General features: G+C 43.5%; 1 protein-coding gene across 1 annotated transcript; it reads left to right on the top strand.

The window, feature by feature from the left end:
• The first annotated feature begins 31,563 nt into the window (after positions 1-31,563).
• On the top strand, positions 31,564-61,774 carry tmem63a (transmembrane protein 63A). Its single transcript, XM_061242412.1, has 23 exons — positions 31,564-31,692; positions 34,862-35,031; positions 35,726-35,805; positions 36,579-36,660; positions 36,751-36,788; positions 37,799-37,941; positions 39,024-39,075; positions 39,487-39,595; positions 40,268-40,338; positions 41,660-41,740; positions 42,463-42,586; positions 43,257-43,390; positions 44,864-45,037; positions 45,491-45,644; positions 47,051-47,157; positions 47,327-47,413; positions 47,761-47,826; positions 48,063-48,225; positions 48,308-48,413; positions 58,817-58,984; positions 59,323-59,438; positions 59,831-59,887; positions 59,983-61,774. The coding sequence occupies exons 2-23, from the start codon at positions 34,870-34,872 to the stop codon at positions 60,094-60,096; spliced, it is 2,388 nt and encodes a 795-aa protein (XP_061098396.1). The 5' UTR covers positions 31,564-31,692; positions 34,862-34,869; the 3' UTR covers positions 60,097-61,774.
• Positions 61,775-72,089: the final 10,315 nt, after the last annotated feature.

The raw sequence follows: 72,089 nt of genomic DNA, 5'->3' as shown, positions 1-72,089 counted from the left end.
TGGATGGACACAAGAGTAGTTAATATGTGTTCAACAATCCACCCAGCACACATGGGGGAAACCACAGAATGGCATGTCAAGAACCAGGAGGATAAGTCCTGATCTCGCACAAGAGTACCCATTCCAACCTCAGTACAAGAGTACAAGTTCATGGGGGGTGTGGACTTGTCTGATGCTCTTTTGAAGTGCTACAGTGTCCGCCATAAAACAAAAAAGTAGTACATTACACTCTTCCACCACTTCATTGATATTACGGTTGTGAATGGGTACTTGCTGCATAAGGAGCTGGCACACCTTAAAAATACTAAGCCCATCACACAGAGGGCCTTCAGGGAGGGCCTCTGTGAGCAGCTTGTGGATTTGAATCCTGGGACAGCAGCAGAAGCCACTGCTCAAGAAGAGGCTGGCACGTCAAAGAGTGCAGTGGGGCCGACAATGCACCTTGTGGTACCAAATAAGCGACCCATCTGCCATCCATGCGTCTCAGAAAGCCACAGCAAGACATAGGTACTATGTCTATTGCTTGGCACCCAAGAGGCGCAGGAAGACGACCTGGAAGTGCCTGAAGTATGGTGTGCCTCTGTGTTTCATACCTGATAGGAACTGCTTTGCTGCCAGGCATGTAGAAAAATGTGGACCCTGATTTATAAAAGTGGCCACAGACAAGTGAGTCCTGTTTTGTAATAGTTATATTTTTAGTTTTTAAACTCTGTAAATCAGGGGTCTCAAACTTGCGGCCCGCAGGCCTCAATTGAGGCCCACACGTTTTTCTCAAAAGCACCTTTTTGCCGAGTTGTTGCGCTTGCCGCGCTTGCCCTGAGCTTTTATATTTTTTTAATCACTTTTGGGCTACCATAGCTCAGGCTCATGACAGCTTCCGGTGGCATTTGTTGTCAAGTTAGCCAACGCGAATTAGCAACGTTAGTCACTTGGTTGAAACGTGATTCCGGAGTGACACAAAGTGGAAGGAAAATCCTGTCACCCAGCCCGTGCTCCTAGGAGGGGAGAGCCACGCAGACAAGTCGCTGCGTGTCCAGGTCACTGTAGCCGTAGCTACATACCTGTCCTGTGTTGTTCCGTGCAGGGTTACTTCGTGACCTTGCACAGTGAACACCTCCATGAACCAATGGTCATTTGGCCAAGGTGGCCCTGACGGGCAGGAATGGGTTGTTTGTTTTTTTCTCTGGTGTGTGTGTGGTGAAGTGAGTGAGTATATGGCTTTTACATAAAAAAGAATTCACCCAGCCCCAGTCATGTCTTTCTCAAAACCTGCCATGAAGAGAAAGGTTGGCGATGAGCACAGACAATTTCAGGAAAAGTGGGAGACTGAATATTTTTTTGTTGAGCACAGGGGCACCCCGACGTGTCTTATATGCACAGAGAAAGTTGCGGTGCACAAGGAATACAGCATCAGACGTCATTACTCAACTAGACATGCTGAGGAGTATGCAAAATACCAGGGAGATGAGAGAGAGAACCGGGTCGCCAATCTTAAAACATGTCTACTGAGGCGACAAGATTTCTTCAAGAAAGCAAGCAAAGAGAATGATGCAGCAGTCGAAGCTAGCTATGTGGTGAGTGAGATGATTGCTAAGGCGGGAAAGCCATTCAAAGAAGACGAGTTCGTCAAAAAATGCATGTTACAGGCAAGTATAGTCTGTCCGGAAAAGAAGGGTCAGTTTAGCAACATCAGCCTTTCAGCCAACACAGTGGCAGAGCGCATTTCTGACCTGTCAGGTAACATATATGATCAACTACGTGAGAAAGTCAAACGTTTCTGTGCATACTCAGTCGCTCTTGATGAGAGCACAGACATCACTGACACTGCTCAGCTCGCAATGTATGTCCGTGGTGTTGACAACAATTTTGAAGTGATGGAGGAGTTGCTCACAGTGATTCCAATGCATAGCCAGACCACCGCTCAGGAGATATTCCGCCAGCTGTGTGATGCCATTGTGGATGCCGGTTTGCCATGGAAGAGGTTTGCTGGAATAACAACCGACAGAGCGCCATCAATGACAGGGAGAAGAAATGGACTGGTGGCACTTGTTCAAAGAAAACTGGAAGAGGAGGGTGTGGAGGAGGCCATTGCTCTGCACTGCATTATCCATCAGCAGGCCCTTTGCAGCAAATGCCTGAAGTTTGACAATGTGATGTCTGTCATTGTGAAATGCATCAACTATATCAGATCCAGGGGCTTGAAGCACCGGGAGTTCCGCGCCTCTTTGGAAGAAATAGAGTCAGCATATGAGGATGTGCTCTACTTCACCGAGGTACGTTGGCTCAGCAGGGAGGTTTTTTGAGGTGAGATCAGAAGTGAAAGCCTTCATGGAGAAGGATGGGATGGCTGTTCCTGTGCTAAGTGATCCAAAATGGCTCCTGGACTTGACATCACACAGGAGCTGAATGTACTGAACAAGAAGTTACAAGGCCAGGGGCAGCTTGTCAGTGCTGCCTATGACAACATGAGAGCATTCTCTACAAAACTTATGTTATGGAAAGCCCAGCTCTCTCAGACAAACCTCTGCCATTTCCCAGCATGCAAAGCACTCATGGATGCGGGCACACCATTCAGTGGTGAGAAGTATGCTGATGCCATTGTGAAGCTACAGGAGGAATTTGATCACAGGTTTGCAGACTTCAAGACACACAGTGTCACTTTTCAAATTGTTGCTGACCCCTTCTCCTTCGATGTGCAAGATGTCCCTCCTGTGCTTCAAATGGAGCTTATTGACCTGCAGTGCAATTCTGAACTCAAAGCCAAGTTCAGGGAGGTGAGTGGAAAAGCAGACAAGTTTGGACAATTTTTGAGAGAATTGCCCCCCACCTTCCCTGAGCTTTCCAGGATGTTCAAGCGGAACTGCTTCTTCCCTCAAGCCAAATGTGGCTCAGCTGTGTGAGAGGAAGCGCTGCCAGGTCTCTGGCAGCAAGGAGTAGGCAAGAGAAGCCTATGTTCTGAAGAACCTATTCATGTTGAAGAACTGTTAATAATAAAGATTGAGAAGATTGGATCAGTTGTACTTTTTTTTTGGAAAACTTGAAACAATTTTTTTGTGGAATACTTGATGCAGCCCAGCCTCACCCAGACGTCCATGTCGTAGGAGGTGGAATTTGCACTTTGTAAGCTGCATTTTGAGGACTGAATGTACTTTGTTTGATGGTGATCTTTCGTTCTTGAGACATTTCATTTTCAGTATAACACAACTACATTTGGCTACTAGTCTTTTTAAATTTATGTGCATGTCTATATACTAGCTTGCGACTGAATCACACACCCACCACCTGTGTGTCAGGTTGTGGCTAGGAGCTGCCATCTTTTAACATGAAGAGGCTGGTGCACTAGCAGCCACCACACGGTCCTTGGCAGGGGGGGTGGACTCATGAGTCCATAACCAGCCATAACCAGCCTTCATCTGGCTTCAGTGCCGTTGTGACTGTGACTTGCCGTCATCATCCACCAGTTCCACCGTTGAGGTCTTAGTTGGTTGGATCGCACTTGGTCTGGAACCTCCCCCTCGACCTTACCGCCATTGGTGACCCTACCAGGAGCAAAGCTCCAGACAGCATCGCTCTCAGGCTCATTGGGACACACAAGCTTCTCCACCACGGCAAAGTGGCTATCACTGGAGACAAACTGGGTAATACAATGAAGCTGGCTAACTGAGTAAGCCTGACTTAATGTGCCAAGTAAAACCTGTAACCTCTTCAAATCTGGAACATGGACTAAAGTAAAAATGCCATGCAGGTATGGAAATTGGATAGCAGCGTATTATCCAATCAGTAAGTGGCAGCCAACTTCGGACAGACAGGCCGACCGACAGAGTGGCTTATACTAGCTGAAAGTAAAAGTCCACTTCCCTCGAGACAGTTGAGACCCCAGAAACTTAAATATTTCATAGCATCTTTAAAAACAATCAACATGGCTTAGCATTTTAGTTTGGAAAATACTCATACTGCTCTCTGCCTAATATCTAGGGACCATATTCTGCCCTGAACACATTCAGAGCCTTCAGAAGGGAGTAGCGGTTGAGACAGACCCGTTCCAGGCCTGGATACAATCTCATGCATCCTGGGTCTTGCGGTGGCTCTCCACACCTGGTCATTACCTATGGAAACCATTTTGCATTGTAGAGGAACATGTACCAGTAGCGAGGATATGCACTTATGGAGGTCAGGGGGTATTATGTGAAGGCCCTGTCCGTCCGTCGTCTGTCCATCAACAATTTGGTTTCTGTCCATTTAAGAGAAAGCGACGATCAGGCCAATTCTTGTGAATAATATGATAGAATAATAAGTCCTAATAATATCTTTTCTGCCTCAGAGAGCATGGTCTGGCACTCTCCACAGGAGCACCTGTTTTTAGATAAATATAGCTTTAAAAGTTTAAAAGGATCCCATGTAAGGTAATGACAGCAACTCACAAGAATTGCCTGCAACCACAATAATCGTATTTGACTAAGTGACTAGCGGTAAATGCCATCATTTTTAACATACCATTCTGTTAACACTTGGGTCGACTGCCTATTTTCTGAAGGTGGTGGCAGCAGTGGGACTTCATCCTCAAAATCAGAGTCTGTTGATTCAAATTGGTACGGTTATACCTGCCTATAGAGCTATAGGGGAGACCGTGGAACCTAAAAGAAGTTTAAGAAAGGTTTCTTATTATTCTGAGACCTTATATGTCATTATGCTCAATTAGCTCCACAGGAAAACTTACCTACATGATAAAGTATCCAAGTCAAAGAAGGGACTCCATTCAAGTCCTCAAGACCAAGCCAACATACAGTGAGTAATAAATTCTCATTAATTTATTCAACAGTATGTATTGTCTACATTAAACTTAACTACATACATCACAGTCTGAACAAGTTCCTAGCAGTAGTTATACAGTTAAACCAACCAACTTTTTTGTTATTGTGCCTTTCAGACTCGGGACGCACGGCTGAAACGGACTGGGTGACAAACTATTGATTGAAGATATTCCAAAATACTTCACACAAGCCGTGCACAGCCAAGATGAACCAGATGCCAGTTCCAGAGAACCTGAATAAACAGTAGGAAAGACCAGTAAAGGTTGACACTATAGCTAGCTATGTGTCATGATTCAGTCAGTGAGGTCCACTGTAACAGTGCTTGGGGAAAAATTTAACGCATTGATAAAAAAATTGCCTTACAGCCAATCTATGTTAAACAGTTATTGTTGTACTGTCTTGTGATTTTTTTTTTCTCTGCCAGTGCTTGGCCCACTGCAGTACAATCTACAGCTACAACCTCAGCCGAGGAAGACCCGGCATGGTCGTCACACAATGTGACAGCTACATTTATAAACCCTAACAACAAAACTGTGTATTTTAATTTTTAACCACACTGTTCCTGGTTGACAGATCGCAGAGAGGAACTATTAGTAGCACTTGTTACTGTATCACTTTGTATTGTAGCACTGTGGGAAACGGCGGCATCCTACCTTCAGACTATGATCTCCAACTCTACCTCCTGCAGACACCTGAGAACTCCACTCTGGGCACCTGGGGGAAGATAAGCCCGCTGCAGGCTATTCCCTGTAATGACCCCACACAGGTGGAAATTCCCAACGCTGTCAGGACTGCTGAAACCCACTTAATCTTCTGTCACAGACTAAAAACTCACTGATTCAAACAGCATCTAACGGTTTCTACACAGCTCTGGTTCAGTCAATTTTTAAGTATCACTGCATTCCGGAGCTGAGTGGCTACCCGGAATTAACTTAGCGATCTTTGTTTACAAAGGATCCCTCCATCATCCAGAACTACCGCCCGGTATCTCTTCTTCCTTTCCTTTCTAAAACTATCGAACGAGCCGCTTCTACTCAACTTTCTTCTTTCTTTTCTAACAACAACCTGCTAGACCCCCATCAGTCTGGCTTCAGATCGGGCCACTCGACAGAGACTGCGCTCCTCTCCGTCAGTGAGTCACTCCATGCCGCACGAGCAGCCTCCCTCTCCTCTGTCCTCATTCTTCTAGATCTCTCTGCTGCCTTCGACACTGTGGATCACTCCATCCTCCTGTCTGCCCTGTCAGCAACGGGCATCTGTGGCACAGCCCTGGACTGGATTGAGTCCTACCTCTCTGGTCGCTCCTTCCAGGTTGCCTGGGCTGGTTCGGTATCGACACCTCGGCCCCTCGCCACAGGAGTTCCCCAGGGCTCAGTCCTAGGCCCGCTTCTTTTTTCTCTCTACACTCGCTCCCTTGGCCCTGTGATCACTGCACATGGGCTATCCTATCACTGCTACGCGGACGATACCCAACTCTTCGTCTCGTTCCCGCCGTCTGATACGCAGGTTTCAGCCCGTATCTCTGCTTGCCTGAGGGACATCCAGAGCTGGATGGACAACCACCATCTAAAGCTCAACCCAGGCAAGACTGAAATGATATTCATCCCTACTAATACCTCTCCCCATCTGGATCTCTCCATTTCCCTCGGGGATACCACACTCACGCCGTCACCCAGTGCAAGGAACCTCGGCGTGGTGATGGACAGCAGACTGTCCCTTTCCGAGAACATTGCGGCGGTGACCCGGTCTTGCAGGTTCTTCCTATACAACATACGGAGAATCCGCCCCTTTCTCACCCCCTACTCGACCCAGCTCCTGGTCCAAGCGATGGTTCTGTCCCGCCTGGACTACTGCAATTCCCTCTTGGCTGGCCTCCCAGCATCCGCCATCAGACCCCTCCAACTTATCCAGAATGCAGCAGCTCGTCTGGTCTTCAACCTTCCAAAATACTCGCACGTCACCCCCCTGCTTACTACCCTCCACTGGCTGCCTGTCATGGCTCGCATCAAATTCAAAACATTGGTGCTAGCCTTCCAAGCAGTTAAGGGGTCTTCCCCAGCTTATCTACAAAAAATCATCAGACCCTACACCCCTGCCAGACCTCTTCGTTCAGCCTCCACAAGCCGCTTGGCACCTCCCCCTCTCCGAACCTCCACCTCACGCTCACGACTGCTGTCTGTTCTGGCTCCACGGTGGTAGAACGAACTCCCCGTTGAGGTCAGAACTGTAGAATCTCTCCCCACCTTCAAACGCAAGCTGAAGACACACCTCTTCAAGCAGCACCTCTCCCCATCCCTCCCTACCTCCCTGTGAACCTTAATTGTTGTCTCTGACTTGCTTTGTGTATCGGTATTTTTTAGTTGGCTAGGTAAGCAGTGTTTTGATAGTTAACTTTGGTCACTTTTGCTCTGTTTGTTTGTTTCTTGTTAAAAAAAAATAAAATAAATAAAATAAAAATTGGCCTTATCTTTGTTGTACAGGTAGCAGTTCAAATTGTACTTCCCTCTAGGGTCTTTCAGCGAACTTATCCCTGGTTATGGATATGCACTTTGTTGTACGTCGCTCTGGATAAGAGCGTCTGCCAAATGCCAATAATGTAATGTAATGTAACAAACATACAAACAGCAGCCAAGATAAATTAATGACAATTCAGAGAATGTATAACTTTTAAAGATATAAATCCATTCTATGGTGGGACTTAGATTTATGGACAGTGAGACAGAAATTTTTGGTCCCATTAACTGAAATTGAATGCTTTCATTTTTATTTACTCTTTTTTTAATTTTTATAATTTTTTCACATTTTTCCTTTTTTCTCCCAATTTAGTAGCCAATTGTACCCTATTTAATCCAATTAGTGTTAGCAGGGGATACACTGTTTACGACCCCGTCCCTTCAGCGGCCCAGAGGGAGAACAATATGCCTTCTTCAAGCAGTCTCGTCTCACAGGCCCACTGTGGTGCATGCACGCGGTGATCCCTACTAATCCCTGCTGAGTCCCTCCCTTGGAACAGCGAGCCAATTATGCCGCTCCTTGAGAGCTGGCCAAACTCAGCTTTTGGCAGGAGCGGGCATCGAACCCCGGTCCTTGGTGTGCAATTGTAACAAACTGATGCATCAAGGTCCATTACTTTGGCTCTGCGCCACCGCGGCCTCTGCTTTCATTTTTATGAATGACAAAATTCCATTAAGCAACACATTTTATGCAATATTCCTATTCGCTTGCGCTAGCTACATCATGTTAACCCCATATGGGTATCATTAAAGGTTACCAACTCACTAGCACCTACTTGTAAGTTTTAGCACCTCGGTGGTAAAGTCAAGAAGTGGACAAAGTATGTTTTCTGTGAGAAATTCATAATTGAGTTCACGTGCACACACAGCAGTCTACATTCTAAAGCTCAATTTTTCCCTCCCTACATCTATGTAGAAAGTTAGCCATAAATGTCTTCCCTATGGGCAGCTATTTCTTTTCACAGCACAATACCTTTTCAAATTGTAACAGAAAATAGTTTGAATATGGTTGCTAACGTTTGCGATCTTGAATGCACCCCTGATCACACAATGACAAGATACTAGTTAGTAGTTATATCCTTAATCTACAATCAGAACAAGTTCACACAACAGTCTCTTGACATGCACAACAGACAAGTGAGGAAAATAACAGCAGGCAGTCATTTTTACTGATCTAAGGGGGAAGAACCAGGGAGGAACTGACCTATCACGCAACACTGTTAACTTTATGTTACCCATTCGTCACTGATGTACAGCTACTGCAGCCAATGTAATAAATAAATAAATGACGCAGGCCAATTCTCCGATCACAGATAATGAATCCAACTATCCAACAACATTCATATTCGGAAAAAAGTCAATACTCGTTACGAGTACTCATATGAAACGAATACTTGGCTCACCCCTACTTAATTCAATGACTAACGTTACTCTATTCAGCGATCTCTTGATTAGTTGAAGCAGGTCTGTTATCTCCATGTCTGTTACCTTCCAGGATCTACTCTATATGTCACATTCAATCTAAGTAACTTTTAAAAACAACCAGCGATTTATAGCTACCTCTGATTTTATACAACCCTGTTGTGTTTGTTTATCCTGTGTGAGCATATTGAAGCATATACAGTGTGTCATTCAAAGTAAATGGTAATTCTTTAATACACGATTGCCTAATAATAACAACGCTATTCATCTAATGATATTTACTGTCAATTTACACATTTATACACCGTCTTATGAAAACAATGGCATGTTCACAAACTTGAGGTGAGTTTTTAATTCTGTCAGTCAGATTGCTGTGGTAGTTAATTCTAAATCATATTTGGGGACCCATGGAAAACTTGTGACACACATTTTGCGCAGCTGGCCGGCCGGCAATAAGGTGACATTATCGATAACGTTAACTAGCTAGTTTGCTTTAATGAGGACGTTATATTTGTGCTTTTATCTTAACTCGGCTAAAAAATTGTATTGGTCAGCGTCCTCATATTATCTATCGATGGTTGATATACTAAGTTAGCTAGCTTGTGAAAATTCAGTCTCCCAAGATGAGCGCATATCATTGGATAGCTATGATAACAAACAACAATGTACGGAAAGTGGGGGCACGGTCTGTCAATCATAGCTAATTTACAGTTCTCATTAACACGCCCAGTTTGGGTGAACTTTTAAAGTGGTGAATTTAGGCTTAGAAAAATATGTTTTAAAATACATTCAAATGACTGAATAATAAACAAAATTATGCACATTTGTTTTGCATATTCAACCACTTAGTTACTCCTTTAACAGTAGGCTACAGCTAGGTCAGTAGAATGATAAAAACAAAAGCATTCGATTACGATCAATGGCTCCAAAATTTTCTGTCGCACCATCCATAAACAGCGCAAGTCCCACAATAGGATCAATTTAAACCTTTAAAGATGATATAATAGATGCCAGTGCTAACGAAGTGCTGCGGTGGATGATATACCCCAATCCTCACATTTGCTACCTGGTGGTGGTTGTGTGAAAAGCAAACCCTAAACCACTATGGATTATGGGCAATCTTGCTACAAATGACTTTCGCTGACTGCTACTGGCTGAAATTTTCATACACAATAGTCTCTAATGTTTGCAGAGAATGGTGTGTAAAAAGAAAAAACATCCAGTTAGCAGTTCTGTGGGCAGAAACGTGTTGTGAGTGAGAGCGATCGGAGGATAAGGGCCAGACTGGTCGAAGCTGACAGAAAGGTGACAGTAACGCAAATAACCACACATTACACATTATGCAGAAGAACTCTGAAATCTCTGAACACACAACAGCAGCAGAAGACTTAATACGTCTAAAAAATAAGTCTAATACCTAATGAAGTGCTCACTGAGTGCCCTGCAAAATTATGGAAACAGTAGAGTGAAATTAGTTATTTTTGCTTAGTACTTAAGGCATTTGGATATGAAAATATTAATATCTGACAAAACAGATAATCAGATTTTATTTCATGGTATTTACGTGTACTGTTCGGTTTACCATTATACAGAAACACCTATTTTTGTGTCGAGACCCCAATTTTCAGCTGTGAAAAAGTAAATCAAAGGAACAAACGTTGAATATTTGGTAGTATAATTATATCCCATTGACATCATCTTCTTTCAAAATGCCTTCCCAGTCCTTCACTGCAGCCAACCTTCAGCTGATCTTTGTTTTGGGAGGTTTCTGAAAAAGATCATAAAAAGATGTTGTGAATGATGTTGTTTTATGTTGTGAATGAAATAGGGCTTCTTCCATTTTTCTAGAATATGTATATATGGCTGTATACTTCCTCTCATTGTAAATGCAATAGCTGCTGAGTTGTTGGCCAAATTATAGCCAATAAAAATATGTATAAATTGAATGTTTTGGGAACATCTTAATGGAACAATTCCCAGTAGCAATTTAAGAAAAATAAACTCTCCTTACTCTCACTTCTGGATTTCTGGTTTGTTTCATTAGAGGGTATACATATTAAAAAACCAGTTAGATCTCTGGGAATTCTCATAACAAAGGGTGCTAATGAGAAACACATAATATGAATTGTTCATGATATACCGACTTTGTTAAATACACTCATCTAATTGGCCAAGAGGGTGTTCATTATTTTTCTGCATTAAAGGTAAGTAAGTATAATCACCACTATTAAGTAGTTCTAGTGAAACTGGGCTTATAACCACTTAATACACAAGCCTGTTCAACATTCTCTTTCAACTGAACAGTCTATTTGCACATAAACATATTGGCAAATAGTAGCAGGCTAACAGCAAGTATGTACAACAGATTTATTTATCTGTACTTGAGTGTTGCATTATGTCTGTTAGAAGCAAGTAGTTTTGATAAAAAATTAATAAATCACTATAATATAATTTGTTTCAGGGGGATTAATGGCTACAGTGAACTTGTTTATTAAGTAATGTTAGATTTGCAGGATATTAGTGATGCAATAGATGGTAACTGTTTGATTGGCAGTCTGATATTGTGTTAGGTAGTGATTTGACGGAGAGTACCAGAGAAAGTAGGTTGGTAACTGGGGATATAAATATCTTTTTTAGTCAAATATCAAACATCAAGGTCGGGGACAGGTTGGAGTCCCATACAAATTATGCTGAATGAGTTCCCTTTCTTCCCTCTATTGTCTGTGCTGCCACAAAGCTATCTTTATCATGCTGTAAACCGCCAACCCCAACCATAAAATATGATTTGGATCGAACAATCCCTCTTTCCAGAAAAAAACCCCAAAGAAAGTATACAGTGTGAGGTTTACTGCTTCTGGTTTACTGTGTGTGCTTTACTGTGGACTTCTGATGGATAGCCCACATATCCTCACTTTATTGGGTCATAAATTGCTATTCCTGCAAAACAGGCTGACTGCTGTGGCAAGGCAAGCTAAGGGAATATCAGAGAGCAGCACTGATACTGTTTAGGCAAGAGCAAGATTTTATCAAAGACTGGCACTGCTGCCACTGGGAAAACAGCAGGAAAATCTCACAACGCCACTGATACAGCACCAAAGACACCAGACTTATACAATGTTACGGAATAGCACTGATGCCACAGAGATCTTACGGATGCCACAGGGATATCAGAAAACCATTAAATCTTTCCAATAGAAATGGTACAGACAGGTAATGACAGGATTTGTTTCCAGAGTCACAGAAATGTATTGAACAGTACTAATACTACACAGACAATGCATATACATTCCATAATCTCTTCCCCAAGCATGATGGCACCGTTGAGGGTTGTGGGCCCTACCTGTGGGAGGCATGCTCACCTGGCTAGTCCAAGAAAGAGTAAAACTACATCCAAATGTCCACACTCCAGACTAGTGGACTCGGCCCTCTGGGACTTTGTAATGTGACATTGACTGAAGTAATCAGCATCATTATGTGAAGTCATTGCTATGGATGGGACCACATGTGAAATTAAACTGAATAAATCAATGTATAGAGTACATTACAATTAGGCTATATGAATTAGGTATTCTAGGCATACATTGGGAGAGGTTGTTTTTTTCTGTCATGCTTCTCTTGTGTTTGGCTTGAATCTCCATCCTGTGTTTCCCGGAAGGTAATGGGCGGTCAAACTCCACCCTTGAACGCAGAGACTGGTTTATGGGCGGCCACCCATCCAGGCCATCACATGACACTCCCACAAAAATACAGTAACATTAGCATACAAATCACGTAACCTAACGTGGGTAGCCTGAGCAATATGGCGGACAGCTCTGACTTAGAGAACAAGCTTTTCAAATTTGACGAAGAAATACAACCTTACAGTTTTTAACCAGAATATACAGAGGAAGATTTGGATGAGTGAGAGAGAGAGAGGGGCAGGCAGCCGAAGCTAACAGAGAGCACATAAGTGGGAACAGAAATTGGTATCAGTGTGGGAACTGTAAACCCATGCATACTGAGATGGAGAGCCTTTGCTGCAGCGAATTGGATTGAGGGGAACGGCTGGTGTTTGTTTCTGTTTATGTATGCATGTACCAGTGTATTCTGCTAACATTAGATCAAGTAGCTTACCTGCAATTTTAACAAAATGTCATTAAGTGCTTCTCGTAGTTTCTGGAATGTGAATGCAGTGTTGTTTTCCAATTAAATAAAAAGGAAATTTTGTGAAAAATATCTGGAACACATCCATTATTTTGAAACTATTTATAGTGTTTCCGACCAAGATGTCTTCTCTTGAACGATGATAGTGACAAATGGTGTGGACAAAACTAGCCTACTAGTTAATGCGTTCCATACCCTTTGAGAGATCGAATAGCAGATAGCCTCCTTGTGAGAGACATCCAAATGTCCATTGCATATCCATGAAATCATACTTCAGATAAAATCAATTTTTGCACAGAAAGTGGTTTATTAGTCTATATCTTTCTACTACAAAATTGCTGCTCTGAAAAATATCTCTGAATACTGAACACAATGTGTCAACAGTTAAAACACTTCACTTAACCAACAATGTAAAATATGTTTATTTGATTTAATTTGATAGTTATAATGAAAGATAAGAATTATTAATTAAATTGTCAAATTCAGTGATAGGCAGAGCAACCTGTTATATTGACTAGGAACCATGTGAAAATGGAGATTTATTTAGTTACAAAAACAATTCACGTCTAATCTGAGGACATGATTAATCTACCTTAAAACAATGATTGAGACCTGGGGCCTTATTTAAAACCTTTGCATGCACACAAAAAGGGCTTGAAATGCACGTACGCTACTTTCGAAGCATATATTGGGAATTATTGGAAATAATTTAACGAGGAAATGTGCATACATTTACAGAAACTTTGACCCATGAGTATGCACATCATGGAGTAAAATAAAGATGATATGTTCTAGTGACAATTTCACTCAATTACTTGGAATTAAGCAATTCCAAGCAATTCCACTAATTGTGAAAGGGTTATAAAATGGCTGGGTGATGACCATGCGTAATGATGCACAATGGCTACATTAGCACTGTTGGAGGCTTCAGATGGAGAGGGTGTTCAGGGACCACAAGGATTTTCCAGCCCAAGATGATGACTGGCTTATGAGCCGATTTCAATTCCCAAGAGCAATTCTCTTAGAATTGTGTGCTGAATTCGGCTCAACATTAGAGTACATAATCTGGCTAATACCAGTCCCTTTACAGATTTTGACCACTCTAGGGTTTCTGGTAACTGGCAGGTTTGGGGAATTGGTGGACTGGTCAGGGATTTCACAAACCTCACTGAGTCTAGTGATGTCATCCCTGTGGGATGGCATAATAGGAATGGCCCAGCGATACCTTGCTACAGTTTCCCTACATTGTGGGTGACCAGGCCAACATCAAATTTGCAGCGTGTTCCCAAATGAAATCGGTGTGGTCAACTGCACTCATATTGCAATAAGGGCACCACACAAGGTAGGGATATGACAAATCATCAGTTTTTGTAAACAGATACCATGTAACCGATACTGCTTGTGACTGCTAGGGTTTTTTGTTTTTTATTTTACTGTACTGTACTGACAAATTGAATTGCATTGCCAAACTTTATTTTGGGCTATCTTAATAGTTAAATGTCAACATTGTAAGTCAGGTTTACATTTACATGGACATCGTGCAGTGTAACCTCATAGTTACAGCAGTCTGTAGGCTTGTTAAATCCCTGTAGTTTATGTCCAGGCATGCAGGTTGATCGCATGTCATTTTTTTAAATGCATTGGTTAAAATTCTTCATGTTTTCAGCCCTCTTTCCTATGGGTTCTGCCTGACAGACTTGTCGTGAAATCATGCAAATATGCTGCTGTTAAGAACTTCCGGATGGGGTTGCGCTCTGTTGGAAGTGCAATATTTGCCTGATATAATTGTGAGGGAACGGGGGCGGGAGACCAAGAGCGTTGAAGGGATCAAAGTTACCAACGATAAGTTGGATAACCACTAAAATAATCTAGGAACCCCTCGTGAATGTGTGGGGCCACTAGAAGAGAGGGGGAAAGGAAAAAAACAACAACAAAAAAAACAAAACCACAAAATCAGTCGAACAGGGTATGTGCAAACCAGCACGGAATGCCCGAAGAAACAGGCTAGTTTTGTATGAAAAAATAACTAAAAAAGGGATCTCCCTGCTGATTCGCCAACCGAAAATTGACCTGAACTATAACGGTCAGGGAAAAACTAGATTCCTCAATGGCTGAGTCTTGAAAAGGCTAAACCCAAGAGGCAAGCTCCGCCACTCACTCCTCTAAACTGAAGAGGGCTTAAGAAACCAAAATAGGGAAGGTCCAGGGGAACCACCCAACCCAAGAAAAACCGAATGACTCGTCCCTATACTTCTAATTAATTCTAAAGAGATAACTGAATGCTATTCTAGACTAAAAGCAATTCAGTCCTCCAACTACCTCGACCGGCCATGATTACACCCGCATTCCAAATACGGAAAGTAATTTCTCATGCTGAACGTGGCTGGCACGCCCTCTTGTGGTCTAGAGAGATAAAATCCGGAATTTCCAGAAGTAGGCTGACAGTAATATGATAACACTGGGTCTATTTTACCATAGGCGACTGGTCTGCTGATTTTACATTTATGCCAATACAAGTCTCTTTACAATTACACATATTTTTTATGAAACAGAAAACTTTGCATTTTATATGGTGTTGGACAATTGTGGTTGTGAGATTAACATGGTCAATTTTTTGCTGAAAGCAGGGAATTTTCACTTTCAATATCCAATGGATAAATAGCCTCATGATAATGTATTGCTTCATTTTTTTAAATGTAGATACCACATAGTGGAAAGCTATGTTCAGTTTGCCGGTAGTTTGAATTTGCATGTCAACAAATAAACACAGATGAAAAAATGCCATACAATAAGCCATAAGTCACCCTTTAACAATACCCTTTAACAAAAGCTCTGAGTCTGCACTTTGACAACATATGAATTGTTTGATAACAGAGAAAATAAAATATTCAATTAGAAAAGGCAGAAAAAAACAAGTTGACCCCAAACAAGTTGACTGGTATTGTATACATATATATAATATTTTATTTAGAGTGGCAAAATTATTTTAATATGCCAATTGGATATTAAAATTATTCATATCATATAAAAACGCAAAAGGATTCAACAGTAAAATGGTTGATTTTTCATTCCGGTAATCCTGATTAATTAATGTTTAAGTGCAGTTTAATATAAATTCCATAAAACATGTATGGGCCATGGCATAGCCTACTACGCCAAGAAACAGCAAACAATAACATTGAGTTCAAGTTCAAGGGGGGGGGGGGGTGTTTTGTATTTAAATATCTTGGTAAGTACTTAACGTACTTATATTACTTACGTAATATCTTGTTCACGATGACGTCCATCTTAACAGATTCTCTAGGACCTGTAGAATTTTTCATATTTTAAAATGCATGGCATCCAATCCTACATCAGTTCACCCTTCTTCCCTCCATTGGAATTCCATGGTGCAGCATGTGGTGAAACTTATGTCGGAATAGATCCCATGCATTTTTAAATATGGCAGGTCTTTATTTTTATAAAAAATTCTATAGGTCCTGGAGCACTTGTGATCATGAACACCAGTACGTAGCAAGATATTTAAAGATACAATAGCTTTTAATGTTATGGCTTATCCATGTATGTTTATGGCTTGTTGTACTTCCATTAATGGAACTTCAATCTCCACTTCAGAGAAGCTTTTTTTTTCGCGACTATCTCTAAAAAGCCAAAATTCCATATATGTTTTAGGGACGTCAATTTATGCTAATCACAAATTTTGTGCATACGCCTTTGATTTACGATTAATTGGTATTTATCAACATACACAGCCGGATACGAAAAAAGCTATGTCTATGTGTCTTTCATGAATATGGCGAAAGTTGTTAGTTCATTTCCGATCACACATACATTTGCACACGGATTCCTGAAAATATTGATAAGTGAGGCCCACCACTGTGTGCAAAGTCTTTTCAGTGACTCCTAAAATAGGCCCGATAAGATTCAAGAAAAATATTGTTAACAGTATGAATTGCATCAAACAGGTACTTTACAATCCTACCTATAACTACATAATTAAAAGAAATATTGACTTAATTAATAGGCTTAATGAATGCAGGTTACGATGTACTTAATACATTTAACAGAGGCTGTAGTCTTTATAACTCCCAAACTGAGGGTTTAAGGATTTCAGGGTTATTGCTGGAAGGCAGCCTTGCACGGGTGGTGGGATGGGGTGAAGCGATTAAGGAATAAGTACTTCTGTACACCTAGGATTTAGTCTGCTTATTTTCGTGTCCCTGATTCGTGTTCCCTTTTCCCTGGCACAGAATTTCCCATCCCTTCTATATAGTCCTGCATACTAACTACTCTGTCCCTCCATTACATGTGAAATACAATAGTCATTGAGAGCTTCACACTTTCTCCGTCTGTCTGTGTGTCACGTCTGATCCCACGTTGCCATGGTGAAATCTCCTAATGGTCCCTGCGCATGCCAGCGAGTGTGGGGATGTCCCCAGGGAGCAAAAGACCTCTGGCCCTGGTCTCTCGCCAGCTGCTCATCTTCACATCTGCAGTTAATCTGAGGGTGTGTAATTATGCATAAACACACATGCACCAGTGCATCGTTGTTCCTCTATTAACTACAGAATATAAACAGAGCTGCGGGTGCAATTAGAGCTGCTGATAAAGCTGTGAAACATGGAAATGAGCAGGACCACCACGTCCTTTCTTCCCCAGGCAAAGCAAATATTTACTGCGGTAATCAGTCTTTCTGTGCTGCTCATCACACCCAGTCATTTACACTCATTACTGTTTGAGAGGGCAGAAAAAGGTCTTTAATGCAAAACCTGGGAGTAAAGCTCAATTACAATTAGAAAGGAGGAGTAATATTCATAATTAGCATGGCAACAACAACAGCACTTGCTAATGCTTTGTAAAGACATTTCAACTGAACAAATCATTTTGTGTCACTGTTGGACCACAGAAAATATGAATGCATAACATTTATTTTGTGTTTCAGTACTTAATAAATGCAAATGATAGTTATTCAAACAATAGGGGTTATTCAAAAACTCAACGGCAACTGCTTTTCGCCATGGAAATCAGCAGTTCGGTAGTTTGACCAGATTCATAAAAGTAGTGGCAGTGATTGCCATGATGGTGTCAGATTACCATTGCGTTAATCTGATCAGTGTTCCGGATGACAACCAATGAATTGTTATGCTAATTAAGCGTTGCATTTTGAACAGGTAGGTGCCGACAAGCAATGAGAAACTGAAAGGGATAGGTTTAAATACAATACTGATTGATGGACGGCTGAGAGACATGGCAGAAATGATAGGAAGGAAGTACATATAAGGAATGGGAGGCGGAGACATGAAATGGAACACAAGTAAAACGAATGAGAGGGAATGAAACTGAAAACAGATTACAGTGGTCACAGAGGGAAACAAGAGGCGAAAACGCTAGAGACTTAGACAGAAAACAGGAAACACAGAAACACAGATGGCCAACAAGGCACAGATGTGACAGTGCCACAGTTGCTCAATCACACATTTCAAGCAAAGTAAGCTAATATTCTATATATTAGCCTATTCCATTCAATAATAATAACTTATTATATAAAGTGTTCTTAAAGTTAGAATGCCCCTTTTTCTAAACACGTGCATAACTAGCTACATGTGCTGACACTGTTGTGCTATGGCATTGATAAGGAAATGTAGCCTGCCTTGACACTTGTCAATAAGTCTGTTGCATATTCCTAGGTCCAAGGTATCAAATAAGCCTCAAACCACCGTACTGCTGCTTGTAGATACGTAGATAGGATATGCAGTAGATACAAAAATAATTGTTTTGAGACGGGTGCGTGGGGGTTGGACCCAAAATGCACGACTCAGAAACAATAGTAATATAAAGTCCCGTCAGGGCTTTATTCGGTACGAATCCCAGGAGCGTAGTCAAAACAAGCAAAGTCCATACATGTAGATCCAGCCAATAAAACAATAAATAAACCGAAAACACGGTGCCGAGGGAAGAGGCAAACTTGTAGTCGGTAGACGTGCAGGGAGGTCCGGTAGCAGGAGAGCTGTCAGCGGAGCAGAAGTACAGGCGGGCGGCAGGCAGGGTCGTAGTCGAGGGCGATGTGGAAGTCGAAACCATAAACAAAACAGCGAGGCAAAGGTACAAAAGCAGTAGGCGAGGACGTAGTCAAAACAAGCGATGGTCAATGAAACAGAAATCAATAAACAGTGGTCAGGCTTGGCTTGGCTCTTAATGTGAAATCAATGGGATATAATGCTCAAGAGTTGCTTTGACGGACAAGAGGCAGACAATTTCGCAAAGAACAAAAGTGCGACTGGGCTATAAATGTGGGTGTAGACAGGTGTAGACAATTAGTTAGAGAGCAGCAAGGGAATGGAAAACAGGTGCGATGGATGACAAGTATAACAAGGTAATTAGTAATCGTTAGTAATAAACCTATCCTGCCCTAGCATTAGTAAATTAGTAAATGACATGCGCGGGAAACATAAGGTAACATGAACACATGATTAGTATGTTAGTATTACCCAATCCTGATCTAGCATTAGTAGATTTTAGTAAATAGACAAACGAAACAATTAGGGTGTGAGTGACAGAAAGAGAGAGAGAGAAAGCCGGAATACAAGGTTTGCGGAAAGACATGTAAAAGTGTATGTTTAACCAACGACCAGTTTGCGTAACAATAAACATAAATCAAAACATAACACTAAAAGAACTAAGACGATAACCACTCAACATAACAAGGTAAAATAATCGTAACGAAAACATAACTAGACATGACAAGACAATTAATCGTAGCAAGAAATAAACTAAACAACATGACGAACCTAGACTAACATAATACATGATAAGACAATACGTGACTAAGACAAAATGATTAAAACAAGGCGAGACAGACCTGAAACGTGACAGGACCCCCCCCTTAACGACCGACTCCTGGCAGTCCCTTGAATTTGTGGTCACGATGGAAGTCCTTGATGAGTGAATTGTCCAGAATGAGACTGGGAGCGACCCAGGAACGCTCCTCAGGACCATAGTATTGCACCCCACGGCCCCTCTTACGAATGTTCAAGAGTTTTTTAACAGTGAATGCAGGGTGGTTGTCAATAATGCGGGGGGGAGGTGGTGGGGGATCCGGGGGACATATAGGGTGAGAGGATACAGGCTTAATACAAGAAACGTGGAATGTGGGGTGAATCTTAAGGGAAGTAGGGAGTGACAATTTAACAGAGGAAGGGCTGATGATGCTATGGATTTTAAAGGGACCAATAAAACGGGGTTGCAGTTTGTGAGAGGTGGCTTGGAGGGGAATGTCCTTAGTGGACAGCCAGATGGAGTCACCTGGTTTGTAGGCAGGAGCTGGTGTGCGGTGGCGATCAGCAAAACGTCGATTACGGTCTGCCGTGCTTAACAGCGCAGCCTTGGCATCCCTCCAAAGCTTGGCGATACACAGCGTAGGGATGAAGTGTGCCGCCTTGCTGAATCGGTCCACCACAGTGAGGATGGTGGTGTTACCCTCAGAAAGGGGAAGTCCGGTCACAAAGTCCACTCCAATGTGGCTCCAGGGTCGGCTGGGCACCGGCAATGGTTGAAGCAGTCCAGCAGGGGCCTGGTGTGATGCTTTGCTTCTGGCGCATGTGGTGCAAGCCTTGATGAAGTGTCTGGTGTCGGGGATCATGGAACTCCACCAGAATTTTCGCTTAAGCACCACCCATTGCAGCACCTGTGTCCGAGCAGCTGAGGGAACGTAAAGGCGTAATCCGGGGTTGGACCTGGGATCGGGTTCCTCCCGTAGAGCCCTCTGGATCACCGACTCGATTTGCCACGTGACAGACCCAATGGTGCAGGAGGCAGGAAGGATGTACTCGGGAACCTCACGCTCAGAACAGGTGTTGAATTGACGGGAAAGGGCGTCAGGCTTAACGTTTTTAGAACCCGGGCGGTAGGTCAGTGAGAAATTGAACCTCTCAAAGAACAGTGCCCATCTGGCCTGTCGAGAATTCAGCCTCTTGGCTGTCTGGAGGTATGCCAGGTTCTTGTAGTCGGTCCAAACGATGAACAGAAGAGAACAGTCTCTTGACCTTGGTGAAGGCCGTGTCAGCTTCGGGGCTCCACCGGAATGGCACCGCAGTGGACGTGAGCTTGGTTAGAGGGGAGACCACTTGACTATAGGATCGGATGAATTTCTACTTCGGTAGAAATTCGCGAATCCCAAGAAGCGCTGGAGTTGCTTACATGAGGTGGGTGTGGGCCAGTCGGTGACCGCCAGAATCTTCTTGGGATCCGCCCTGATCCGTCCCCTCTCAAGGATAAACCCAAGGAACTCAACTGTGTCGGAGTGGAAGACGCACTTCTCCGCCTTGACAAATAATTTGTTTTCTAGAAGTCTCTGTAGAACTTGCCTGACGTGGTTTTCGTGATCCTTGGCATTAGTGGAGTAGATTAAGATGTCATCCAGGTAGACGAAGACATAGCGGCCCAACAAGTCCCGAAGAACATCATTCACCAGGGCCTGGAACACAGCAGGAGCATTGGTGAGGCCGAATGGCATGACCAGGTATTCGAAGTGTCCGAGAGAGGTGTTGAAGGCGGTCTTCCATTCATCGCCCTCACGGATACGGACCAGGTGGTAAGCGTTGCGGAGATCCAACTTGGTGAAGATGGTGGCCTCGTGAAGTGGGTGGAACACGGAGTCCATCAAGGGCAGGGGATACTTGTTCCTCACCGTGATGTTGTTCAGCTCCCTGTCGATGCACGGGCTTAGAGAGCCATCTTTCTTCTGAACGAAGAAGAATCCCGCGCCAACAGGAGAGGAAGATGGGCGAATTAGTCCGTTAGCCAGGTAGCCACGGATGTACTTCTCCATAGCCTCCCTTTCCGGTCTGGAGACATTGTATAGGCGACTTGAGGGGAGTGACGAGCCAGGAAGGAGCTTGATGGCGCAGTCGTAGGGTCGATGAGGCAGCAGTGACTGAGCTTGTGTCTTGCACAACACCGTGCCCAGGTCATGGTAAGGAGTGGGAACCCTCTCCAGGGAGGGGTTGGGAATCTGTGGTGGAGCTGGTGCTCCCTCTGCTGGTGGTGGAGCGGAACGCAAGCAGGACAGAAGGCATTTAGAATTCCAGGCTTGGACTTGGTTAGAACTCCGGTTGATCATGGGGTTGTGTTTCTGTAGCCAGGGTAATCCCAAGATGAGTTGATCATTGGGGGACTGGATGATGCGGAACTGGATCATCTCCCGATGGTTTCCAGAAATGACCAGTTGTATGGGAATGGTGATGTGCGTCATGCGGCAGAAAGTCCTTCCATCCAGCGACAGCGCATTCTCAGGGTGGGGTACAGCGACATGGCAATAGAGTCAGCAGGGTCCATAGTGGCGAAATTGTTCTGAAACTGGTGCGTGGGGGTTGGACCCAAAATGCACGACTCAGAAGCAATAGTAATATAAAGTCCTGTCAGTGCTGTAAGTGCCAGCTATTGTTATTGTAGTATTTTCATATTAAGTTTCTTTGCATGCCGTGTATATGGTCACTTACAAGGATGTGAGTCACGTGGTGTTGGTGGTACGTCAGCAGCACTATAGTAAAGTCAGCTGTTCTTCACCGGGTGTTTAATTATGAATTAACTGAGAGGGTGAGGGGGGGGGGGTCTCACTTTTGCTGACCGCTTTTGAACGCTTTTGAACACTTTGGAATGCTTTTGATCGCTCAACACTAACAAATGAATGGTGTTGTAAATTAGTAAATTAGTAAATGACATGCACGAGAAACATAAGGTAACATGAACACATGATTAGTATGTTAGTATTACCCAATCCTGATCTAGCATTAGTAGATTTTAGTAAATAGACAAACGAAACAATTAGGGTGTGAGTGACAGAAAGGGAGAGAGAGAAAGCCGGAATGCAAGGTTTGCGGAAAGACATGTAAAAGTGTATGTTTAACCAACGACCAGTTTGCGTAACAATAAACATAAATCAAAACATAACACTAAACGAACTAAGACGATAACCACTCAACATAACAAGGTAAAATAATCGTAACGAAAACATAACTAGACATGACAAGACAATTAAACTAACATAATACATGATAAGACAATACGTGACTAAGACAAAATGATTAACATAAAATAAGGCAAGACAGACCTGAAACGTGACATGTTTCTCCTGAATATTTTTTTCCATTGCGTTCAACAGGAAACTTTGTCAGGAGAAACAATTATATTCTTATATACTGCATTTCTGGCAGCAGCACGGTAGTTTGAGGCTCATTTGATACCTTGTACCCTTGAAGACTTAAATAAATTTAGCCAATAAATGTGTTCCTAGCTAAATCTAGTCCAAATTCCAATTGTGATTCAAAAGAGTTTTAATATCGCTAGCTGGACAACCTGAAAATAAGATTCTCTAATGGCGTTGATAACATTGCTGTGTCCCAAACATTATGGTGCCCTGAATGGGGGAGACTATGTATAAACATGTCATTTCTACACTGAAACCAAAATGTATACAAATGCCCTTTTATTAAAATCTAACAATGCACTTTAACTACATGTGATTTTTTATTATGAATCTCAAATTGTGGAGTACAGAGACAAATAATCTTTCTCTTTGTCCCAGAGGTTTGACACGTTGTTCAGATATGCTCTTCTGCATACCACTGTTGTAATGGATGGTTATTTGCGTTACTGTCACTTTCCTGTCAGCTTCGACCCGTCTGGCCCTTCTCCTCTGACGTCTCTCATTAACAACACGTTTTTGCCTGCATAACTGCTGCTCTCTGAATATTTTTTTGTTTTTTGCAAACTTTAGAAACTGTTGTGCTTCAAAATTGCAATCAGCAGTTTCTGAGATACTCAAACCACCCTCTGGCACAAATCATTCCACAGTCAATGTCACTTAGATCACATTTCTTTCCCATTCTGACATTTGGTACAAACAACAGCTAAACCTCTTGACCACACCTGCATGCTTTTATGCATTTAGTTGCTGCCACTTGATTGGCTGGTTAAATATTTGCATTAAAGGAGCATTGTCACACAACAAAAATATGGTAAGGTTAGCATACAGATATCACAGAACCTACTTTGACCAGCCTGAACGTTATGAGGATAGCTTTGACTTCGCCAAGTTACGGCATGGCTCCACTGCTGCCATCAACATCAGCAGTTACCATCAGCCATCATTTTGACATTCTACCAGCTCCATTGCAGCTATCAGCATCATCAGTAAATCTGACAGCCTACTGTTGTGTTTTGCTGGCTCACTTTACATTGGATATCGATAGCTATGATGTTTTCACTCATTAAATTAAGCAAGAACACTACCCTTGCCTTCCCGATACAGACTTTTACATCAGCATCTGTCCCACTCAGTTTATTGACAATGCTGCCAAGGTAGGTGAAGCTTTCTACTTCTTCAAGTGCTTCATCTTCACCTTCTTAGTGTTGGTTGTGTTCACTGTGAGGACCTTGCTCTGCCCCTGATGGATGGTGAGGCATTACATTACATTACATTATTGGCAATTGGCAGACGCGCTTATCCAGAGCGACATACAATTGATTAGGCTAAGCAGGAGACAATCCTCCCCTGGAGCAGTGCAGGGTTAAATGCCTTGCTCAAGGGCCCAATGGCTGTGCAGATTTTATTGTAGATTTTATTGTGGATTAGAACCACCAACCTTGTGTATCCCAGTCATTTACCTTAACCACTATGCTACAGGCCGCCCTGTGGCCCAGGCGTGCTGAGTTTTCTGCCACCGTGTTGGTCTTCTCCGATAATTGGTGTTGTGTGTGGGAAAGAAGGGCCAGGTCATCAGCAAAATCAAGGTCCTCCAACTGTGTCCAGAGTGTCCACTGGATGTCATTCCTTTTCTGAGCTGTGGATATCTTCATGACCCAGTCTATGGCCAACAAGAAAGGAAAGGTGACAGTAGGCATCCTTGTCTGACTCCTGTCCACACTTGGAAGGTACTGGTGAGTTGCTGGCCATGTACCACCCTGCAGGTCATCCCTTCATAGGAGTTCCCAATGATGTTGGTGATCTTCTCCAGCAGCCCCTGGTGTCTCAATAGTTTCCAGAGGGTCTGCCTATCCACACTGTAAAACGCCATCTCATAGTCAATAAAGTTGATGTAGAGAGGTGAGTTCCATTCTAGTGACTGTTCCAAAATGATGCAGAGTGTTGTGATCTGGTCAGTGCAGGATCTGTTTTTGCGAAAGCCCATTTGTTGGTCACGGAGCTGGGGATCGACGGTGTCTTTTATCCTGTTCAGGAGAACTCTGTTGAATAACTTGCCTGGGATGGACAGCAATGTTATCCCCCTGTAGTTGGACCAGGAACTGCAAGTTGTTTGGTGGCCTTGTGGATCTCTTCCTTGGAAGGTGCACCACAATACCACAATATCCACTGGGTTCTGTGGGACTGATCCTCCTTTTCTTTGTTTGGAAGCTGGCAGTGAAAATCCGTGGGTCATGCACTTCCCATCCCATGAGCGCTCTCTGCGCCATCTTGGTCAGCATCAGGGCCACTCCCAGCGTGTGAGGTGCATTTTCTTCCTCATGTCCAGAGTACAGCAGCAATTCTCCCGTGGCTAACCTCTTCTGACCGGAACAAGTCCACCTGCACTCACTGATTCTGAGCATGTCAAGATTGCAGTGTCTCATCTCAGCTGCCATTTTTGCTGTCTTGCCAGTTTCATTCTGACATTCCATGTTCTGATGGTGGCGGTGGTCCAGGTTGAGATGACGGTAGTCAGCCTAGTAGCTTCCAGATTAATCTGGCTTTCACTACTCGGTGTCATACTTCCTCCAGCTGAAGGTCCATCCTCTCCCAAGGCCATCGTTTCTTTTGAGTCTTTTGTTTGCATTTCTGTAGCGAGAGTTCTTTTTACGGGGAGGGGTTGCTGGCCCCTCGCGCAACCCTCCTCCTTTTTCAGCCAGGCTTGGGACCATCCTTGGCAGAGATGGACCGGAATATAATTGCTAAAAAAAATGTATTATTCACCAGTCCTGGACTTTGACTCTTTTCCCGAGAACCGACCTGTCACAACAGAGCAAAACAATCCAAATAGGTGACAGTACAAAACGTGATCCGAGAATTGTGAGTAGAAAGTCGAATCAAAAGCTGTTAACAGAAAAGCAAAGCAGGAACAGAAGGATAATCCAAAAAGCAGAGGTTAGGACACAGGACAGACAGGAAGGAAAATGCTGGAGAGAATGGTTGACACACATTACAATCTGGCAAAGAACTGAGTGATTGGACAGAAATGACATAGAGGTATGCCTGAGGGAAACTGGTAACAAGACACTGGTGAACTGAATGGCAAATAAATTAAGACTACAGAAAATGAGACGGGAAAAGAGGCATGAGAACAACACTGAGAAAACAGAAACGCTAAACGGGAATGCAGAGCATGACAGCGGACTGCATAGTTTTTATTCAGTAACATTCCTTTTTTAACTTGCCAGTTTCATCTTGTCTGCTCTCACTGCTTTGATCTGATCTGGGGTCTTGAAGCACAAAGCACAGTGGTATATGGCAAACTGATTAGATGAGCAGATTTATTTTCTTTTAATATATTTTTTAACCAAATTACAAGAAATGTCTTTCTTCTTAATGTTCTTGTTAGTCATTTTTTCCACATAATCATTATTATTGACCAAATTAAAAACACCTTAGTTGAGGGGCACTTTCATCATGAATTTTATTAACAAAATGAACAGTTGCTGTGGCAGCATCACACCTCCGTTTGCTCACCTGAATGCAAATGAAAAAATCACTGTTGTTGCCAGAACTACTGTAATTTCCATGATTGTGCTTGGACTGCTAATGGGCAAAGCTAGCAATTCCTTCCAAATGAGCACCGCCATTCTCAGTTTGAATATAATTTGTCACCATAGTAACATCCCAGGTCACCTGTTGCAGACAAAAACACCTTCCAAGTTCCACATCTACAGTATGGGGGAGATATTCTCTGCATTGAAGTGGAAGGCTTTATTTTATATGCCTAGTGGAACCTGCTTGTAAGCATAGTATATCGGAATAACCTGAGTGTAGGGATGGGAATTAATGGGATGAAAATTCTAATTTAAATACTCTCTGCATATACCTGGAGTGGAGGTGCTAAAACAGGGTGGATATTATGAATATTAGGCAAATTAAATATTAAGTATTAATTGTGGCTTCCTCCTTTGCGTGACTGTTTTTAGAACTACTGAAAACAGGCAGTATTTTTTATGTGTCGATATCCTATAGCTCACACTCATGATGACAGGGAAGGGTGGGTGGGGATGAATGAATGCATCCATAACACTCTGGAAAGGAGACAGGATTTAATTTTGTTTCACACCTGTGACTACAAATCTTTTCTAATGTATTTTCAGATATAATATGAAATTATCTTTGGAAGGATGTAAGACTGAAGTCAGCTAGCAGCTAGTCTATAAAAAGCAAATATGTTAATTAATTGACTTGTGAATTCAGTTTTATGAATACATTTCAAGTTCATTCGTGTCTATTCCTTCCACACATCGACGACTTCCTCATTTTGCAGGGATTTACACAATAATATTATTTCCTTCCTTGGACAACCACCTATGTCTTTTTCCATATTTAAGACTTGCCCGGGTTGACCAAATGGAATCTGGTCATCGTTGTTCAGGTGTAGGTACCGCTGGTCTCTGAAGTATTCTACAGGCTGTTTGACCTCTCTAGCTTCAGGGAGACTGGTCTTCCATTGGGGAACTGGGGGTATGCTTTTACCACTTTTCCATGTCAGGATCTTAGCCTTTGTAAATGCAGGTTGGTAATGATGTATTATATATATATATATATATATATATATATATATATATATATATATATATATATATAATGTATCATCCACATTTACTTAATTTGCCTCTTGATCCGCTTGATCTGGAGATATCAATACATTGATTATAATAATGATTAAAATGCATCAAAATGCTAAATAAAAAAATCGAATAATGTACTGAACTGTATGAACTCTCTGCAGGAAGCTTATACTTGACTCATCTGACACATCCTCACTGTCAATGATGGTTCTCTCCACCTTCTCTCTTTCCCCTTGCCATAAAACATTGATGTGTTAATTCTCTAAATACAGAAAAGGGAAAATGTCATTGTATTATTGGATGCATACACACATACACACACAAATACACACTCGCACATATATAGACATTCGCACTCACATACATACACACAGACGCACATACAGATACAGTACAGCTCTATAGCTAAATCTGTCAGGACAGAACCATGAGCACACTCCGGGATAAGAAATATGGCAGGCTTTATTAATAAACAGGGGACAGATCCAAAACATAATCCAGGGACAGGCAATGGTCAAGATCCAGGCAGACAGGTACATGCGGGGCAGGCAGAGTGTAATAGTGAGACAGGCAGAGTTCAAAAACTGAGGAAAGAGACCAAGAACCAGGCAGAGATCAAAACCCAAAAAAATCCCAAAACAGAGCAAACCAGACAGAATTACAGGGGTGAGGGCACGGGGTAGAGGAGGCTAGAACTACAGAAAATACAGGGACAGACTCGGAATACAGAATATGGTGTGGGAGGCAGAGACACTAAATGGGGCGCAGGTGAAACAAATGAATGAAGTGAGAGGACTGACAGACTACGGTGAATAAAACATTATTTTTAGACACATTTTGGGAGACAAGAAATATGGCAAATCGAGAGGTTGAAAAAAGGAAGAAAAATTAATGTGATCAAATATAAGTATACTATGGGCAGCAACAAGCATATTAGCTATTAGTTAGCTTTCCGAATTTACAAATATCCACCTGAGGCACAACGCTTCTGCAACTATGCTTGCTACTATGTTCGTAAATTTGTCGAGCTAACTATAGCTAATATGCTTGTTGCTACCGATAGCGAACTGGTATTGTCATGTTCCTGAGTTCTGTATGTTAGTTTATCATTGTTTATTGTCGTTATTTTTATTAATTATTCTTTTTCATATTCATGTCTGGTGTTCTGTTTATATTCATTAGTCTTTACACTCGTCTTCCCCTGTCTTGTCCTGTGTCTGAGTCCCGAGCCTTTTTCTTCCGTCCCCCTTTTCTTCCGTCTGGGCTGGAGGAACGCATTGGCAAATGCCTGCAATAGACTATAGCTACGTTTTTCCTGTATTGTGTGGAGCCAGAAGTAGTTGTCACAAGCCTCAAATAAAGCTGTAAATGTAACGTAAAGCCATAGCAACGAAGCCTACTGCTGCATTCACGTCATATTAGAATGATTGAATTAGCACCTTTCCGACTGGGAAGAACAGTTCATGTCAACAAATCAGCCACATGTCATCCCACTTCTATAGCCTACCACGATGTTTGCAGGTGTAACTTAAACTTTAACTCACCGTTATAGTTTGTTGTTGTGTAGACGTATTAGACTACGCCATGCCCCATGCATGTTTTATGGAATTTATATTGAACTCCACTTAAGCATTAATTAGTCAGGATTACCGGAATGAAACATCACCCATTTTAATGATGAATCCTGTTTTTATATGATATGAATAATTTTAATATCCAATTGGCATATCATTTAGCCACTAAATAAAATAAATATTATATTAATATATATATGAATTAATTGAATAATAAAATAACAAAACACGCTTTACAACTGTGCTCTTTCAAAACAATGCGAACAGCTGAGACTACTCGTGAAGTTTGTTTGGCTCCTATGAAAAAAATGACATCCGAAAACTTTGATGAATCCAACATTATTTGTGGAAAGGCATTTTTACAGTGAATTTTGTTCGGTTCATTGATAAATGAGGCCCACTGTCACAGTAGCTATCCGAGTGTACGCTCCATCACCCCAGGGCCGAATGACAATTCTCTGATCGCTCTGAACAACTGAAAGGCCGGAGTGTACTCTGGTTCTTCACTTAGCTAGCTACAGTTGTTCTACTGCCTAGCTAACTGGCTCGCTATAATTACAGCGCGATAGCTAGCATGTCAAACATAGCAGTTCTTGAGTGGTAACTAAGCCCAATTTCTGTAATTTAGTTTTGTTAGCTTTTCTATAGTAGGCTATACTAATGTAGCTAATGTAATGTCACCGAGTGGTTCGTTAAATTGCCCTCGGAAACATAGATTCCACATCAAAAATGGCCTTGTCACAGCTAGTTGCTTGTTTTCTCACATTAAATCCTGTAGCTAGCCTCCATATGCAACTTTCCGCAGCCAGCTTCCACTTTCTTAATTCTCACTCTCTGCGTCCCATCATTGCTGTGCGTTTACTGGCGTATACCGTGATCCTTCATGTTAAGGTACCCAGTACGCATAATCCTCTGGTGCCAAAAGCCCCATAGTCCAATATGGCCACCTCCATGAATTGACTTCTAGCACCATTGAGCAGCTCCCATAGGGATCCATGGGACCGAAAAGGGGAGGCTGTCTCCAGGTATATATACAGTACTGTGCAAAAGTCTTAGGCACCTGTATAACATTTTGTACAGATAAGATTCTTTCAAAAATAAATCAATGAAATAAATGTACTATACATTTTACATTACATTTTAGTCATTTGGCAGAATAGTTAAAAACTGAATCAAATCAATATTTTTTTGTGACCACCCTTCAGCGTTAAAACAGCATCACTTCTCTGAGATAGCTAACGCTGTCCTGCAGTTTTATAAGACAATCAGCAGGGAGGTTGTTCCAAGCATGTTGGAGAATTTGCCACAGTTCTTCTGCAGACTTTGGTTGGCTCCTTGCTTCTGATCTGACAGCCTTGATCAAGTTAGTCAATTGTAATAGTTAGTTACAGTAATATGTTACTTTAAAAAAAATGTAAGACAAAAATGTCTCTCAAATTAAATCTTTTGGAAAATGAATATTTGGACATCTCAAATGTGTTCTTTTATACTAACACACACACACACACACACACACACACACACACACACACACACACACACACACACAGATATAATAAAGTCTAGGGTGCCTAAGACTTCTGCACAGTACTGTATATGTATTGGGTATCTCAAAAACTGCTGATCTCCTGGGATTTTCACAGACAGAGTTTGCAATGGTGCAAAAAACTTTTTAAAATTCAGTGAGCAGCAGTTCTGCAGACAGAAACGCCTTGTTAATGAAAGACGTCAGATGAGAATGGCCAGACTGGTCAAAGCTGACAGGAAGGTGACAGTAACGCAAATAACCACACATTACGACAGTGGCATGTGGACGAGCATCTCTGAAAACACAATGCATCATAACTCTAAGTGGATAGGCTACAGCAGTAGAAGTCTAAAAAATAAGTCTAAGAAATACCTTATAAAGTGCTCACTGAGTGTATCTCTATCATTGCACAGGAACTGCGGAAGTAAAGTGTCAAAATACGAGCGCACGCATGTCATTCGATCCACAAATGCAGATTATAGACTACACTTCACAAACCAATTTTACATTTGAGACTGGATTATTGCAAAAAATACACGAGAATATTGGCCACGTATTTTTGCTCTTCATATACAAAGTAGGAAATATTTGTGCAAAAGGATGTGCACAATGTGTTTGTGGATAGTAAAACACATTGTGATGCGTTTCTTATTTGTGGATCATATTACACGCATTCGTCAATAATATAGAGACGAATCTCTCCATATCCACGTCCACAATCGTGCATAGCTGCTACGGCGTTGCTTGTGCCTGTGTTCTGCCTTGTCATGTAACAGCGCATGTGCGGATATGTAACTTAACTTTCCGAACATTTATGATACTTCGCTAGTAGTTTTCCGGGGACAGTGACTTCCGAATTAAACTGACGAGTTGCCATCAAAGTGAGTACACGAACTTATATGTATACATTTATGTACTTACTATAACGTACAATGTACAATGGTTAGCTTGCCAGCTGCATAATTCTTGTTAATTCACTTCTTAATATACGAGGGTGGAGGTCAGCATTTCGTGTTTTTGTTTTAGCTGGGAAGCGGACTAACCAACATAATGTTACTGCAGTGTAGCCAACTTGTAACTAACGAGTTACTGTACTTCGGGATTTATGTACGAAATAACTGTTCGTATTTATCAATGAACTTAAACGAAAGAGATGTCTCAACACACGTCAGACATAATTATTTGCAATTGGACAAACTAACGTTCAGCAACACCAACTTTGGTGACAGCTGTTAGCTACCTGGCGTTTGTGCATTCGTCAGATAGCTAGCTCTAGCGATAGTAAAAACACCTAGGATATACTGACGTTATTAGTGAAGACAAAAAAGTTCGAGCATGTCATGTGATGCGATGCGTTTTGTTGCCATCGCTCGATGTGACTGCGGAATTCTTGAAATGAACAGGAGGTAATGTAGACTCACGGTGTTCCGAACAGAACACGGGGGAACGGCTGCTTCAATCAGAAGTTAACGTCCGTTCAATGGTAGTTTTTCTGCTGATGGATGTGGTGTTCCGAACACCGAGTTAATAAATGACGAATAAATAAGAAATAACTTCAGTTTTCATAACTTGGTACGAGACATCTATGCGATCTCTTTCAGCTTACACATACAGTGACATGGTAATGGTGCTCCAATGTGACAGTATGGTGTGGAAGCTGTTGCTAACTACGAACCGGGCAGGCTCAGCCAAAAGTGTTCCTTGTAAAACTGAAACAGAAAACTGAAAACAGATCTAACTTTAGATTACAAGTACAGCTACTTAGCCGACACACCTTTGTGTGGTTTGAGTCTACGTTGGCTCATCCAACGGTGAATAGCAGACATTTGTGGCTTTGGCAAGACTGCACTGCCTAAAGGTCTTTCAAAAGCTGAGGGCGGCTTCTGACTTGTGAAACGTTGTGTACCCATACAGCCTAGAGTTGTGGTAAAGTGTCTGGGAACTGAAATCTGTGATTCGTTTTTTTTCCTGCCGTTTTTTGCATTCAGAAATGCACCGGAAATATTGTTTTAATGATCCTTCCTAAGAACATGTAGAAAAAACGTACCGCCTTGGCTAAACGGCAGGTTTTCAGTGGACAAGGTTATCAGGGCATAGAACATAAAATGAATTCAACTTATTATTGGTAGGTATGTATCAATTCATTCACATACATGTAAATTCAATAATACTAAACCTCTTTTTAAGATATTTGAAAATGAAGTCAACCTATAGCCTATATATACCCTCTGTTTTGTAACACTTGGAAACAATAATGTTAAAAAACTTATAATAAAGTCGGCTCCAGAATTATTGGCACCCTTTAAAAATATTCTCAAAACCAAAACTGCAAACTAAGAAATAATACAGTTATTGATGTAAGTGTGGAAGGCAGTGAGGTTTATTAATGATTCAGTTGAATCAACCAAACATTTTTCAAATAAAACAAATATTTCCCCAAAAATACTACACAGAGGTTCCACAAATATTGGCATCTCTGGCAAAGATGACAGCCATGAGTCTTTTCCTATAATTTGTGATAAGGTTACAGAACACATTTGGAGGGTTGTTTGACTATTCCTCCATGCAGAACCTTTTAGAATCATTGATATCTTTGGGATACCCCCCTCTTCAGTTCAGACCACAGTTTTTTCATGGGATTTAAGTCTGGAGACAGATAGTCATTGCAGAACATGGTCGTTGTTTTTACTTTATCATTTTTGTGTGGATTTTGATGTATACATGGAGTCATTATTCTGCTGCACAATCTACCTCCAACCAAGACTTCCTAGCAGAGGCAACCAGATTTTCTGCCAAGATTTCCTGGTACATTGTGCTATTGATCTTACTGTTCTTACAGTTTTCAAATGTTTACACACTAACACCAGGACTTGAAACACAAGAACCAAAACCTTACACTCATGTACCATTTCTGCAGAAATATAAGCACATTCCCCACTCAGATCACACTCCCCCCACCGTGAAAGCAGCGGCCCAATTATTGCCGCTCCCTTACGCACCAGAGTGGCCGCTCAATTACTGCAGCCACCTAATGCGCCGGCCATACTTGAATCTGGCAGGACCAATGTGCAACTGCAATCGACCAAAGTCCGATGCCTTAACCATGCCCCAGCAATGACGTATCTTACTAATATGAATGCTAAGGACCACAGGATACAAGCCCACCCAGTCCTGTTCTGCTCAACAGGTAACAATCTATTCTAATGTGTGGAAATTTAATGGTGCGACAATAGAAGACATTTTTTAGGATCTGTGTAGAATTCTGATCATAAAGGGAATTAGGAAAGCCTGAAAGGTCATTTTAAAAGCCTGTGCCTTATCTCCTACTTGAGACTCATTAAAAAGGCACCTCTTTCACAATGGCAACTGTGGTGGTTTGCCACACACTTGCAACAGTATGAATATTTCACCATTAAAAGCAATGAATCATGGAGTCACAACCATTATTAATGGAAAATCCTGTTTACATGGCAGTTCATTTTTACATTGCAGAAATGGAAGGCTTCCTGACTGTTCCTTCCTGACCATTTCTGTTGTTCATAGTAATAATAATATAATAATAATTTTTAACAGGTTAATAATACTTTAACTTGTTAACAATGCAACTTTGTTTAAAGCACCGGTTCCGCTTGTTCAAGCATAAATATTAATTATGCATTTGGAAAAGACAGATTTATGAAAGCTAGTCTCCTACACAGTCCATTGCAAAAAAGGAAATTAAAATGTTTACTGAAGCTAATGCCATAATTTCTTGCTGAACAATTAACATGAATTTGTCTGGATCAATTGTAGTTTTAAATGTATGTTCTCCACTGAATTCTATTTTAAACCTCACATGTATTAGAACTGTTGGTTTGCAGTGTGTACTGAACCTAAAGTCTGGTACTGAAGGAAAGAGAATATTATGCATGTGACATGGGCTATTTTGTTACACAGTGGAGCAAGTGAGGGAACAGAGTGGCACACTGCCACTGTTACATTCTTTGGGAAGACCTCTGTGTAGGAATTGTTGTTGCATGTTGGATGCTCAGTACATTTTTATGTCTTTAGGTGTGCCTATGGGCTCGCCGTGGTGGGATGGGTCCCCCTTGCTTGCGGGCAATGGTTCTGTAGCCATTGACAACAGAAGCTGCTTCACCACGACTGAAAGCACGGTGCTACGTGGGGTCAATTTCGGTGGTGTACCAGTCGTACTGCTGCTGGATTTCATTGTTTTCATTGTGAGTGTGTGTGTGTGAGAGAGAGAGGTTCTAATATGACTGGTCGTGGCAGGTTTCTTGCAGTCTGTGGCATTTCACACCAGGCTTACATGTTTACCCTGTTAATAACCCACTGAGCAGGGAGTGCTGCCTCGTACTACATTTGTGAGACCTCTTTTGTACCACAGCCAGTTTCATACACAATGCTCAGACCTCCTGCACTACATACAATTTATCTGATACCAAAAAGAACACCGTTTACACTGTGGGGTAGCCATAGTCCACAGGCCGATTAAAAACATAGTTCATTGAAGATATTTAGTAGGCTGCGGCCTCATGGCCTACACTACCCCGTGCTTCTTTCACAACAGTATTTATTATAGCTGGTTTGCGAGTAAATAGTATTGCGATTGCTAATGTTTTGGTGGACAGAAAGGAGACACATGAACTGCAGCATATAGTGGACCCCTTTGACCATTTATGCACTGATACTGTGAGTGTCTAACCTTTATAAATGTGGTTATTGTAGACTATACTTTTTAACAGCTGAAAGAAAACTACATTGGTAACTAAACAAAGACGATTTTGTGTTTAATATACAATATACAAATGAAGATCATTTGAATGTGTTTTTAACGTTAATGTATTTCAAACTTTATAATGGGTACTTGCAGTGTGTTTAGATGTGATTGGTTACTCATTGTGCTTGATGAAGGTGCTGCTGGGACTCTTCACGGTCATCAGGAGAAAGCTGTGGGACTATGGCCGCCTGGCGCTGGTTGCTGATGGCAGCGGGTCAGTCAGGCTCAGGATCGCATCACATGATGAGTCACATATAAAACTTTATTTCTGTAGTGCATTTCAGGTCACATGGCTGCACAGTAACACAATTAAACATAACAAAACAATACACATGGTAAGTTTTAAAAGAAAGGCAGAGTACGACAAAAAACAACCCACATTAAGAACTAAAATTAAACTTAAAATAATTTATTTATAAACATTGGAAGGTCTCGGTGAAGGTGAGGTCATGTGGGAGGCAATTGTCACATATTCAGATTGCAAACGTGGGAAACGGCTTAGTATTTTCTCTGATCTAAGAAATAGATTTTAGATGTTTTGTGCAACAACCCTTAAGGAAATACAAAAAAAAAGTTAAGTTCATCACAGTGAGTTTGCAAAAAAGGAAATTAAAATGTATCATTTAGCGCTGCAAGCTTTATATACATAAATCTAGCCCTTAGAATGTTTTGTGCAACTCACTCTATTTTAAGGAAATCTCAAGTTAACTTTTAAGGAAAATGCAAAGATGCTTTGTGCAACCGGCCAATAAAGTGACCTCACATATTTTGGGACATCATTGTCACTGTATCCCATTTAGAATTTATTTTGTGACACATGAAATTTTATCTGCTCTGTGTTGCTTTACAAGAGGTCTGTCGAACACACACAAAAAGCAGCAGATTCTGTGTGTTATGTCATCATAATCATCAGCATTAATGTGAAGTAAGGATGATGTCACAGTGTACCCGTTACCATTGTTACGGTGACCTTATTGATGACCTCAGGTTTGGTGAGACATCGCACCGCCGCTACGGCCATGTGTCGTCCCAAGGCTCCAGCGGTGAAGACCATGATCTGGAGACGCATGTGAGCCTACATCACACTGTCCTTTGCCTAATGTCTCTGATGCCTGTCAGATACTGAACACTTTCTGATACTGTCATTTCTTTTCTTAAGGGATTCTGTTCCTGGCTGCCTTTCGTCATCCGTATGGGGTAAGCTTTGATCCTGCCGTCACCCCCTAATGGTATAGGGGAGTGGCCCTCAGTCCTCCAGAAACAATGGACCTCATGTCCCAAACGGAATGTATCAACTTCCTTCCGCTTCGCCTCAGCAATTACTTGTTTATAGCACTCTAGGGCCTTCACTCTCAGAACTATGGACAGACCGGATGGCCGTTCCATCAGGCAGGGCAGTCGTTGACATGCTAATTCATTACAAGCTACTGGTAAAGTTCTTCCCTCAGTAACTCAAACCAGACATTACATTGGCTGGTCAGGAAGGCAAGCCATACCTGTACGGATAATTTTCTGGTTCTGGTCAAAAACCGAATGTCTGGAAACCCTATAGCTAGCGACTAGTTTAAATTAGCTAGGGACTAGCTTCCTAGTTTCTGTTAGTGTTTCAGGAGACAGCTATGAAGAGTAGCTACAAAGGTAGTTGTGAATAATGAATAAAAATTAAGCAAACATTTCAGTGCTGTATCAAAATATTTTGCAAGATTTGTATTTTTTCTGCATCCATGTCCCTTTTTGGGCACCTTCTAATTGTGTAGAAATCTTGCATATTTATATATCTAGTAAATCATAATTCTTCATTTTTCCCAGGTATAGTTTATCTAGCTGAAGCAGTCATTGTTATTGCAGTGCCTTAGTCTAGTCCGACTAAAGTGTTATTTGTTACTACAGTGCCTTTAGTCCAGCTAAACTATTAGTTCTTATTACATTTAGTGCAATGCCTTAATCCAGCTAAAGCTTTAGTCCTTATTACATTTAGTGCAATGCCTTAATCCAGCTAAAGCTTTAGTCCTTACTACTGTGACTTACTCTGAAGCTTTAGCCCTTAGTACAGTGAAAAGGAAAGGGGGGAGATGTAAAGCTGTATGGTAAAAAAAATATGCAATGATTTAGAGCGGCCCAGTTTCTAAGCTTTAAGCTGCTGTCTTAGCCCTCCATTTGAAGTTCAAAGGTTCCTTACATCCGAGTGATGTGTGTCCTCTGCACAGTGAGGATACTATCAAGGCGAGGTGTGGCACCGATGCTGTGCATTACCTGTCCTTTCAACGCCACCTCATCGCTCTGCTGACCATCATCTGTGTGACGTCTGTTGCCATCATACTGCCAGTCAACCTGTCTGGCGATTTGTTGGGTTAGTCTCCTAATGCTGGCCTCACAGCCCTCTAAATACACTCAGCAGCAACACCAATACAGCAGCACCAACACCCTCAGAATACAGTGAATACAGCAGCACCAACACCCTCAGAATACAGTGAATACAGCAGCACCAACACCCTCAGAATACAGTGAATACGGCAGCACCAACACCCTCAGAATACAGTGAATACGGCAGCACCAACACCCTCAGAATACAGTGAATACAGCAGCACCAACACCCTCAGAATACAGTGAATACAGCAGCACCAACACCCTCAGAATACAGTGAATACAGCAGCACCAACACCCTCAGAATACAGTGAATACAGCAGCACCAACACCCTCAGAATACAGTGAATACGGCAGCACCAACACCCTCAGAATACAGTGAATACGGCAGCACCAACACCCTCAGAATACAGTGAATACAGCAGCACCAACACCCTCAGAATACAGTGAATACAGCAGCACCAACACCCTCAGAATACAGTGAATACAGCAGCACCAACACCCTCAGAATACAGTGAATACAGCAGCACCAACACCCTCAGAATACAGTGAATACGGCAGCACCCACACCCTCAGAATACAGTGAATACAGCAGCACCAACACCCTCAGAATACAGTGAATACAGCAGCACCAACACCCTCAGAATACAGTGAATACGGCAGCACCAACACCCTCAGAATACAGTGAATACGGCAGCACCAACACCCTCAGAATACAGTGAATACGGCAGCACCAACACCCTCAGAATACAGTGAATACAGCAGCACCAACACCCTCAGAATACAGTGAATACAGCAGCACCAACACCCTCAGAATACAGTGAATACAGCAGCACCAACACCCTCAGAATACAGTGAATACGGCAGCACCAACACCCTCAGAATACAGTGAATACAGCAGCTCCAGTGCAGCATTCTCCACACACCACTCATTATAACACCATTATACCATGCTCAGTTCAACACTGCTGCTACAACATTATCAATTTAACACCTGTATTGCGCTCCAAGCTTGTAATTCCTGTTTTTTGGTTGAAGTGTGATGTGAAGGCACAACCTATTTTCCAGATAATGATCCTTACAGCTTTGGAAGAACCACCATTGCCAATCTTCAGAAGGAGTAAGTGTCAGCTTTCAGACCATATGATTGGTTTTGTGGTGAAAGTAGTGATGTCATTTTCATAAGGGATTTATCCTTATGCTTATGGGAAGTTGAAGGTTAAAGAGAAGTTGAAATTTGAGAAGTGGTATCCCCACAACAGTTCAATGGATGTAGCTTGGTCTAGAAGTGTGGCTTTGTCTTACCAAAATACATCCAACTGCCATCTACAATTAGACTCAGTGAAGTCATGTTCAGGGAAGAATAGATCATTTCAGAAAGAAACTGCCCTGTGGCAAAAATAAAAACATAAATTATATTCTTAACTTGAAATGGCTTCTCAATACAATGATCATCATCTTTTGTTCTGATGTTGAAAATGTGTGCCAATCTTGTAGTAAGTATTGACGTGACACAGTTCTTACATTTCAGTAACAACCTGCTGTGGCTGCACACAGTGTTCGCAGTTCTCTACTTGATCCTCACGGTGGTTGTTCTGAGAAGACACACCTCCAAAATTAAGGCTGTCCAATCAAACACGGTGAGATTTTCTCCTTAAACTGGCAACATCAGCTGTCCAAACATTAACAGCATTGCTCGTCCCAGTTGTCTGGCTCACAATTCACTTCCATTCATTTTCAGGGCCTCACTGAAATGGGCCTCACTAATAGATTTGAAGCACAAACTAATGAAGATAATAGATTGATAAAAGAAAATGCTAATGTCAAAAGGTATCCGTGTGATATCTGATGTACTGTCAATGAAAAAGAAGATCCAGCAATGTTTTTGTTATTTTAACAAAAGTGTTGTATCCTTGTACATGATGACAAAATTAATCAACTATGGCTGTGCAGTAGTCTCAAGTCTATGTATAACTAACCTAACTTAACAGCTCACAAAAACAGATAACTTTGATTAAGGTTTGATTTGAAAAGTGCTGTAAAAATATTAATTTTGTGAGAGTGAATTAGGAGCCAGACAACCAGGAGGCGATGCTGTTAACAGTGAGCAGGGACCACTGATGTTACCAGTATTCATGCCAGGCAAATATAATAGGGTAGGCTCCACAAAACTACTTGTTTTGACAAAGTGAAATATCCCTTTAAATCCCATTTACTCCCCTACATAGCATCCTCCAGTTGAGTTTTTCCATGCGTTCCCTAGCCAAGCTGTGCATGTAGGCATATATCCTGTCTTGCTGTCATCCCTACAGGACAGAAGAACCCTCTTTGTGTGCTCCGTTCCTAAAAATGCCAATGAGGAGAGCATAAAGACACATTTTAAGTAAGTGCTTTTCTGAATGCGTACTTCAGAAGTCCTGCGAACACTACACGCCAGTTTGCTCCCCATGAGGTCTTTGAAATCCCTACACAGCAAGTGCCTCAGCTTTTGATCATCTTTTTAACAAATTACAGTCTGTCGATAACAGCTTTCAGAGCCAGTTTTGTTGTGGATAATTTAAAGAAAAGGATGGTTGATTATATAACCATCATATCTGGCTGTAGGGGGTTTAGCTTTTCTTTCATCTGTAATAAGTGCATCATGCCTGTGCTGCCCTAGAGCTTGATTGAATATCCATCAACCAAGCGCTGTGGAACAGAATTTAATGGATAGGGCCAATCATTTTGGTCTTTAAAATTCTTCATTGAATGCACTTGAACTCAATGAATAGATCAAAAATGTATAAAATGTCTTTGCTGTCTCAAAGATGTGACCTAGAGATTTGAAGAACCTGTAAGATCCTGAGTATTCAATTGGCTGTAACGTTCAATATAAAATCCACATATTATCTATCACTACAACAACAGTGATTTTGTTTTGTAAGGTTTGCAGAACCGAGAAAGAGTAGCTGTGTTGTGCCTGCTTGCAAGTGATTTGAATGCTTGAGTCTTTGCATGTCTGGAGTTGAGTTCCAATTTTACTCTAGGACCAAGATATTTATTGGACCTCGGCTATATATATATATATATATATATATATATATAGGTAGGTATATCTTTTTCAGAAGGCACACACCTAGCGAAAGCTGCTGCTGAAACTGTTATGACTGCAAGTTCTAGATAGCTTGGTTGTGCAGTCAAAAGAAAGCAAGAGACTTTCGCTAGGTGTGTGCCTTCTGAAAAAGATATACCTAGGTAGCATGGAATCCAAACTAGCAAACTATAGAAAATATGCTATTATATTGTTATCACAGATGTTGCAGTCATAACATTTTCTGATTGAAGTATGACAGTGTTATGTCATTTGACATACCCTGACATCATGTTATGCCATCTTGTGACAGCTGTTATGTTATGTGTGTGACAGTGCTGTGCCAGTCTTATGGCAAGGGGTTCTAGTAAAGTGTTAAGTGTAAGTTTATCTGTCAGTTAACAAGCAGTCAGCACCCCAGGGTTAACCCCAACAGTTGGGACTAATGATGGTTGTTTATCATAAGGAAACAAAAAGACTGCCTGTGGATGAAATGTTCAGCCGCTCTTCTGGAGAAAACTGTAACCACATATTTGCCATTTCCTTATGTTCTACTGTTAATCTAGAGCATTTCCAATCAACCCAAATGGGTCTTTGTTTAAGTACCTGGGCTTTTTCTCTCCCTCCCTGGCAGTGAGGCATACCCTACCTGTCGCGTGTCTGAAGTGCACCTGTGCTATGATGTCTCCAGGCTGATGTACCTGGCGAAACAAAGGTACGGTGCCAGCCTGTATGTGCGTCTATGCTTCTGCCAGATAACCTGCCAATCTCAAATTCAAGTCCCGGAGGGTCACGCCATCCACTGGGTTTTGGTGTAATTACTAGAATGAATGGTACAGTATGCCAGCTTTCGCCCTAGTGTCAGCAGATTAACTTTCAGTTGAAATTCCAAGTACATTTCATGTGACTGATGTGACACCACAGCATTGAATTCCCTGTGGTGTTTGCATTCTTAGCCCCCTGAAATAGCCAAAGACTGCTTGCTTGGACTAGCCTGATGGAATTTATTAAGCAGCCAGAATCTTTCTTTAAATTGTATGACCAGTTTGTGCATTTTGTCACTGGTGGTGAAAGCGTGTTTATTTCATAAAACTTTTTAACCCTTCACACCCCTAGTACACATACAGAACTGCGGACCCCACCGTGAATTAAGCTATTTGCTACCCATAAATAGTCTTCATCTGGTTGATGTCATTTGTAGCCCATAAAAAACTCTCCATTTGGTTGTGCATTTACAGTGAAATGTAAGAGAAATGACACTGAACAAGGTAGCCGTGTCGCTTGATGACATGAATTTGAGCCCTTGCTCAGTAATTTGAGGTACTGCAAAACCTGTCTCTGGACTACATATCCCATCAGCCCATGCAAATATTTTCTTAAACATCGACCAAGTGAATGTGTCACGCGTGTAAAGGTGGGCAATGTGTGTCCTGACAGGAAACGTGCTGAGAAGAACCTGCTGTACTACCAGGCGATTCTGGAGCATGACGGTAAAAGGGAAGAGATTAATCCCCGTCCCTGTGGACAGCTGTGCTGCTGTATGACCCGCGGCTGTGAGCAGGTGAGCTGCTCTACGCTCTGGTGGCGTGTGAGCGCGTTTACACCTGCGCTAAATAACGTGGATATGTTGTTTCTTAGCAAGGAAAAGTGTGATGGGTGTTAAAGGGTGTTGTAAGTGTTCTTACTGTGTGAGGTGGTGTATAATGTATTCTTGCTGTGTGAGGTGGTGTATAATGTGTGTTCTCGCTGTGTGAGGTGGTGTATAATGTGTGTTCTCGCTGTGTGAGGTGGTGTATAATGTGTGTTCTCAGTGTGTGAGGTGATGTATAATGTGTGTTCTCGCTGTGTGAGGTGGTGTATAATGTGTGTTCTCGCTATGTGAGGTGGTGTTTAATGTGTGTTCTCGCTGTGAGGTGGTGTATAATGTGTGTTCTCGCTGTGTGAGGTGGTGTATAATGTGTGTTCTCAGTGTGTGAGGTGATGTATAATGTGTGTTCTCAGTGTGTGAGGTGGTGTATAATGTGTGTTCTCGCTGTGTGAGGTGGTGTATAATGTGTGTTCTCAGTGTGTGAGGTGGTGTATAATGTGTGTTCTCACGGTGTGAGGTGGTGTATAGTGTGTTCTCAGTGTGTGAGGTGGTGTATAATGTGTGTTTTCGCTGTGTGAGGTGGTGTTTAATGTGTGTTCTCGTTGTGTGAGGTGGTGTATAATGTGTGTTTTCGTTGTGTGAGGTGGATGCCATTGACTTCTACTGCGAGAGGGAGGCTGCATTCCTGGAGGAGATGAAGAAACAGAGGGAGCAGGTGCCACAGAGCGCACTGGGCATGGCCTTCGTCACCCTGCACACTGAGGCCATGGCTGCTTAGTGCGTATCTCCAGGCCTATCTTCCAGATCCCTCACTCAAGCTTATCAGACCCTGCTCCCTCTATTTCTACAGTATCCGGAAAGGGAATTCACAGCTTAAGATTGCTTTCTTGCAGTCTGATTGGTTCTTGCATGGTTTAGCCAGCATTCATGTTATCAGTCAGTGGTTGATTATTGGTTCACTTGCCACCCTCAGTTGACTGTTCCTAAGCCCCGCCTACTCTAGTGAACTTGGTCAAAGCATTCCTTCAATGTGGTGCTACCCATACCATTAAGCCAACTACCGCAAGATATGCAGTAATAGATTGTTGCTGGAGATCAGATGCCATTTCTTCAAGCCAACAGCAAGCCTTATTTTATTGCAACTCCTTATTTGGGCATCCAGTCACAAAGATTGTATACTACGTACCAACACAGTTTGTGGGCAAGCTATGTTGAACGAGTGATACAAGATATGTGGTCTTAAATGGGATGCATGGATATGTTGGAAATAAAGCATGCTTTAGAAAAGCGCAAAATAAGTATATTGCCTCTAACTTTAATATGAAAAAATTGGCAATACACTTTACAGTGCAGTACTCTAAGATTGTGGATTCTTGAGAGGTTTGAATCTTAAACAATCTGCCCAGTGTTGAGCACATGATTTGACATACAGTAGGCATTATACATGGTCATGGCAGTTGTCACAGATCTAAGCTGATACGTTGATGGAGAGCGTTAGGGCTGATCAATTTAATTTATTTTGAGGCTTTCAGAAAATGCAAATATTTCACTAAATATTTTTGTGATTCATTTTCCCTTTTAGGCCATCAGAAATGGCTATGCAGTCCCAGGTTCATATTGTGTTTATTGTGCTATGTGGCCAAAAACTGCATTAAAAGAGGTAACAAAAATATGAAGCCACATATTGTGCGATGAAATTGCATCCACAAATGGTCACTTGTGGGCATGTTTGTGTTCTTCATATCAATAGCAGTGGCTTACTGTCAAAAGTAAGAAAAAACGTCAGTAACCGAAATGGATGATGACTCTCCACCTGTTTCCAATGCCTTTTTGATTATCAATCAAGCAATTACATGTATGAAAAACAAATTAAATGAATATTGCTATTGTGTGTGTAGCCTACTAGGCTATTCGTTTTCTTTGTGTCATAAAATTGTGTAACATTTAATCTAGGTATAAGTCGTTTAATTTATTTTGCTGGATTAACAATCAAACGAATTTGCTGAATAATCAAGACCAAATTGTAGCCTACAGTGAATGACAAAGGCTGAAGCCACACTTCCAGCATGTGGAGGTCCACCAAGGAATGCCAGACTACCAGTTTGCTTTTCTGAATTGAATACAAGCCATAGTTTATGAATAGCAGGCTTTGTTTGTGAAAGGTGTGTTGTCTGTGCTGTATTTGTGGTTTGTTAATGACATATAATGGACCTGTGCATTGTCAGTGACTTCTGCTGTCTGTCTTGGCAGTATCCTGAAGGACTTCAACGCCCTGCATTGTGGGGGTGCGTCTGAAAGCATGCCTGATGAAGAGGCGTTTCGATGTGGGTGTGGCCAGGAGCCCCAGCCCTCCTCTGGGAGTCAGGCCCTAAGAGTGACCCGCTGGAGAGTCAGCTACGCCCTCCACCCCAACAGCATATACTGGTCAGTCTCTACCACAGCAACATCTACTGGGCACCTGTGGCCAACACGCCCAATAGAACATTTTCAGGCATGGATGTAGAGTCAAATAGGGCGGCCTGTAGCGTAGTGGTTAAGGTAAATGACTGGGACCCACAAGGTCGGTGGCTCTAATCCCGGTGTAGCCACAATAAGATCTGTACAGCCGTTGGGCCCTTGAGCAAGGCCCTTAACCCTGTATTGCTCCAGGGGAGGATTGTCTCCTGCTTAGTCTAATCAACTGTACGTCGCTTTGGATAAGAATGTCTGCCAAATGCAAATAATATAATATAAATATTGTAGCAGAAGAAATGTTAGGTAATTGAATGTGGGAAATCCAAAATACATGTCTTAATACTGTACATGTCCCTGTCTCAAGCCCATGTGTATATTATTGTGTAAATTGTGTTGTCATATCCTGTTCTCATATCCTCTTAGGGAGAACCTGAACCTGCAGGGTGTGCATTGGTGGCTACGCTGTTTGCTGCTCAACTTCTTCCTTTTCTTCCTCCTCTTTTTCCTTACCACGCCCTCAATAATCATCACCACAATTGATAAGTTCAATGTCACCAAGCCAATCCACTACCTCAATGTGAGTTTTACATCGCTGTACTAAACACCAGCTTCCCTCTGTCTTGGTGATGCCCTTAAACTAAACCATACGAGTAAGCATGCGTGTCATGACTCTGTCTTTATGAAGCCATATCTCTGTGACGCAAAGTCTGTGTCTCTGTGATACCTTATGTTTGTGTAATGCCTCTGTATAATGCAGTGTCTCTGATATATTTGTGATGTAGTGACTTTATTTATGATTAACGATGGGTGTTTTTCATAAAATATTGACTGAAGTTAGGCAGCAATCACGGCAAAGTTGCTGAAAATTATGGAAAACAGAGTGGAAGTAGAAGAAATATATATAAAATTGTGTATGCCTATACAAAATCATGGAAAGCACTAAAAACAGAGAGAAAATGAGGAGAGTCACAGAGCTATTTGCTCTTTCATTGTTCATTCCTACGCGAATTGCGCTACTTTGGGGGGATTTTCCACAATTTTCGGTTCCTCAAATCACTACATTTCATCAATTGCGACAGGATAATGCAGCCTTCTAAACTTCACTTCCACATATGGTGTAGGCTACCCTACAATGAATAGTGCTGCAAATACAGCAACAAATACAGTTCTCATCTGACATGATAACTGGCATGATAGAAATATTATTTTGGATGAATACATTAATGGATGAATCAGTCAGTGCGCATGTTTTTGAACTAAGCAACAGTTCACATTTGATGACCTATTACTGTATGCCTATATCATAAATTGCAGTGCAGTCTGTAAGTATTTGAACAGTGACACATCTTTTGTTGTTTTGGCTCCGTACTCCAGCACATTGAATTTGAAGTAAAACAATGAAGTGTAAGTGCAGACTTCTAGCTTTAATTTGTGGGTTTGTACATCCATAACTAGATTAACAGTGTGGGAATTGTAGTCCTTTTTATACATGGTCCGCCAGTTTTAGGAAACCAAAAGTAAAGTGACAATTTGCTCAAATATTTCTTCGACAGGTGTGTTAAGTGCCATCATTAGTTCATGCTAAAAGGTGTAGGTTGCAGAGCAGTTATTTTTTCCAACAGTGTCCAATTTTTCATTGTCCAGTGCCCACCTGTTCATCCCAGGCTGGTAGGCGAAAAGGTTTGCGAGACTGTCCGTAGCAGTGGCCTGAGGGTTGAGGCTCAGCTGTGGTTTAAAATTAGGACTGCATAGTTGTGTGGGCAATGTATTTTGAGTGAATGTCCAGATAATGGTGGAAAGTTGCAACTTGGTGTTTAGAACACTTAAAATTCCACCTTACACAACAGCTCCTCTCTGTGGGAGTGTTCTTCACTCCATGTGACTTTGTTATGTCATTCCTCTTTTCGCATAGGGCCGCTCCTTTCTGTGGAATCTCGTTGATGCTCTTGTGCGCTGTCTCTTTGGAATGTCTTTCTGTCACAGAGTGCAGTGATCAGCCAGTTCTTCCCCACATTGCTGCTGTGGTCCTTTTCTGCTCTGCTGCCCACAGTGGTTTACTACACCACTCTGGGGGAGTCTCACTGGACCAGGTATGTCACCCACCTTACAGTGCTGTGACTTACGCGCTCAGGGTCTCACTGGACCACATAACTCACAGTACCGGTGACTAATATTACAACCGTGACTCTCATTGGACCAGGCTACTCTGTTAGCCTTGACTTTAATGTGTGTAACGCAGATGTGGGACCTTTGTTTCAGGTCGAGTGAGAACAGGACCATGATGCACAAACTCTACTTTTTCCTCCTTTTCATGGTGCTGATATTGCCCTCATTGGGGCTTACCAGGTAAATACAAATCACACCCACAAACTCCACCCATCACAAGACAAATAATGATAATAATTAACAACCACACGAGATGAACTAGATATAAATACTAACCACTCCCAGGAACCACACCATTTGCCAGCTAAATACAGACAGACCTAACAGTCAAACCGTGCCCCCTTCCTCCTTCCCACCCAAACAGTTATACCCCTAATTTTATGTGTGATGTTAATGTTGGAACATCCGACAGTGCTTGGTGAAGTGATTGTAGCTATAGCCTGTCATGGGTAATAAATGTACTGGTAATGAGTGAACAGGTATAAAGACAGAATTAAGAGTCTGTCCTATGAACTTGTCTCCCTCAGTTTGGACGTCTTCTTTCGATGGCTGTTTGACACCAAGTTTTTGTCTCAAGGAAAGCTGAGGTTTGAGTACGTCATCCCTCTATATAACTACCTGCCACCGGTTTTGTGGAGACTCTTGTCAGATGTTCAAATTCAAAAATACTTTATTGACATTAAACTTGCATTAAAAATGAAATATAATAAATTACATTCATATGTACCGTTATTATTATCATTATCCTTTCAGTTTTCAGCACTTTTCTCTCTTCCCACTCCCTTCTCTCTCTGCCTCTTTCTCCCCCTCTTCCCCCCTTTCTCTGCAGATGTGTATTCCTGCCGGATCAGGGGGCATTCTTTGTGAACTATGTCATCGCGGCAGCGCTGGTTGGGTCTGGGATGGATCTGCTGCGTCTGCCGGGACTGCTGCTGTATACCGTGCGCATGGCCCTGGCCACCTCAGCCGCAGAGAGGAAATACATCAAACAGGTGACGCCTCGCCTTTCTGCCTCCCCCCCTCCCCCCGCCTCTACGGTCTGGCAGCTGTCACTCACCCCCTGTTCCTCCTCAGAATCAGGCCTACGAGTTTGAGTATGGGGTCATGTACGGCTGGACTCAGTGCGTCTTTACCGTCATCATGGCCTACAGCATCACCTGTCCTGTTATTGTGCCCTTTGGTGAGTGATCCGTTACGCCTGAACACACAAGCACACATCTATGGCACATGCACACAAGCGCACATCTATGGCACATGCACACAAGCACACATCTATGGTACATGCACACAAGCGCACATCTATGGCACATGCACACAAGCACACATCTATGGTACATGCACACAAGCGCACATATATGGCACATGCACACAAGCACACATCTATGGCACATGCACACATGCACACATCTATGGCACATGCACACAAGCACACATCTATGGCACATGCACACAAGCACCCATCTATGGCACATGCACACAAGCATACATTTATGACACAAGCACACATCTATGGCACATGCACACATGCGCACATCTATGGCACATGCACACAAGCACACATCTATGGCACATGCACACAAGCACACTTCTATGGCACATGCACACAAGCACTCATCTATGGCACATGCACACATCTATGGCACATGCACATATGTACACATCTATGGCACATGCACACAAGCACACATCTATGGCACATGCACACATCTATGACACATGCACACAAGCACACATCTATGGCACATGCACATGCACACATCTATGGCACATGCACACAAGCACACATCTATGACACATGCACACAAGCACACATATATGACACATGCACACAATCACACATCTATGACACAAGCACACATCTATGGCACATGCACACATGCACACATCTATGGCACATGCACACAAGCACACATCTATGGCACATGCACATGCACACATCTATGGCACATGCACACACGCACACATCTATGGCACATGCACACACGCACACATCTATGGCACATGCACACAAGCACACACATGCACACATCTATGGCACATGCACACAAGCACACACATGCACACATCTATGGCACATGCACACAAGTACACATCTATGGCACATGCACACAAGCACACATCTATGACACATGCACACAAGCACACATCTATGACACAAGAGCACATCTATGGCACATGCACACATGCACACATTTACATTTACATTTTAGTCATTTGGCAGACGCTTTTAATCCAAAGCGACTTACAAGTGCATAGGTTCTACCACAAGTCGAAGCATCACATCCAGAACTAGGAAAATACACCTGGACTGCTGTTCTAAACATAGGGACAGACAGGGATAGGGGTATCAGAAGGGGGGGGCGGGGTAAATCAGGAGGGGGGACTAAGGTAGAGTTTGAAGAGGTGTGTTTTGAGTCTGCGTCGAAATAGGGGGAGGGATTCTGCTGTCCTGACAGTGGTAGGCAAGTCATTCCACCACTGAGGAACCAGAACGGAAAACAGGCGTGAACGTGCAGCTCGACCGCCAGGTGCCCGTAGAGAGGGAATCGTAAGGCGACCAGAGCTGGCAGACCGGAGTGGTCTAGCTGGGGAGTAGGGAGTGATCAGGGATTGTATGTAATGTGGGGCAGTCCCCTTAGCAGCCTGAAATGCCAACACTAGGGCCTTGAATCGGATGCGTGCGGCAATAGGAAGCCAGTGGAGGCCAATGAGAAGCGGGGTGACATGAGCCGACCTGGGCTGACTGGTGATCAAGCGGGCTGCAGCATTCTGGACCAGCTGGAGGGGCTTGATGGCGCACGCTGGGAGACCGGCTAGGAGGGAGTTGCAGTAATCCAGGCGGGAAATGACGAGCGCCTGGACTAGGAGCTGGGTGGCATTCTCCGTCAGGAGATGACGGATGCGGCGTATATTAAACAGAAAGAACCTGCAGGTTCTGGCAGTGGAGGATACTTGTGGAGCCAGGGAGAGGCAGTTATCAAGAGTCACCCCAAGATTCTTTGCCGTACGGGAGGAGGAAACTACAAAGTCCTCCACAGTCAGTGAGAGGTCGATTGACGGAGAGGACTTAGCAGGGATGTAGAGAAGCTCAGTTTTGGCAAGGTTGAGCTTCAGGTGATGGGAAGTCATCCATGCAGAGATATCAGCCAAGCAGGCAGAGATCTGTGTGGTGATTTGGGTGTCAGGGGGGAAGGAAATGAAGAGTTGGGTGTCATCAGCGTAGGAGTGATAAGAGAAGCCGTGGGAAGAGATAACAGAACCAAGAGACATGGTGTATAGCGAGAAGAGGAGAGGCCCAAGAACCGAGCCCTGCGGGACTCCAGTTCGTAGGGTTTGAGGGTCGGAGAGTGCGCCCCTCCAAGTCACCTGGTAGGAGCGACCAGAGAGGTAGGAGGAAAACCAAGCGAGTGCAGAACCTGTGACACCCATCCCAGACAGCGATGAGAGCAGAATCTCATGGTTGACTGTATCGAAGGCGGCCGACAGGTCGAGGAAGATGAGGACAGAGGAGAAGGATTTTGCTTTAGCAGAGTGGAGTGCCTCAGTGACCGCGAGCAGGGCGGTTTCAGTGGAGTGGCCACTCTTGAAGCCAGACTGGTTGGGGTCATGGAGATTGTTGTGGAGAAGATAAGTGGACAGTTGGGAGCAGACCGCCCGTTCCAGGGTTTTAGCAAGAAAGGGAAGAAGAGAGACAGGCCGGTAGTTGTTCAGGGCAGAGGGATCGAGAGTAGGTTTTTTGAGGAGGGGAGTGACTCTGGCCCTCTTCAGGGAAGAGGGCATGGTGCCGGAAGAGAGGGAGGTGTTGATTAGAGAGGAGAGAAAAGGGAGAATGTCCTCAGATATAGATTGTAGGAGGGGAGAGGGGATGGGGTCAAGAGGACAGGTGGTTGGGCGGTGGGAAGTAAGGAGTTTCAGCGTGTCGGCGTCAGAGAGGGGAGAAAAGGAGGTTAGGGAGTTGGGGAGGGTAGGAGGGTCAGCAGGGGTGGAGGGTTGGGAGAAGGAATTGCGAATAGCATCGACCTTCTTTTCAAAGAAGGAGACAAAGTCATCAGGTGTGAGTGATGAGGGGGGTGTGCATCTATGGCACATGCACACAAGCACACATCTAGGCAAGCTGTTTTTCAACTTGTTTTTGATATCAACTTGATATCAATAATTCAATTTTAACTAGTTATTAGTTAACTAGTTACTAATGTTAATGAGCTTAGATGTGTGTATGAAAGAACTTTTGCTTTGTGACTTTCTTAAAGAGAAACTAAAATCAAAATGAACTTTTTCCCTCAATTTAGTAAATTCTTCAACTGTACACATCTTACACACACACACATATATATTGTGGCGCCCCGTGGGGAGAGAGAGGCAGAGAGAGCAAGAGTAGTTCCTCAACGGGTAGTTTTAATGAGGTTCTGGTGTGCCTTCAGGGCACTTTTACAACGTCTCAAACAAAAAACTTCCTTTCTCACAAAAACGAAAAAAAAGTCACCGGCCAAAAAATTAGGTTTCCCGGTCCGTCGGTGGTTCTGGGTGGTCCGTGCCGGCCGCGCCTTTTGGTAGGGCCTCCGAAGACCCGCTTCCACCGTGGTGTCGTTAGTTGCTTTCCCGTGGCTGTTTCCTCCTCACTGGGCTTCGCCTCCGTTTCCCTCCGTACTCAGCCCCGCTCTGTGGTTGCGCCTCGCCTTTTGTACGGCTCCGCTCTCTCTCGGAGTCGGTCCGGCTGCGCCTGTCCAATGAGAAGGGTTAATTGTCTCTTCCTCACATTCCCCACGCGTCTTTCCCCGTGTCGCTGGCCATGGTTCTGACTCCTCGCCGGCTCTCGCTCCGGTGCGGCTCTGTTAGATACGACCTGGGGAAATACACGTGGTTAATAACTTTTCCTAGCAGAAGCCGCCGGCGCACGGGCCGTTCCACACCAGTGGTGTACCGATTTCCGATCGGGCCACCACATTTCCTCCCCCTCAGCTCCACGCCCTCGGCGGGAGCGTCACCAAAGAGGCCCTCGTTCATCCGGGACAGGGCATCCGCGTTCCCTTGGAGTCTCCCGGCTCGGTGTTCCACCGTGAATTTAAAACTTTGTAGTTCTAAAAACCATCGGGTCACCCGGGCGTTAGTGTCCTTACACCGATACATCCATTGCAATGGGGCATGGTCAGTTATAAGGATAAATTCCCTTCCTACCAGATAGTATTTGAGCTTCCCGACTGCCCACCTTATGGCCAGGCACTCCTTCTCCACCGTGCTATAATTCCTCTCATGCTTCAGCAATTTCCGGCTGATATAGGTGATCGGGTGCTCGGTGGCGTCCTGGATCTGGGATAGGACCGCACCAAGTCCGGTTTCAGAGGCGTCGGTCTGCAAAACAAACTTTTGGGAGAAGTTAGGGGTGGTCAGTACTGGTTCATTCCCCAGGGCGGCCCTCAGGTCTAGGAAGGCGCGGTCGGCGGCTTCGGTCCATATCACCGTGTGCCGGTGGTCTTTCTTGGTCAGCTCGTGCAAGGGGGCCGCTCTGGTGGCAAAGTCCGGTATAAACTGCCTATAGTACCCCACTAGGCCCAGGAATGTGCGCACTTGCCTTTTGGTGGTGGGTCGTGGCCAGTTGGTGATCCCGTCCACCTTTTGACTCTGGGGTCGGACGCACCCTCGTCCCACGGTGTGGCCCAGGTAGTCGGCCTCCTCCAGGCCCAGGCGACACTTAGCCGGGTTAGCTGTCAGGCCGGCTTCCCGGAGCGCCCCGAGCACCGCCTCCAGCCTCCTGAGGTGGCTTTCCCAATCAGCGCTGTGAATGACGATATCGTCGAGGTAGGCAGCAGCATACTCCCTGTGGGGCCTCAGCAGGTTGTCCATGAGCCTCTGGAAGGTGGCGGGGGCTCCATGCACTCCGAAGGGTAAGACGCGGTACTGGAACAGGCCATCCGGGGTGGCGAAAGCCGTCTTCTCCCTCGCCTGGGGGGTCAGCGGTACCTGCCAGTACCCCCGGGTGAGGTCCAGGGTGCTGAGGTAGCGAGCGGGTCCCAGCCGCTCGATCAGCTCGTCCACCCGGGGCATGGGGTAGGCGTCGTACCGGGAGATTTCGTTCAACCTCCGGAAGTCGTTGCAGAACCTCCAACTGCCGTCCGGTTTTGGGACCAACACGATCGGGCTGGACCAGGCGCTTTGGGATTCTTCTATGACCCCCAGGTCCAGCATCCTCGCCACCTCCTCCCGGATGGTCTGCCTTCTCGCCTCCGGGATCCGGTAGGGCCGCAGTCGAACCCTCCTTCCTGGCTCCGTGACGATGTCGTGGTGGACCTTGGTAGTCCGGCCCGGGAGGTGGGAGAGCACATCCCGGTGTTGACTCACCAGCTCGCGGAGGTCTTGGCGCTGCCGGTCGGTCAGCAGGTCTCCAGTGGCCACTTCTGGTGTTCCGGTGGCGCCGCCTGTGGTTAAGCAGAGGGGAGCAGGGTCGTGCACGGGTTCGTGCCACCTCTTTAGCAGGTTAATGTGGTACTTTTGGAGCTGGTGTCTCCGGCCCACCTGTCTTACCATGTAGTTCACTGGCCCAACCTTGGCTACTACTTCGTAGGGCCCATGCCATTTGGCCAGAAATTTGCACTCATTGGTGGGGATCAGCACCATGACTTTATCCCCCGGCTGAAATTCTCTCACCTGGGCTGTTCGGTTGTACAGTCTAGCCTGCTCCTTCTGGGCCTGTTGCATGTGCTCCCGGACCATGGGCCAGATCTTTGCCATCCGCTGGTCCATCGCTTCCACATGTTCCAGGAGGGTGCGTTGTCGGGACGGCTGCTGCTCCCAGGCCTCCTTCGCGAGGTCCAGTAGCCCTCGGGGACGTCTCCCATACAGCAACTCGAAGGGCGCGTACCCCGTGGATGCCTGTGGGACCTCACGTATCGAAAATAATAGGTACGGTAATAAGTGGTCCCAGTCCTTACCGTCCGTTGTGATCATTTTCTTCAGCATTGACTTGAGGGTTTTGTTAAACCGCTCTACCAGCCCGTCGGTCTGGGGGTGGTAGACGGACGTCCTCACTTGTTGGACCCGGAGTAGGCGGCACATCTCCCTCATCACGCCCGACATGAAACAGGTCCCCTGGTCTGTCAGGACCTCTTCCGCGATCCCCACCCGGCTGAAGAGGAGGAACAGCTCCCTCGCGATGCTCTTCCCCGTCGCGGCCCGTAAGGGTACGGCCTCCGGGTAACGGGTGGCGTAATCAACGATTACCAGGATGTAGCGGTGACCCCGGCTGGACTTGGGCAGGGGTCCCACTATGTCCATAGCAATTCGGCGGAAGGGCACATCTATAATGGGGAGAGGGATTAATGGATTGCGATACGTCACCCGGGGGCTGTGCAGTTGACACTCCGCACACTGTCGGCAGTAGTCCTCCACTGCCCGTTTGATGCCAGGCCAGTAGAAGCGAGATAGGATCCGCTCATACGTCTTCTCCCTTCCCAGGTGGGCCCCCAACAGGTGGGTGTGGGCGAGGTAGAGCACCTTGGAGGTGTGGCTCCGGGGTACCAGAAGTTGGTCCAGCTCTCCCGGGTCCCTGTTGCAGGTCCGATACAGCAGGTTATTCTGGACTTTAAAATACGGGTAGGCCGGTCTACTCACCCCGCCTTGTGGGACGCCCTCAATGTAAGCAGCGGCCCTCCAGGCCTGGGCGAGGAGGGGATCTTGCAGCTGGGCGGAGCCGAAGTCCGTTGGGGCCCTCTCTAGTTCGGGTTGAAACTCCGAAAACCCCCCCGCGCTACCCCCTTCCGCCTCCAGGGGTGGTGGTGGGTCCGGTCGCTCCGGGGCTGTATCCGTGCTCTCGGTAGGGGGTTGCGTGGTCGGTCCCCTCCCCCCTTGGGGCGAGATCTCCTCCTCCTCACTATCCCCGGCAGGGGCCACCCAAACCGGGTGTGGTTCCCGGTGGCCCTTCCGGCGGGGTCGGGGTGTGTGACTTGGCCTCTCCGAGGTCGCCCTCTCACTCCAGTAGCTGAGAAAGAGGGGGCAGTCTCTTCCCAGCAGCACCTCCACTGGGAGGCTCTCGACTACCCCCACCCTTCCCGTGAATTGACCTCTAGGGGTGATGATGGTTACCTCGGCGGTGGGGTAGCTTCGTACGTCGCCGTGGATGCAGGTGACGGCGATGTCCTCTCCCCGTCTCCCCCCTGCTAGGGTTGGTCTCACCAGGGTAATAGCACTCCCCGAGTCCAGCAAGGCCTCCGCGTCTTGACCCCCGATCCGGACGGGTAGCCTAGGGGCGGCAGTGCCCTTGTGGGCCCAGCACGTGGTGAGGTAGTGGCAGGGTCGGCCCGTCTCAGGTGCAGTGGCCATGGACTCCTCCCTCCCTGGGCAATCCCGGCTCAGGTGGCCCTCCCGGCCACAGGCGAAGCACCGTCTGGTCTCTCTCCTGCGGAGTCCCTCGTCCCTGTCGTCCGCTCTCCACCGTGGCCTGGTTTGTGGCTCCAGTCGGACCGCGCTTGGGGTTCTTCGGGGGCTTTCCGTTTTGGTTCCCCTGACCATCTCTTGGGCCACCTGGTGGTTCTCCAGGAGGTTGACCAGGGCATCAATGGAGCGGGGCCCCTGCTGGGCCACATATTTCTTGACGTCCGGGGCCAGGGCTCGGACACAGCGATCCAACACCACCCGGTCGAGCAGGGGCGGCCCGTCGCCCTCGACTAGCCAACTTTTGGTTAGCCTCCCCAGGCTCATCACCTGTCCTCGCGCCGGGAGGGCGGGGTCATAGGCCCATTGGTGGAACCGCTGTGCCCTGGCGGGGAGGCTGTAGCCATACTGGGCTAAGATGGTGGCTTTGAGGGTGGGGTAGTCGTGGGCTTCGGCCGGAGGCAGTCCCCGGTACGCCTTCTGGGCCTCCCCGCTGAGGAATGGGGCCAGGAGGGAGCCCCAGGCGCCTTGAGGCCACTTCTCCAGGTAAGCCGCCCGTTCGAAGATCTCGAGGTAGGCCTCAATTTCATCGTCCGGGGTCTGCTTCAGCAGTACGTCTTTGGGTGTCCGGTGGCTTGTCGCCGGGCTGGACTTTTGGCACAGTTCCGCCACGGCTTTCTGCAGGGCGCCTTGTGACCGCAGTAGAGCGTTGATGGCGTCCTCCATTTTTTTTTTAAATTTTTTTTTTTTTTTTTTTTTTTTTTTTTTAATTGCTCTCTCTCTCTATAGCTGGGGTCTCTATGCCCGCATTCTCCACCATATGTGGCGCCCCGTGGGGAGAGAGAGGCAGAGAGAGCAAGAGTAGTTCCTCAACGGGTAGTTTTAATGAGGTTCTGGTGTGCCTTCAGGGCACTTTTACAACGTCTCAAACAAAAAACTTCCTTTCTCACAAAAACGAAAAAAAAGTCACCGGCCAAAAAATTAGGTTTCCCGGTCCGTCGGTGGTTCTGGGTGGTCCGTGCCGGCCGCGCCTTTTGGTAGGGCCTCCGAAGACCCGCTTCCACCGTGGTGTCGTTAGTTGCTTTCCCGTGGCTGTTTCCTCCTCACTGGGCTTCGCCTCCGTTTCCCTCCGTACTCAGCCCCGCTCTGTGGTTGCGCCTCGCCTTTTGTACGGCTCCGCTCTCTCTCGGAGTCGGTCCGGCTGCGCCTGTCCAATGAGAAGGGTTAATTGTCTCTTCCTCACATTCCCCACGCGTCTTTCCCCGTGTCGCTGGCCATGGTTCTGACTCCTCGCCGGCTCTCGCTCCGGTGCGGCTCTGTTAGATACGACCTGGGGAAATACACGTGGTTAATAACTTTTCCTAGCAGAAGCCGCCGGCGCACGGGCCGTTCCACACCAGTGGTGTACCGATTTCCGATCGGGCCACCACAATATATATAAAATTGAATTAATATCAATATATTAAATTGTAAATACCAAAAAAAATATATTTTCCATCCACTTCTTTTTTTTATGACATTGTGTACCAGTGGGCATGTATTGATCAAATATCTGTCTATTTTCCGTTTCCTTCCAATCGATATCCTTTCATACAGCAGTTGAAATTGTACTTCCCTCTAGGGTCTTTCAGCGCACTTATCCCTGGTTATGGGTATGCACTTTGTTGTACGTCGCTCTGGATAAGAGCGTCTGCCAAATGCCAATAATGTAATACAGCGCACATCCTCATTTGACGTCCCCCCTTGTCATTTCACTTAAGTCAAACCGCCCCCCCTGCCCTTCCTCCTGAAAGATCAGTTTCTCTTGTGTATGTGTCATATCACGAAAGCTAGTACTGCTCTAACTTCCGTTTCAAAAACACTGAATCACTCCTTATGAGAAATAAAGCCAACCACAAGTATCTGATGTGCAACAGCCTGTGCAGTAGCTTTATAATTATACCTTTTTAATGCAGACTTTAAAATGCAAACAGACTTGCTGTTCACTTAAAAAAACAATGCAGGGAAACAATATTTTGGCAACTACATTCTCACTTTAACACAAATGCATTAATGTGGAATTAGGCTACTGTAGTTCATTGCAATAGGTATGTGTCTTCCAACCTAAAGCAAAACAAATGTAGGCTGTGGCAACTCTACCCTTGCATGCTACATTACGTTTTAAATTCAAAGTTTTAAAGCATTCCTGGGCCTTTATTTGCTAAACAAGATATTGGTGATCCTAGTGTTAAAGATATTTATTGTAAAATTCAGGAAGCAAGGAACATAATCCTGAATTGAAGAAGTTCTAAAGATAGAGGCCTGGCTATAACTTGGAATGTCATGTTTTGTTGCCAGAACAGAAAATCTCATCAACAGAATGCTCAGAGTAATTTCTGCCTATGAAATTATGAATAGCTAATAAGGAAATGTGATGGTGTGCATGGTGAACAATCAATAAAATGTGATGAGGCTCTTCTGTTGCTTGCCACCTGGCTCTCTGAAGTTTGCTATGTACTCTGCAAGCTAAGGATTTATGTCCATACCCTTATGTGATTAAATTATTTCCCACTGAAAACTGATCTTGCTCCTATTATCCATTCTTAACACTGCAGATGTGTACTAAATAGCAGCTGTTAATTTACCTAAAATGAGAAAATGAAAATGATAACGCAGACACAGCGATTCTGGGTCTGGATCCAGGCTAACAACGTCCAGTTTTGCCAGTGTTGCTTAGTCATAGCTAACACGTGATATAAATGAGTATCTCAGATTCTGTAACTAGATATCTGCTGCTCGCGCAACACTTACATGTTTTAATGACACACTTCGTCCCACATCTGCTCATTTTTAGCTCAGGCCAAATCATATAACTGTTTGTTACTAGGGCTGAAATATAATTATTTAGGTGCCATTTTTGGTGCGATAATTTCCATTTTATTACTGATATCGAGAATTGAATTGTAAATAGTTAAAATTGTAATTCTTGATATCAAGAATGGAATCTCAACTGAATTCTTTTAATTTTAAATATATTGATATTTCAGAGAATTGAAATTATTATGAGTTCAATTTACATTCCTGATATCAGGAATTCAACTTATAATGTGCTCTTTCTCACACCTTTAAGCTCCTGAGATCTGTTCATCCTCCGCTGTCCTTTGACTCCACCCCAGCCATGTGAGTGCACAAAGCCCACCTTCCCCTCTCTTAACCGCTAACATACTTTCCCTCCGCCAGGTCTACTGTACTCCATACTCAAGCACCTGGTGGACAAGCACAACCTCTACTTCGCCTACCTCCCCACTCGCCTGGACAGACAGGTGCACTTGGGCGCGGTCAACCAGGCCATGGCCGCTCCGATAATCTGCCTGCTCTGGCTCTACTTCTTCTCCGTCATTCGCACAGGTAGGCACCCGTGATCGGCCCTTCTCTGTTACGTTTTTTCTTCTGTTATTGGCGGTGCAGGAGAGTCAGGTGAGTTTACCACCAGTGTTGCTTTGTGTCAGTTCCCCTCCTGTGTCATGTATCATGTGCCATGTGATCTGGTTCTGCTTTTGGCTGCACAGGGGTTTATTTCCTGTGTTGTGTTTCAGGGTTCATGGTAGATGCTTCCGTCTTCATCTTAATCGTTCTCTGTGTGACCGTATTGTACCTGGCCGTCCTGTGTCATGTGATTGTATTCTGCACATGCTGTTGGCTGTGCAGGAGGGACTGATTGGCTTATTTCCTGTGTTGTGTTTCAGGGTTCATGGCGGACACTTCTCTCTTCACCTTAATCGTTCTCTGTGTGACCATCTTCATCTGCATCGGCTACTCCTGCTTCGGGCACTTCAAGTACCTGAGTCCCCACAACTACAATGTGAGTGAGCTGACCTAAGCTTTGTATGTTTGTGACGGCAAAATCAGGAAGGAGGGAGGGAGGAAGAGAGAGAGGGGGTGATGGAGGTAGGGAGAGGGTGGAGGGAGAGAGAGGGGGGAGGGAGAGAAAGAAGGAGGGAGGGAGAGAGGCAGAGAGGGAGGGAGAGAGAGAGACAGGCAGAGAGGGAGGGAGAGGGGGGAAGGGAGGGAGGGAGAGAGGCAGAGAGGGAGGGAGAGCGGGGGGAGGGAGAGAGGCAGAGAAGGAGAGAGAAAGCAGGGAGGTAGGGAGAGAGGGGGGAGGGGGGGAGAGCAAGGGAAGGAGGAAGAGTGAGGGAGAGAGAGGGAGAGTACTCTGGCATTACTGGTGTTGTTCCTGTTCCTGGTTGACTCAAGGTTAAGGAAGATGGCGATGAGCCTGGAGAAGACGTATCAGCGGAACCTTCTGGTTCGGTGAGTAAGACTCAGTTTGTGCAACCTCAGTGGACCAGATGCCCAGTGGACTCTGTTAGCACACGTTCAGTCTGTTCAAACAAATCTGTTGGCAGGTCTACCTTCCCAGAGTGTTGCAGACATCGCCTCCTTCTTTGGCTCCCTCTCCTGCAAGAAGACCGGCCCAGTCCTACGGGACACTGGAGGATAACCCCCCACCCTCCAGTTAACAGCCAGTCTGGACTCACCCAGCCAAAAATAGCCAGAGTTAAATGCCACAGACCACAGCAAATAGCCCTGTTTAACTTGTATTGCTCTCCAGCTGATACTTGGGTCCATATTTTCCGGCCGGCATCTGCTGTGTTGTGAGCTGGCATGCTGCCGAATTAGCATTTTTCGGACAATCCAGATGCGTCTGGTAATTTTGGGACTCGTGGCACGCTGAACTGGGAGGAGCTCCGATGCTGTGTTCAAGAGTGAGCAGCTCATTGCCAATTTGGTGTAGCTTATTGCAATTTTCTGGTCATTAGTTACCTTCTAGCATATCTTCCTCGCTAATATCATCCAGTTGTGCTCAAAGAGACCAATAAACAACAAGACGTGTTATTTTTTGTCTGGAGGGCCGGTTATGTCGGTAGCCTAAACATCCAGTTTAAGTGTTTGGATCAAGTTCAAGTTCAAATAACCAAGGAGAAAGACACATGTGCAACATGTGCAAACCCAAAACGCCCATTTTTCAGAAAATCGCTTAAAGAAAGAAAATCAGTTTACTAAGCCATATCATTCATATACATTTATAATTTAATTGTATGTAATTTTTTTTCATTTTGCGAATGGCTTGATAACCTGTGTTATGATCTTCCCTGGTTTTATTTTGTTTAGTAATTCTACAAAATGTGTCAGTATTTCTTAGTTATACAATAGTACGTTTAAAGTATTGCTACAGGTTTAATAGGGAATTAAACTAGCCCATAATAAATGTTTGGGCAATGTTTTATTGAAATTCTGACAGAAGAAAATACGTACAAATCGATTTTACAAACGGATTTATCGTATGAGATGCGTTTTAATTTTTAAATTTATTTTTATTAAAACATCTCAAAATGACTTGCACCGCGCACCTTGATCTGTGCACCCCGTGATCGACCGGATTAGCCACGCTCACCTCGCCAGGTGACTGCGCCAAAGCTCCGTGCAATATTGGTTCCTGAAAGTATGGCCCTTGGTCTTCTGCTTTAGCCTATGGTTGGCGCAACCGCAGGATTCAGTTTCTCTATACTGCATGTGCAAGCCACAGTGCCCTTTGCTATACCTTGAACCCCACTGTCACCCCTTGCTAGCCCCTCTTATGATCTTTCGCTCTGTGCACTCCATCCCCCGAGACAGATAGGAGCACTCTGTGCACTCCATCCCCCGAGACAGCACTCCATCCCCGAGACAGATAGGAGTTGATACTCCACTGTGGCACCTGCTAATCACTGGGCCCTTGTGTTACCCTCTCTGCTGTCTGAATCACCAAAACATAATAATAAATAAAGGAGAGTGGTCCACTCTACTTTAAAAAAACATAATGAAACAAAAGTTCAGTAAAAACATGTTCAGATGCACTATACGAGACCAACATGCCTATGTCAGGATAAATTGCCCAAATGCAGGTGTGCAAAGCATGTAGAGACTTAGCCAAGAAGATTCAAAGCTGTCATTACTGCCAAATGGGCTTCTACAAAGTACTGAATTAATGGTCTGAATACTTATATAGATGAGAGATTTCAGTGAATTGATTTTTCTTAAATTAACAAAAATGATTGAGTGTAGATTTGTGGGAAAATGGCAATTTACAATCTACAACACAATTAAAGGTGCAAAAAGTGAAAGGGTATGAATACTTTCTGTAGCCACTGATGGTTATTCTTCCAAAAGATTTAACGAAAACAAGAAAACAAAAACAAAGCCATTGCACTGTCCCAAAAAGTCTCATTGTGAAACATGAAAGAACTGTTTTCATAAAGGGTATCTGTATCCCCCGTTCCAAGAGAAATCTGTATTTTTTTCTCCTTTGTATAATTTTATGTTACATTACATTACATTACATTACATTACATTAAGTGGCATTTAGCAGACGCTCTTATCCAGAGCCATGTACAACAAAGTGCAAATCAAACACAAACACATGTCAAGTCTAGAACCCTGCATCTGGCATTGTTCAAAGCAGGTAAATTAATATGTATTGTTTTTAAAGCCAAATGATTGTTTATAAAACAATGTATGATGCTGTATATATTGAAAATTATTTTTCTGTATTGTTCAATGTTTGGGTCATTAAAACGAAAAAAATGTTTTTAATCCTTCTATTCTATGAGTGATTCATAAAACAAATATCAGTCAAACATCCAAAGGTCTCTTCATGCCAACTGCATATTACAAATAAGGTACCCTGCACCATACCAAGTACAGCTGCATGCTCTGTCTAATCTTAATGCTGTCCTCCTAAACGTCAAGGCAATACAACTGCTAGTCTGACTTGAAATTACATGTGAGCCCCAACAAGCATTTGGGATTAATTTACGAATACATTGATTTAAGTGCATCCCACTAGTACAGTAGAACCCCTGGCAAAAATTATGGAATGGGCACACTTTGAGGATGTTCATCCAGCTTGTTTACTTCATAGCAAATAAACAAATCACAGATCTGACACAAAACTATTTTTGTTTAACAGCTGAACATTCTGGCTTGGTGAAACATAACATGAATTTATTTTAACTAATAGGATATTTTTTCCAGATCAAGTTGAGGAAAAAATGATGGAATCATCAACAAAAACAAAATAACAGTACTTTGTTGCTCCTCCTCAGGCTTTTATTAAGGCCTGAATTCTTCGAGGCATGGACTGCACTAATGAAAAACAATATTCTCCATCAAGCTGGTTCCAACTTTCTCGAATAGTGGTTGACAGATCAGCTTTGCAGGATGGATCGTTGTTATGGACCTTTTATTATTTCTTCCCAACATAAATTTTCAATTGGATTAAGATCCAGACTGTTTGCTGGCCATGTCATTGAGTTGATATGCCTTTCCTGAAGAAAAGCTTTAACATTCTTTGCTCTGTGGCAAGATGCATTGTCATCCTGAAAAATTACTTCCTCATCACCATTTTCGTATTAGAAAAATTTCAATGTACACCTGTGCATAGACTGTTGAGGTAATGATTGCCATCTCCCCTGGTCCTTTACCTGACATGCAACCCAATATCATAAATCACTGCAGAAATGTGCTTGTTTTCCTCAGACAGTTATCCTTGTATTTTTCATTGGAATGGCACCAGACAAAGGTCCAGCACTATTACCTTGGCCAATGCAGATTCGTGATTCATCAGTGAATATCACTTTCATCCAGTCATCCACACTCCATGATTTCTTTTTAGCCCACTACAACCTTGTTGTCTTCGGTTTAGGTGTTAGTTCTGGTTTTTGTTTGGCTTTTCTGTATGTAAATCCCATTTCATTCAGCTTACTGTTCTGTCACAAACATTGACTCCTGTTTCCGCCCATTTGTTTTTCATTTGTTTTATTGTGCATTTTCTATTTTCAAGGCATATTGCTTTGAGTTTTCTATTCTGACACTTACACTTCCGTGGTCTACTTATACGTTTTCCTTTTATAACCTTCCCATTTCCTTTATACTGGCACTAAAGTTTAGACACAGCTGACTGGGAACAACCAACATCTTTTGCCACACTCCGTGTTGGATTTCTTGAAGGAGTTTCCAAATCCTTTCCATTGTTTCAATTGACAGCTCTCTTCTTGGAGCCATGTTTCCCTTCAATTAGTCTAGTCCAACAGCTTGTTAAGTTCTGTAAACACGCTCTTTTAACTGCAAACTAATTTGCATATTCAGACTTGTGCTGGTATTTGTTTTAGAATTTTTTTAAATATTGTAATCAAATGTGTTTGAGGTATGTTTCATGAAGCCATAATGTTCAGCTGTTAAACAAAATTAGTTTTGTGTCAGATCTGTGATTTCTTTATTTGCTATGAAGTAAAAAACATCCCCTAAGTGTGCTGATTCCATAATTTTTGCAAGGGGTTGTATCATTAGATTTCAATGTACTCTACTCTGAATTATGGAATTCCATACATAGCTTTTTATTTATTTATCATATTTTAGATACATAATCCAGTTTTTGTTGATAAAGGTGTCCTAGGATTTGCTGTTGGGTAGCTAGGGTAATCTTGCCAGATTAGTCATTTTCTTATTGCTCTGAAATCTAAGCATCAGATAATCCGAGAGAACCACACTGGCTTTACACTGGTAAAACTGTAGAAAACAAGCCAAGAGTGACCTCACGTTCTCACATAAATATGCCCCATTGTTTTGGCCATTGTTCATGGTTGAAAACTACAGGAAACTGGACAGCCTTGTAGGAACTCTTCTCACTCAGTTTATAAATGAATAAACTGAGAGTGAACTGTATAAGAAATACATTTTCAGCGACTTGAGTTTTTCCAGAGATAGTCCAGTTCATTGCAGGCTGCTGAGAAGACAGGCTCCTGAATTGATTGGAAATGCACCCCACTGTATAAATGACTTGTGTGTAAAAATAATGTAAGCTGCATATGTCACAAAAACGGCTAAAAAGTGTGTTGCATTTGGAATCCGGTGAACATAACGCACTTCCACTAGAGGATGCTGTTGGCCAAGGCCTCTGAAAGAGCCTTGTATTGTCCTGCTATCTCTATCTCTCTTCATGTCCCTCTTAGATTTATTCTTCCCCCTTTCTTTAACTCAAGGCTCAAGCTTTTCAGGCTCAACACACCCCTGTAAATAATTTTCATTTCTGCAGCACCCCAAAATGATGAAAATGATGCAGGCAGTTTGCAACACCTTATATCCAGGTTTCTAAGTGATAAAAACTGCTCACACTGTGAATTGGCTGTAAATCTTGCAAAATAGTGGGCTCCAGAATTATTGGCACCCTTAGTAAAAATAAAGAAAAAGGCTGCATGTAATGAACAACGCGCAATAATGCATCGGTCATGTTCAAACATACGGAACAACTGCAACAGCCTGGTCCTTTAATTTCTTCCAGCACTGGACAAGGTTTTATTCATTTCTGGCCCCCATGTTGTGCCAGGTCATGACCTTTTCTAGCTGTTAAAACTCTAAATGTTCCCTCTGTCTGTCTGACCACCTTGACCCAGACTTTAGGGAACAAGCTTTTAGGCAGTAAATATTTCTGTGATCCTATCTCCATTATATTTTCTTACACTGTGCTACTGAGGTTATTCCTCCCTTTTTTAATTCTACCGTGTTTTTATCTAACACTTTCTCTACCCTATCTATAGGTCCAAACCTCACCTTTACAGGGACACCTGGTTGTGGGCCTTGATTTCTAGTTCTGACTTGATCTCCTACCTGTAAGGGGCACAGAGGAGCGGTATTCACTACTGGTCTCCCTGTTTCTCTGGTTTCATATTCCCTTTGGAACATTTTATAAAAGGCCGTGCCCCCCCCCCCGTAGTGTCATAGTCATTTATCTGCTCATGTAATTTTATGAGGTTCTGATCCCAATCCTTGCTATTACAAGTTTTAGCTATTAATCTCTTCACTGTTTGTATCTTCCTCTCTACTATCCCATTTGCTTGGGGATGATAGGGTGGGGAAAATATTCTTTCTATATTGTTTTTGATACACCATTTATTGATGAGGGTATTCTTGAAATGTGCTTCATTGTCTGATCTAATTTCTTTAGGTTTTCCTATTGCCATTACTGTGCTTTCTAGCTTGGCTAGAATCTGTCTCCCCGTACCTTGCCGCAGAGGATGGACCAGGGTGTACCCAGTGCACGAATCAACTATTATCAGCAAGTATCGGTGCCCCCCTGTGGATCGTACTACAGGACCGGCCACGTCCATGCAAATACTTCCCCAGGGTACACTCGACCTTATAGTTAATCCAGCACTCCACAGGCCGTGTGGTGTATTAATCATCTGGCATTGTGAGCAGTTCTTAACTACTCCCTTCACTACCTCTTTCAGCTTGGGTATATGTAACCTATTCTGTTCCAACTGGTTCTTAATTACATTATAAGAGAAATGTCAATTTTCTTCATGTATTTTCCGAACCAATACCTCTCCCTCTGTCGGAGGCGCGACTTGTTTAGTCCCTAGTAGTCCCTACTATGGGCTATTCTTTATTAGGTAATATATTTCTATATGTGGGTCTGGCATATCACTGACAGCCATTTTCCCACCTATTTATAGATTGATATGTATACTATTACTTTATTAGAATTTACTGTCCTATACAGTTTTCTAATATTGTAACTTATTCTAAATTACTTCGATTCCTTTTGAGTTCGAGTATTTACGGTTTCACTACTTAGGTGTCCAGCACCTTTCTCTTCAGTGCCAGTAATCAACTCGAGACCCTCGAGTAGGAATCCACTCGGACAATGCCTCAATAGGCCGTGAGCAATTCTCTGCTGCTCGTGCCCCACGTTGGGCGCCAAAATTGTCGTGAGCCACGGACCCCTTGCCGAGCTCAGACCTCACGTTCCCACGAGCAGTACCTCACAATGAGGTGTCTCGGGGACAAACTCAAGTACTCCGAACGTCCTGGAGCCCTGGTAAGTTCTACTGAACTTCCAGCCCAGTCTCGAAGTGAAGGGTGTGATGCAAATCTGGTAATCGATGTCCTGTATTCAATGTATTCCTCTAAAGACTCTTTATCACATATGATTATAGTAAGATATACTTTATTATAATCAATCAAAAGAATAGAGTTGTACAGATTACAGTGTACATATCATCTTTTGCAGTTTACTAATCACATGCAAGTTACATATACCCCTCTTAGCTCTTTCTAAATTACCTTTCCACCACGATGTTTAAAAATCAAGGTACACCCTTCCTATATCCATCCTCCTCTTTGGCCTTTACCTTATCTTATGGCTCCCCCTTCTTGACGTTTAAAAAGAAACTATTCCTATAATATTATATTTATCTAAATATGATAATTTCTCTACATTTTTCTACTTTATATAGTATCCTAATAAGAAATAAAAGATATATAAAAGTAAACTTATAATATGTTACTTTTCCTACTTCTACTAGTAATATAGATTATAATTACCACTCCAGCTTGGTTATAATTGTTCTGCGTGGATCTTTCTTCACCAGCTCGTAGATATCTTCTGAAGCCAAATTCTGGGATCCTGCTCTAAGGTCTAAAAACTTATCCCTTATATATCTTTTTTGCATACAAAAGTGTACCTTTTTTGATAAGAAATGCCCCCATTATGTCAAGCGGGAAGACATTTATCTTTTATATAACCTGTTTTTTAATGATCATATTAATTATTTCTGTTTTTCCAATTGTCATTTTCTCATACCTCAAAAGAACTGTCCCCAATATTTTATTTCATGGGCCCCTCTGGTTTGGGAATTTCCACCATCTTAATATATGAGTGGAAAAACACTAGCCCTTATGTTGTTTTTAATGAACCTATTCATCACTGGTGTCTGTGTCAGTTTCATAATCTCCCCTTGACTTCCTCCAAACTTTGATTTCATGTAAGCCAGACGTTAAAGCCTGCCACCATCCCAACACCCTCTTCAGGTGCCCCTCTCCGCGGCGCCTTAAGGGATTTACAAAGGACATCCAGCCAATAGCTGAGTGTAAATCATCCGCCATTAATCATTAATTTTCTTTCGGTATTGACATCCCTTCCGTTTTCCTTATTTTTGTTTTTCTTTAGCCAGGCATTGTGCCCCTCCCCTGTAGGGTTGGGGTATTCTCAGTCAGAACTTTAACCTTGCTCCTTAAAACCCTAAATCTAAGTCCCCCGACTTCAGACTCCTCTACTGACAAGTATGGCTGCTCATTCTCTGAACCACATATTTTTCTTCTTACGGGCGTTCTTACTACCACCTCGATGGCGTGTGCGAGGGGTTAACAATGCATTCCTTTCTAACCCATCCCCCGTCAATCTCTCATCAGGGGGGCCCAGGGCCGGGTCCTCGACACAACTATATATCTTTTATTTGAAAACCTGTACTCTTATTTCAGTAATCACATTGTTTCTGAAAACCAAAGGTCTCAATATTACTGGCACTCCAAACTGTTTTTTGTAAATGAAATAGCGAAATTGTCAATTGTTTTACTTCATATACTTCATATACTGTTTTACTTCAATTGTTTATATTCATATACCTTTAGACTGAGATTAAATGATATCAATCCTTTATTCCATCCTTCCTGTTTCAGTAGAGCATAGAAATGAGGTAAGAGCATAGAAGATCTCTGTGTCATCCATAAGCATGGGAAAAGCCAAAGAACTGCCAATTCAGAAGAGACAGGTGGCAACTAACCATTGCATGTCTGGTAATGGGTACAAAAAAAGTGTCATGGTGTGACACACTCCTGTGAGAATTTTTATTCAGTCCAGTTGAAATGAGATAAATATTATCAGAGACAGACAGACACCTGGAAATATAATGGCCGGATTGCCATGACATTCCCTATGCATGCATGTTCCTACTCATTTCGGTGACATCATAACCTTTCCTCTAGTGTCACAATCAGACCAGACTTTCCATTTATGATAGCAATACTTGGTACTGGCCGGATTGACATAGCACAGCTATGATCATGTTTTCAAGAATGGTGCAGTGGGTAGCACTGCCGCCTCACAGCAAGGAGGTCCTGGGTTTGAATCCCCATCGGCCGGGGCCTCTCTGTGTGGAGTTTGCATTCTCCCTGTGTTCATGTGGGTTTCCCCTGGGTACTCCGGTTTCCCCCCACAGTCCAAAGACATGTAGGTTAGGCTGATTGGAGAGTCTAAATTGCCCATAGGTATGAGTGTGTGAGTGAATGGTGTGTGTGCCCTGCGATGGACTGGCGACCTGTCCAGGGTGTATTCCTGCCTTTTGCACAATGTATGCTGGGATAGGCTCCAGCCCCCTGCGACCCTGTTCAGGATAAGCGGGTTAGGATAATGAATTAATGAATTAATTAATTATTTGCAGATGTTGAAGCTCTCCAGGCTCAAGGTCTAAAACATCTGCAAAGCACCACATACCATACCATAACATATCACCCTGTTTAAAACACATAATATGAAAGAGATAATGGTACCTCAATATGGCTGTTGTAGGGACTACAACTTCCACATTCCCACAGGAAAATTCTGCGACGTCCACCACGAATGACGTCTAACTTGGTTCAGCCAATCCAGTAATGGCGGGAGCAATAAACGGTCCCGTATAAGAGCAAGACACGTTCTTGGGATCTCTCTTCTGCACTCTTCTGCTTTTTCTGCTTGTTCTGCTTGTTCTGCTTCTACTCTTCGACGCACCCTTTTTGGCCATTCACTTCAGCTCATCTGCTCCGAGACTCAGACAGAGGCTGAATGCTGCACAGCGCACTACCAGGCCTACGGACACACCCAGTTACCTCGCGGTAACTACGTGGCCTATAGTGAGTGGAAATTGTTGTACGCGGAACGCTACATCAGTTTACCCCAATAAAGCTCAACAACGAAACAGCAACAAACTTTTACACCTGGAAAAGGACCAGCGGATCAGAGGACAATGCGCTGCTAAGACGGGAATACCCCAGCCTGCGCATCTCTCCCGGACACGCATTCACAGCACCATCGCGGCTCCTATAAGGACAGCACATCTTTTGGATCCAATGCGTATGGACTCAGTACGAGAACAAACATCCAGGCATAGCCAGTGTTTAGTTTAGTCTTAACTGTTTTTGTGAATCTGTGTTTCAATATTTACCATCCTACTATTGTAATGTGTTTGGTTAGCTACATATATATGTACGTAAATTGATTCGCCGTCTTTTGCGCATATATAGAGTAAAACTACTCAAGTAGTCCCATCTCACAGCTAACTCTAACTCATTACCATACCCAGAACTCTAGCTTACTCAAGCTAGCTACTCCCACCTTTCCTTTGTTCAAGCGACACGCGCGCTTGCGCGCGCCACACACACGCACACACACGCACACACACATACCCAACTAAATTTCATTACTAACTTCCCGTTAGTTTATCTGTTCTGTGTTTTACGTTTGTTTAATACATATATTTTATTAAACCCCGGTGTCCGTTTTGGAATCACATAGACATGAGAGCCGAGTTAAAGCAGTCTTTCGAAGAACTTCCAACCTTCAGGTTATCGGTATGTTTAATCATTAATATTGGTTATTTTAATTATTAATTAAAATACTAAATTTGTGGTTAGATATTTCTGATAATAGTAATTTTATGAGACTGATTACTTTTTGCAGTTATACTGCTACACAACGTTTAACTGGCGCCCCGGTTTCGTAGAGAGTAAAATCCCTGCGTTATTTGGTGGCCCGTGCGAGGACCCTCCATAATTTGGAGTCCCGTGCGAATTCCCCTACACTGTACACCCTGAAATGCATTTTGTAAAGGACAAAACTAAACTAGCCTATCATACTGCGGGAAGCATTTGTACAGGCAATATTTGCTTTAGAGTTGGAGGGAGGAGTCTAAACTTTTCTCTGCCTGCATGTAATGGTCACCAATGGATAGGTCTTACTGCTGCGGCCTGCTGTTTCTGCATGTCTTACACTTTTCTCACCTTTTCTTTTTTGTCTCCTTCTCTTATAAATGCCCAATCTGCATGCCTCTTGCCCTTGTTTTCCCACACAATGCCTTCAGGGTTACCAAGGTCTTGGCTGCAGAAAATATTTTTTTTGCGAAATGAACGCTGTTATTTTGTTTGGATTATCTCTCTCTTGTGTGTGTTCGCAGTGTTAATAACAGACTTCCTTAAATTGGATTAAGTCCCCCCCAGTACGTTTTTCATAGTGAAATATAGACTTTTTGGGTTCTAGGCAGACAGCACTTATTCAGTCACGTTCACCTGCTCCAACCTTCAATAAGGTTTATCTTTATTATCTCTTATTAGCATTCAAAGCTCAGTCAACGTTGAAGATCTGAAGTTGTATACACTTGACATAATCAGGCTATACACACTTTAAATGACAAAAACAGTTTTACTCAATAGATTTTGGCTATCAGTAGAACTAACCACACAAAAAGGGCAGGGTGGAAATAAAAAGATGTATTTATTTTTGCCACAGAGACAAAAAAGGGTAGGAAATATGAGTACAGGGGTTTAATTGCTTGCAGGCCTGTGCTGTCCATTAAGGAGGTGGTATGTATGTCTACATGTTAAAACTGTCCTCTTTCTCTATAACCAAAAAAACCCGATATCTGCAATATCTGCAAAATGTTTTTATAAATATTCCTTTGGGATAACAAAACAACTATGGAGCAATCAATCCTGCAAACAGCTGTGTGGGAATTCCCACATTGTGTCACTGCCCTTGCAGATGACCACACGCAAACCTGCTGAATAACTGAAGTGTCAGAAGAAAAAGAGAATGTGGAAAAGGGTGATTGATAAAAGAGGAGCGAGTTAATGTGGCTCATAAACTGATGAGACTGGTAAATCAGCTGGGCTAACTCTACCTTCCTTCTGCCTTTAAACAGTGCCAGCTGGATCAGAATTCAGAGCTCTGCTTCCTAGCCAGTCATCTTCCAATTACAAAAATTGTCTACTAAGTATATAATTAGGAGGGAAGAAAAGGGGAATTGGCAACACCATAGTCTGTGAACTCTGAAACACCACAAGGAATTCCATGGGAATATTGTAAGCACTGGAAAACCACTGAGAGTGCTGTGGGAATTCTGTAAACACTGGAAAGCCACATGGAATGCTATGGGGAATACTATGAACACTGGTATACTATAGGGAACAAAATGGGAATACTACAACCACAGAGATATCACAGAGTACAGATTAGAAACTGGGATTCCACAGCGAATTCTGTAGAAATGCTAGAATAGAAGAGGCAATGACGTGGGATCAGTGTGGGAACAGTGTGGGAACAGTAGTGAAAAACCACAGCTGTGGGAATATTTTAACCATGGCAACACCACAAGATGGTGTGGAAAAACTGTAAAGAAAAAACTAGATAAACTGAACTCTCCTGTTGGAATGCTAGCACACAAATAAGATAGATGTGGAATTGTCAGAAAATCTTGAAATCTTGAAAACTTATTGAAAAGTTAAAATCCTTTATTTCTATGGCATATCACTAGGGCAACCACAAAAAATAAAAACACATTTCAGCTGTTGCCTTCATCAGAGTCTGTAAATATTCAAAATA

The sequence above is a fragment of the Conger conger genome, chromosome 5 (genome assembly GCF_963514075.1).
Source record: "Conger conger chromosome 5, fConCon1.1, whole genome shotgun sequence".
Classification (NCBI taxonomy): domain Eukaryota; kingdom Metazoa; phylum Chordata; class Actinopteri; order Anguilliformes; family Congridae; genus Conger; species Conger conger.
The sequence above is the reverse complement of the archived record's forward strand: the minus strand, read 5'-3'. Positions and strand labels throughout refer to the sequence as shown.

What these genes read in the sequence shown, in the direction of transcription:
- tmem63a (XM_061242412.1), top strand. Translation starts at nt 34,870, where the DNA reads ATGGGCTCGCCGTGGTGGGATGGGTCCCCCTTGCTTGCGGGCAATGGT. An exon ending in AGCCAATCCACTACCTCAAT is followed by an intron (nt 45,645 to 47,050) that starts GTGAGTTTTACA and finishes TTTCTGTCACAG; the next exon opens with AGTGCAGTGATCAGCCAGTT. An exon ending in CCCTCATTGGGGCTTACCAG is followed by an intron (nt 47,414 to 47,760) that starts GTAAATACAAAT and finishes TGTCTCCCTCAG; the next exon opens with TTTGGACGTCTTCTTTCGAT.